This window comes from Homarus americanus, unplaced genomic scaffold (genome assembly GCF_018991925.1).
Source record: "Homarus americanus isolate GMGI-L3 unplaced genomic scaffold, GMGI_Hamer_2.0 scaffold9358, whole genome shotgun sequence".
Lineage (NCBI taxonomy): Eukaryota > Metazoa > Arthropoda > Malacostraca > Decapoda > Nephropidae > Homarus > Homarus americanus.
In genome coordinates this window covers 25,599-97,687 of record NW_024726344.1, presented here as the reverse complement: position 1 = coordinate 97,687, position 72,089 = coordinate 25,599, and the positions used below count along the sequence as shown (strand labels likewise).

Genomic DNA, 72,089 nt, shown 5'->3' with positions numbered 1-72,089 from the left:
CTCGCACTTCTTCCTCACCTCGCACTTCTTCCTTACCTCGCACTTCTTCCTCACCTCACACTTCTTCCTCACCTCACACTTCTTCCTAACCTCACACTTCTTCCTCACCTCGCACTTCTTCCTTACCTCATACTTCTTCCTTACCTCACACTTCTTCCTCACCTCACACTTCTTCCTCACCTCGCACTTCTTCCTTACCTCACACTTCTTCCTTACCTCACACTTCTTCCTTACCTCACCTCTGACCTAACATGTTCTAATTATATATCCTCCTAGGAGCTCACCTGACCTATTTTAGCCTAATGAGGTGGTTCCTAGGGGTCGTATCTATCAATCAGTTACAGTAATTAGTTGGTAATATGTTTTACAGTGTTTTCACTACCTGTCTGACTCTCTTAACTTTCTCTTTCCACTTCTTCATCCCTTATGACTTTCTCTCTCAGGAAGCTTTCACTGTATGTCATCTTTTAACAACATTGTGAAAATGAACACATTAATTGTTTATTATGATGTGTATTTTCATTGTGAAGGGGGGGGGGGTAGTCATAGAAACATTCGTATGGTTGTATCACCTGAAGATAAGCATCCCCAGATTATTTCACCTGAATATACGCACCCTCTGATTATTACACTTGAGGTTAAACATCCGATGGTTTGCTAATGACCGACAAACAGATACACAGATGTTAAGTGTCTTATTAGCAGTCTACCTACCACACTATAACTACCAACTTATAATTAAACTTTACTGTACAGTCGGGGTCAAAAGTAACCATCCACCTTTCCTACTACCATACCCGCGATCTCAAGGTCTTTCCACTCGACAGGTCACAAGAGGGTGGGGAGAGAGCTAGAGGTGGCGGGCCCGGGTAGGGTAGGAGGGCACACGTCAGGGGCCACATACGTCGTGAGGGTGCATGTGGTCTTAGAATTATCCTTAACACCTGAAGAAAGTGTTAAGGTTGGTGGATGTAGCTTGACGTTGACGACTTTAATGAGTCTGGTAGTTGATAGGCGATTGGTGAGTCGTAGGCAAATTATCGATCTGCACGTGGCTGGCGACAACGTGTCCGTAATTCCAAGGGAGGTGGAGTCACTGAGACGTTGGTTAACACGCTGGGAGGAATCTGAGAACTTGGGAAACCGGCCGCCGTGAATATTTTTGGTGGTTTGTTGACATTTGATATATTAAAACGACTAATTTTGGGTGTGTAATGAAAACAAAACATATTTGAAATCTTGGACGGGCTATTGAGTCTTTATGACCTGTGTTGGTAAATATTAAAAATAAATGTGATTTCCACTCTTGTATTCAATATTTCTCCTCATACTAATGTTATTATAAATATCGAATTACCGTTGTTTAAAACCTGAACAACTTATTAATAAATGATAAATAAGGAAATGGATGACGCATTATAATAATCATAAAATAAAAGTCCTCATCTATTAATTTTTCAAGCATGTAAACGTAAGACAATATAGTGAGAAAAAAATACATTACAGGCTTTCCTCAACCCTCTCCCTCTCCCTCTCTGATGAGCAACTTGCATCGCATACCACCCTCCCACATCCCCCCCTCCCCCCTCCCTCAACAAAAGACCCTCCCCTAAGTCGACCATCCCACCCCCTCCACTCCACGTGACTTACCATGAAGAAAGGACCGGGCAAGGCACAGGGTTAATGGGTGGAGTGAATGACTACTTTTGACTGTGACTGTACATTCATATTGAATCAATGTGAACTTGTATGACGGTTTAATTGAATAAATCTCTATCTACCCGGGGTCTAAAGTCCTTAAGCTTTCCTTCCCTGTAGCCAATACTGCCGATGACGCACAATAAATGGAACCTGAACCTGTAACTTCCCCCTCTTCTTCCTATTCTCTCTCCCACTTTCAGTCGGCACCGCCCATCCCTCCCTTACTCCCCAATGAATTACCTCTACACACTTATTGAATAAATGGCTTTGTTATATTTAAAACTTATTTACAGAAAAATAAAAAGAATAATTTAATGTCCCAGACGCTGCCAGAACTTAACACATGTGTCTTCACTAAGTATAACACACTGTATAAGAACAAGAAAAATAATGCAGTGTGGCCTCCCATTCCTTGGCCTCGTGCTCAGGGTGCACTTCCTCCTCCCAGCGACGGATCCAGTATTTGACTGTTTTTACAAATCCCAGTAGCGCGTTGGCCCTTCCTGTGTGGCCATTTCTGCCTAAAATACACAAAAGAAGGTTTTTGTTAATAAACATATTTCTCCGATCAACTATATTATGGCTTGTATTATAATATTCTCATTGTATACAACACTTTCATTATTTCCGCAGTTTGATGCAGCATAACTGTTCAATTACACGTGTGAATATGAGTTTTAATTAAAGAAGCTGTAGGTGTGACAAGGGGAGATGAGTACATGTGCAGGTGTGGAATTACGTTTCGACTGTATGATTAGGAGTTTGAAAATGACTAAGTTTGTTATTGAGTGTGTGTGGGGGGAGACCATAAATGAGAGTGTGAGGCGGTGAATGGGTGTGTGAGAGTGTGTGGGTGAGTGTGCATGCAACATAGTGAGGAAGACTGTGGGGGCAGTAAGGCAGGGTATGGGATGTAAACTACGTGACATTAATTGATTCATAAATTGGAAGAAAATGAATATCAGGAATGAACCGGAATGCAGAATGAGTCGCGTATTTCTTCTTGGGAGGCAACAAGTTCAGTTGTCATCTATTGTGCGCTCTCGTCAGTATTGGCTACAATGAAGACAGCTCAAATACCCCTGGTGTACCTCAAGAGACCTAAAGATGCTTATCACTCTATCGTAAAGTGATGGTATAGAGTCTATACCATCATTACACGTGACCAGCAGTCACCCAGGTACACCTCCTAACACTACCTGACCCAGACTCTTCTCCTTCCACGACTTCTTGATCTCACTGATGACTTAACCGTTTTTTCTTGACCTTAACCCCCTGAAGAGTCTTGACGAGATACTGACCTCACTTAACCCTCTAACTTGACCTTAGGCCCCAGGGGAGGCTAATTGGGCCCCCCAAATTAAAATCAACCTCGATAAGGTTACCCGCAGTCTCTTTTATTCTCTCTTTCCCCTTTAAACTTGATGAATTTCAAAACAGCGATAGACCTGGGCACAAGAAAAGCCACCTTTACTTGCTCAAGTTGAACTGGATTTTTTATTTATGTTCACGTATAAAAACTTTTTCAGTATTTTTTTCGTAAGCGTTATTGTTGGTATTATTATTATTATTATTATTATTATTATTATTATTATTATTATTATTATTATTATTATTATTATTATTATTATTATTATTATTATTATTATTGTTGTTGTTGTAGACTATAGAGTTCTTCCTCCTTCTTTGTCTTCCTTATTTCCCTACCCCTCCCTCCTCCCTTCACTTCTTCTACATCACATCCTTCCTCCTTCCTCTTCATCTTTCTTTCTCCCTGACCACTTACAGTTCTTCCCCTCTAAGCGTTAATGCCCAAATTCAGTACAGTACATGAGCGAGTGTGCAGGTGTTGATGGGGCCGCTGCAAGCTGTGTATTATTGCATGCAAATGATATACCACAGTTGAACAAAGGATGATCAGCAAGGAGAAACTCGCTAGAATATTCACTTTGGAGGGAGAATGTTGAAGATGAGGGGTGAATGTAGCGATGAATGTTGTGTAAAATAGCAAAGTTGTAGAAGTGGTTGTGGTGAATAATAATAGTAATATTAAGATTGATGTCACAGTTTATTAAAACCTATGGTTACTAGTATGGCGACTTTGTGTAACACTTCCAATGATCACTTGATAAATTAGGTAAGACGTCAACCAGAAGTTTCAGAACCGTAGACAAGATATAGTGTAATCAAGTTAATGGCAGTTAATAAGATAGTTATCAATTAATGATGGTAGTTGAAACGAACAGTGACGATTTTCTTATTATACTTAAATATGCTCGTACATATTTACATAAAAAAAATAATAATCCAAAAGACCTCCATATATACAGGTCAGAATTTAACATAAGTGTCCTTACTAAATTATCACACAAGTACAAACAAGGTTAACATTAATTACTCACTTATAAGATTTATACAAGTATATGAATGTAATATACTGTAGGTAAGTTTGTCTCGTCACTGGTATTCAATACAATCACTAAGATCAGCGTTTCACAGTAGTTCGGGGAGTTTTTAGTATACCTATTTTTTCACACTGGCTGGCTGAACAAGACCCTAAGACGAAATGAATTAAGACTTAGCGTGATAGATGAGCTGATAAGTTGGTTGTGCAGCGATAGGTTGGACGTGCAGCGCTTGGAAAAAGTAGATGAGATGTCCACCAAGGAGAATTTCTATATTAAGTTAGGAGGATCAGGAAGTGAATGAGTAATGGGTTTATAATTATACACTCATCTTGGGGCGTGGCTGTGGTGACGTCATTCTTCGATTCTAATTGGTGAGTGGCTGAATTTTTTCCGCCATACACATCTATTGATAGGAGAGGGGAGTGATAACGGAGATCAATCACCACGGTGTCGGCTCCTATGCTTTGCTCGCTTGTTTGAGGAATATCCCATGACGTTATTGTCTCGATATGCGATAATCGATGATAAGTACAAGTATAGTAATGGTAATAATAACAACAATACTACTACTACTACTAATAAAAATAATAATAATTTTACTACCACCTTTTTACGGCCTCCAGCCTCCCCTTGTAACTACTTGGTAAGGGCTACGGCTTGATCCATAGTCAAAATCAGATTAGTTTAGAGTCAGATTAGGTCATGGGGAAAGTCAAGAGGGAAAATTTCTACATACAAAGTCAACGTCATTATCTAGGCATCAGTGGAGGTGGAACAGGGGGGCCCAAGAACAGTTTATAAGAACAAATGGAATCTCTGAATTGGAAGGTACTGGGGAGACTCGCTTCACGGTCCACCAGCAGCTGTAGGATGCACCAGAGTGAGGAAGTTGGCCTCCACCTCCCGTCTCCTCTATTAATACGGGTTCATATGGAATTATTGCCTCGATGTTTCATTTGTCTCAGACTAAGAAACATAATAAGTCTTTCGGAGCTTAGAAACAATATCGTCACGGGATAAAAACTTTAAGAGACGTCTTATTTCTTATGAGACAAAAGTTGATACCGTCTGGAATCTTTCTTTATGAAATAGAAATTTAGTGAAAGTTCGTAACGTAACGTAAATTCATCAAATTACCATCCCCCGTGCCCGTCTCCTGCAGGGCTACAACATCCACGTTATACAACAGTTGCATAAGCATTCACATCTGAGGTCCTGGGACGTAAGCTATTTACATTCCATGAAAGTATACTTAAACTATTGTCCTCCATTTTCCCTATTAACAACAGAAACTAACCTTATTCTCTCTTTCACAAACTGTTCCTTTACTTCTTTCACTCGAGCTAATACCTTATCATGTAATACTTCTGTGATGTCACCCCACTTGTGGGATATCTCTTCCCAAATGGTTTGTCAGAATTTATCACTATATTATTTTCAACCTACTTTACTTTCCGTTCAACATCCACATTTTTATTTAAAAAAAAATAGTAATTACCTTCTGGTTGCCCTCTACCTTTTTTCTAAGCATTTGAATTTCTTGATTGAGTTGAACTACTACTGTACACCGTACACATCACCAAACTTGCCAATTACCTTATCTTCTGGAACAACTTTTGGTGCAGCTCCTGTACCATTTCTTGCTACCTTCAACGTGTCACTCTGTTCCATCCTCTTCTTCCACACGTTCTCAGTTGAAGGTAGAGTTGTCTCACCTGCAACTCCTCGTCCTTCCTTTTTTTCTCGCTGCTGCACTTCCCCATAATTTGCCATCGGGCACCACGCATCTGTGGCTTCTTATTGCAAACTGAGGAACATGCGTTATGCTCGCCGCCACAATTGCAACAGCACGGCACAACATGTTGCCCAGACTTAATTTATTTCAACATTCCATTGAATTATAATTTTTTCCACAGTAACGACACCGACATTCACGCTGACATTTCCAGGCCATATGGCCCCACCTGCTGCACTTGTAACACAAAACAGGTTGTTTAATAAACTTTGCAATTCTCCTATATCCTATTATACTAAGTGAATATATTCTCCGGAACGTCTCCCTTCATCAAGGTTACTACTTGGTTCTTCTTCTCACCTCGGATTTCGTGTCGCTTTGCCCAGACAAATCGTGTATCGCCTAGAAGAAAATCAGGATCCAGTATAACCGGGTACATGAAGACGATTACCTTGGTGTGTTGTTCTGTGCCCTGAGGCATCGTCATTATCACCTCCTTAAATTCTGTCGTTGTCAAAAACTTTACCGCTTCATCCCCAGCTAAAGTCAGAGAGGAATTATTACGACCTTCCTTAAGCAGGGGTTCAAACTTTTTATGCTCTCTTACCAGTGTGGCATCCCCACAGCAACCGCTCATAGAATGACATGTGCAAATCACTTGGAAAGTTCAACCTCCTCCTACCTGAGCTGTTTACACCACCCGGGTTGCTCGGCACATTGGGACTGTCACGATGAGTCATTCGACCAACCTGCTGCGTTTTATTCCCAGTTGAATTCCTTCTGCTTTCTTCTGTGCGTGCAGTCCTCTTCTTCCTATCATTCATGATCTCATCACTATGACTTCCTTCACTTTTCTTCACCATCTACTAGCAGGTACTAGCAGGCAGCAAGTAATAGTAGGCGGCAGGTGGGTAATGGTGTATTGTACTCATGAAGGTTTTGCATCATGTACCACCAAATACAGCTCAGACGAGATACGAACACACAACCAAAATATCACCAGGGTACTCAACACCACTGAAAAACGACAAATAAAGTAAACAAAGCACGAAGACGTTTCAGTGGTTTCCATACAATAGTACCCCTCCATAACAATGGCGTTCTTAGATCAGTGAAGGATTGATACTTGTGAACAGACGGAAGAGAATTACACGCCGGAGATATAGAGTGTTCAGTCAACCTTGAGACAGGATATTTTCAGTGGGATTGAAAACGTGTATTACTGATTGGATCTGAGGGGAAATATCTTGTGCACGGTTTACGAAAGAAGAAGAAAGGAAAAGGAAAAAAAAGAAGATGGAGAGACATTGGCTCCAAGGTTTTGGAAGGGGGAGGGATAACTGAGACCTCTCCTCCCTCCCTCTGTCGAAAGAGAGGAGATAGTCTGTTGTGTTGTGAGGGAGAGATCCAGTTGAGAGTGACAGGTCTTGTGTCTCTATTCACCTCCTTGTCTCTTTCTCCTCACCTTGAAGGATCCTTCCCTCACTTCCTCGTCACTGTGACGTTTTTCCTCCTTCCTTCCCTCCGTCACTACTCTGATGATCTCTCCCCCTCCTCCCACTCCACTACTCTGGTGATTCCCCCCCCCTTCCCTGACTTCCTCACTACTCTGATAGTCTCTCTCTCTCTCTCTCTCTCTCTCTCTCTCAACACTGATGGTTCTCCTCTCTTCTGTACAGCGCCTCCACCTGTATATAGTCTGTACATTTCCCTCTTCCTTTGTTTCTGTGTATCGTACCTTCAGGCGTTTCCCATGTTCCTCTCACTCGCTTGTTTTTCTCTTCTTCCCCTTTATTGATCTGTGCTGTTACTATTCGCCATTCCATGTTCCTCTGGGTATTCGTTCTAGTTCTTAATGGTTGTTTCAGTTGTTTGTTGCCAGTTGTGTTATTGTTTCGTCGCAGATGCAAATAAAGAAATGAGTTTTTTTTTTTAGAATTATATATATTTTTTGAGTTGAGTAAATCTTTAAGCCCCCTGTTAAGCTGTGTCTGGTCACACACAACTCCATAACCACCCTAATGTTCCCTCACTATGAACTCAGCTTTGAAACTTTTAACCTATAACAATAAATGACGATAGATACAAATTATTCAACAATATCTAATAATTAAAACTGTCTATAATATCATCATGAAATAGTTCAATAAATCGACACCAGTAAGCAATATAACTCTTTCTGACCACAAACTTGTCCCACAGTTTTCACCGCACCAAACAATACACGAGTTCTTTTTTTTTTCTGTTTTACGTGCAGTCATTGGTAGTGGAGGCAGGCATAGGCTCACGTCCTCCGTATTGGCTTCCTGAATGGTTGTTGGTCCATCGGGCGACTCTCCCCTCCACCTCCCAATTCAGTCATTCCATTTACCTTTATAAAGTGCCCATCGACCCTCCCACGTCACTGTCCACGCTGACCTGTTGTGTTTCTCTAAGTCACCCTGGATCTACTGTAGTCCTTACCTTGATCGTGGACCCTGGTCTGGCCCTGGACCTGACCCCTAACCATGAACTTAGTCTAGTTCCTGACTCAGATGCATCAAGAATTAGGTGTCTCACATCTCCCGCTAAAGGATACATAAAACTGTCGAGAAAAAGGCCAGTGTTTTTTGTTCTCTTACTTCCTCATTTTGATTTTTTTATGACAGATTCATGGAAAATTGCATCGTTGATTTAAGAGACAAATTGCTAGTATAAAGTTTTAGGAGAGAACCGTTGAACACAAAAGAAGAAAGAAAAAAAAACCCTCTCAGGGTGGGGCGTCACCTATCCTACATCCCTCCGCCGGGTCACGGGAGCAAAAGGGGAGAAAAATGAAAAATGTTTTACCGAGTATTTTCTCTTCCCACAAGCTTCATCCTCTGCTTTCTCGCGTAGCCGCCGAAAAAAAAAAGTTGGCAAGATATAATTAACTGGGCTTAATTAGCGGTTCAGAGTATGTTTAATCCACCATCAAACACGCCAGGTGAGAACTTTTTACCTGCATGCATTTTATATTTTATCTCTTGTAATGTTTTGGTAAAATATTGTAATTATCCTGATTACTATATTTTCTTTTCACACATTTTGAATTTTTTTAACTCTCGGTAAGATTTAGTGCTCGTTGGGGAGTGAGGAACACTTACTTAAGAACTTCTGGAAACACACACACACACACACACACACACCGTGGAAGCTGCTGTGATGAGCGTCTTCAGCTGTTGGACGCTCTACAATTCTACATTCATTGTTTACATTCGATTCTCTGGCCGGTTAGCAGTTTAGCAGAAGTCGCTACCATTTTACAAGTCAGTTACTGCCATTGTTGGTGTTGCTGTTATTGATGGTGGTTGTTACTGTTTTTTTTTTTGTTTCTTGTACTGTTGCTGGGCACGAAAACACTCCCGTTGCCGCTGTTAATGTCACACACTCTCAGTACTCCTGTCTATACTCTGCCGCCTGTAACACCGCTGCTGTTATGGGTTGCACCGGTGATATTATGGTGGTTTGTGCTGTTACGCTGCTGTTGCTCCGGCTGTCGTCTCTGTCATCACGACACATTGTGCTGCCGATGATTCTGACCGTGTCTGTCACATCATATGCTCGTGACTAACATAATGAAAATGCTGCTAATTTATGATCTTGCACGACGCAGATTTTACTCTCATTTTATCTTTGTTTCTCTGTGTCATATTGTTTTTATTGTGTGTTTTTATCTCTCTCTCTCTCTCTCTCTCTCTCTCTCTCTCTCTTTCTAATTTAGTTTCTTTCAGTTTCTGTCTGTCTGTCTCGTGTCTTATGTGATTTTTCCACCGTTTTTTATCGCTCTTTACTGCCTGTCTCTCTTTCTCTCATTCTTTGGTTTAATTCCTCCTTTCCTGAAACAGACAGACAGACAGACAGACGTGTATAAATAGACAAGTACGTCTCACAACTCACAATAAAAATCTCTCCTCCTCCTCCCCCCTCACCTTCCTCACCTCATGAATAAGAAAATGACTCCCACGGTTCATTTTCTCATGTTCTGCCGAGTCACCACCGCGAAAAATAAGCTAATTTTTTTTACTATGGAAAACAATTTCTCAGTTCAGTTCTCTCTTTTGCAGGAATTTTCGCCTGGTTACTGTGTGTCTGGGGGTTGATGGTAGGGAAAAATACTGAATAGGACGTGGAGGTGGAGGACGATGAACGTGAGATGGATGGATGGATGGGTTGATGGATGGATTGATGTATAGGTAGATACGAGGGATGATGGTGGATGAGGTTAGTTTAGTTCAAGTTAGGTTAATTAAGGCTTAGGTTAGGTTAAGTTAATTAAGGTTATGTCAGAATAGTTTAAATCAGGTCAAGAGGTTAACGTAGGTCAAATTATGTCACGTTACGACATGATAAATTATATTTGATCAAGTTAGGTTAGGTTAGGTTAGGTTAGGTTAGGTTAGGGAACATTAGGACAAACCTATATCCTACCACCACACACAACACATCTGGTTCATCCACTTTAGAACACACCTGTGAGCCGTCTACCTGTTCTCATAATCATTAACCTTTGCTGTTACCTAAAAGGTCATCCCTTTAATAATTCTCATACCTGACTCACATGACACCTGCCGGACCATCTACCTGTCTGTTTGTAAATGATGATATAATCCTTTTATCTCTATGCTTTCTTTTTTAATTTTGATGGTTAAGTCTTGATTTTTTTCGAACCATTTTAATTTGTCACTCTAACAAACGACATTGTTATTTTTTGTCATTATAACTCATAATATTAACAACTTTTGGAACTGTAATAGTTTTAACTCTATTAACTTGCGTCAATGTCACTCCCCAGATTATTAACATCCGCTATTCTCTCTTACACACCAATCCAATTACGCAATAGATGTTTTTATCAACACTTTAATTATATTTTTAAATCTCTCAGCGCTTCTTCCTCTTATCTCTACTGAAGCTCTTCCATCGACCCATCCTATCACACTGCATCATCCTCTCTCCCTTCCCTTCCCTTCCCTCCCACACATGATATAGTACGACACATCACCTTCCAGGACGACCCTCTTCCCCCTCTCTTCCTCATCCATCTTGTCGTGGGATCCTGACCATACATTATTTCTCTCTGAGCCTTTCTGATCACTTTCAATTCCAGTCTCATTTTCTTCCCCACCTCACAGGATTCGTTCCCCTCCCCAGCAGGTAGGACTCGATCCCAGCCCCACTACCCATCCCCTAGGACTCCTCCCTTCCCCTGCTCCCTCCCCACATCACAGGACTCGTTCTTCTCTCCGAATTCATAGGAATCGTTCCCTCCCCAGCTACAAGAAATCCTCCCCTTCCTCTCCCCTCCCCAGCATCCAGGACTCCCCAGGCCACGATAAACACCCCCGCCTCGCCCCATCCTCCGCTCCCGTCACTTTCGATGACTTTTTCAAAATGCGCCAATGTCGTCCTCCTGGTGTCATTCACCTTATGTATCACCTGTTCAGCTTTTTCTTATCTGCTGTTATCGTTTCTTATCAATCTTTATATAGTCCCTCCTGATTATTTTTCTTTTACACAAGTATCTTTCTTTTTTATCTGTTATAATCTATATGCATTATATTTAATTTACTGTTATCTTTCATATCATTCCATAAATAACTCTTCATGTAAATATATTTAATGTAATATAATTTCTTCAATAACTCTATATAATTATAATATCATATCATTCCATAATTAATTTACGGGTACTTACAGTATGTATTTAATTTCCTACTAACATTCCTTATTTATCTTTCCATTTTCCGTAACTTATTTTCCTTTACATCTTTTTAATTCAATTATCATTTCTACACAGGAAATATTTTTTAATAATGTGACTCAAATAATTATCATATTTCCTCGTCTTAATATTCCTTACATTCTCTTAATTCGCATTATCTTTATCGTATAATTTTCTATTTCCTATATTTGTTGATGTTTCTGTTGTTACTTAATACCAACAGGTCACTATATTTATAATCTTATTTTCACTAACTCTAATGGTGTTATGTGTTGTGTGTTCCAAAGGCTTAATTCATGCCGAGGTTGAATTTATTTATTTATTTTTGTTTTTGAGGATTATTTACGTGAGCTCTCTATGACACACACACACACACACACACACACACACACACACACACAGTAATATACAGGGGTGAAGGAGGACAAGGAAGAGTGGGATGAAGGAAGCGTGGGAAGGAAAGAGGGAGGGAGGAGGAGGATCTTACCAGCCATCATCGCCGGGAGTTTTTCATCTTCTCGGCTATTAGCTAGATGGAAGAAATTCATCCTGTGGGCAATAACAGGAAGATGTCATTATGTCTATGAAAAATCTCTTGGGGATAGCAAGGGTAGGGTAGGGTAGGGTAGAGCAGGGTAGGGTAGGGTAGGGTAGGGTAGGGTAGGGTAGGGTAGGGTAGGGTAGGGTAGGGTATATGAGCCAGTTACCTTTGGTCTCTAGTATTTTCCCCGTCTCCCTACCGTTTCTTCCTCCCCTCCACCTCTATTTCTTCCTCCTCTTCTTCCCCTCCCCCACTTCTTCCCTTCCTCCTCTTATTCCCTTCCTCCTCTTCCTCCGCTCCTCCACTTCTTCCCCTCCTCCACTTCTTCCCTTCCTCCTCTTATTCCCTTCCTCCTCTTCCTCTCCTCCTCCACTTCTTCCCTTCCTCCACTTCCTCTCTTCCTCCACTTCTTCCCCTTCTCCCCTTCTTCCCTTCCTCCCCTTCTCCCCTTCCTCCTCTTCTTCCCTTCCTCCTCTTCTTCCCCTCCTCTTCCTCCTCCTCCTCCTCCTTTCCCACTAAGACCCCAGAGAGGAGACAGTTTTCCTTCCTTCATCGTTCATTCATCAGAAAGTTTATTCATCTATGTTTTCAGACTGTGAGAGAGTTTGTGGGAGTGTAGGGAGAGTGGTGAAAGGTTATTAGGTAATGGACAGTAGTTTTTATCTGTCTGTCTGTCTGTCTGTCACTGTTTTTCTTTTGCTTCATCTGTTTTTGCTTTCACTTGTTTTTTTTTTGTCTCTCTCTGATTCGTTCCACCTGTACTTCCTTCTTTCTTCTTTCGTTCCTCTTCTCCCTCTCTTAACTGATACTCACAAATCTCTCTCTCTCTCTCTCTCTCTCAGGTTTCCCCTATACAGATAAGACCACACTACCACCTTCACCCCAGCATTATCACCAGTTCACCAGGTAAATCATTAAATAAAAGCATCATTACGACACACACACACCTGTCCCTTCGTGTAATGATCCACCATGAATCTACAAAGTTGAATCGCGTTCCTTTAAATTTTCCACCAGCAACAAAGTTCAAATTAACCTCATAATTTTCCCAGCAGATAGACGCAATATTACATAGATCTGTGACACAAAGAATGAAATTTAGTGTATAAATGTATGCTAATGTACGCAAATACATGAGGATATATTAGATTTATAAAAGTAACGGTAAATAAGTCATATGGATAATAAATTCTGTTCAGTTGACACCTTAACATATGACATATACACCTTGACTCATAACATACACCTTGACATATGACATATACACCTTGACACATAACACACCTTGACACATAAGAGATACATAAACAAGAAGGGTTCAATTCTCACTTATTTTTAGTTTTCATCCTCTTACTTACGGCTAGGGGTGGGGGTAGGGGGTGTAAGCTGGTTAGGTTATAGAAAGCTCTGCTCCAGTCTTAATTATAGATGCGACTTAATGCTATTACCTACAGTATTTTCAACCTAGTAGAAATATAGGTACAAATATTTTTCTTGTTAGTCTTTATGAAATATTACTAATATATGGGCCCAGGGAACAACATCCATGGTAATTTGAACACGTGTCTTACCGAGAAGATAACTAATGGGCGATCTTTGTGAAGAATTAGATTTTTTTTTATATATAAATTTTGCGTGTTTTGTTGATATGCTATGAAAGGACTGGTTCTTATAGAATGTTCAGTATCTTATTTTACGTTTAATTGTTTTTGTGAAATTATAAAATGAAAATTAATGAGTATAATAACGCAAGAGAAATTGTTGCGTATAGCAGAATACGATATAATGTGATAATGATGAGAATGGCAGCAATAATAATAATAATAATAATAATAATAATAATAATAATAATAATAATAATAATAATAATAAAATTAGTAGTAATAATATTAATATTAGTAACAACAACAACAACAATAATGATGAAAACGATCATAACAGTAACAATGATAAAATGATAATGATAATAATATTACAGTAACAAAAAAAAAATAATGATGATGCTGATGATAATAATTCAATAAGCTCTCGATATACAGAGTCCTCGCAGTACTGTTATACGTTTAGTGAGAATTAATAAGGCATCATTATAAAGTATTCATTATAATCCTCCTCCAGGTATGGCTGACATAACAAATTATTTTGGGGTGATATTATAGTGTGAAAAAAAGCTCGTACTTTAGTTTTGCATCCTCGTTTACCTACAGGGTGTCCTAAAAAATATATTAAGAATAGGTGGAGCATCGAGAGGAATGATTGAAATTAACAGAATGATAAGAGAGATAATTTGGCCATTTAATTTGGGCTGAGGGGATACCGGTAAAGTTAAGAGATATTAATGAGTTAAATTGAAGGTAGAAGGGCCAGGGGGGAAGATAGAGACTGGATGGATGACTGGCATTACGAGCGAATTCCTCAGAGATACAAAATCTGGGAAGATTAGTAAAGATTACCCGAAAACGATTGGAGTGGAGGGCCGTGGTCAACGGCCCTAATATACGAGGGTGGCTCCTTCACTGATTGGTACGTGTTGTAAAATAACTTCCGCGCGGCTCCAACCTATTAATATATATTCCACTCTTAACACAACAGAAACACCTACGAACTATCAAATTATTTCCAACCCACAACAATTTCGTCAATGCTCCTGAAGGACTAAACACCTGCACGGAGGAAACTTAAAACTAACACAGGTAAAAAAGAAATAATATTGAAATATTCTTCATTTTTCTTCAATATTACTATGAATATCTCAGTTACTCTCCCTCTACTCCTATGCCTCAAAACATACATCAATACTAACTACAAGAAAAGTTATTACCAATGAGAATAATAAGTTTATATCAGGTATATGAAAAATTTTCTCACTTGACTTTTCAATTGTCATAATATAGTTGAATGATTTAGTAAAATTGACAAATATACGGGATTATTATATTTTGTAACTATTGATCTCTTAACCTTACCATGGTAAAACACACACACACACACACACACACACACACACACACACACACACACACACAACACACACTATGCATGACCCTGAGCTCTGACCCGTTGATCCAGCTTGACCCAAAAACTTGAAGCTTTGACTAGAAAAACCACAAAAATCGGTTGTGTGAGTTTGAAGTCGATAGTTCTGAGCGTTTGTCGGGGGAAACATTTTGTTGAAAGAGGAATTAAAGACACACACACACACACACACATACACACACACACACACACACACACGGACACGCAGAGAGTCTGTTGGTGATAGATGCTAGTAATGGTTTCTTTATGAGAGAGAGAGAGAGAGAGAGAGAGAGTGTCTGGCCTGTAAAGTCAAGTCACGCTCTGCCCACTATGATGATATTAATAAAAGTCATTTTGCCTCACAACCCTACGATAACGCACTTACTGAAATATGCCAATCCTGTGTCGCCCAAGTGGTGAGAGGAAGTGCTGCCTGCCTCTCTCTCTCTCTCTCTCTCTCTCTCCACTCTTCGCCTCCTCCTGTCTCTTGCTTCTTTTTGTCCCCTCCCCCCCTCTCTCTCTCTCTCTCTCTCTCTCTCTCTCTCTCTCTCTCTCTCTCATAAAGAAACCACATCAGCATCTATCACCAACAGACTTCGCGTGGCCATGTGTGTGTGTGCGTGTGTGTGTGTGTGTGTGTGTGTGTGTGTGTGTGTGTGTCTGTGTGTAACTACCTCACACCACACAACCATCTAAATTACATCGGAAATTGGTTTCTTTAATACATGACCGCCAGGAGTTGCACTTCTCTTTACATTCGATGATTCATACCGTCATTTTCTCTCATTCATCTCCACCTTTATCATATTTTCTAACTGGTCATCTTTTTCCTCTCTTTTGATGTATTTTGTCTTTTTTGGTTTTAATTTTTTGGTTTTGTCTTGCCTATTTTTTATTTCCTTTGTTTCTTGATGTTTATTATTTCCTTTCTTTTAGTTCTTATATTCCTAATAATGTTTCTCAAGTATTTCTTCGTTTCCAACATTTGTCTTCTTTCTTTCCTTACATCCTCACCATTTTATTTCTCTTTCCCTCTCACACACTCCCATCACCTCCCTTCTTCACCCTTGAGTTAAAAAGTACGCTCTGGTACTCGGGTGAAATTTAGTACCTTTTAGATCAGGTTAGAATACAGTACAAAGTGAATTTCAAGCCTGTAACTGCATTTTGCTGTTTTTAAGACAACAACATACAGGCCCGGGCAACACTGTGAGCTAGCATGGTCTGGTCGCTGGTAATTGTATTAGTCAGGATTTGTTCAGTAATGGATGGTTGAAAATGAAACTATGGAATTTTTTTTGGAAGGGGGGGGGGGTGAGGGGGTTCTTACTCATCGAAAATTAGCGAAGAATATGTACTGTAGATACCGAAAAATTGCGAAGAATATGTAGTGTATATACCGAAAAATTGCGAAGAATATGTAGTGTATATACCGAAAAATAGCTAAGAATATGTACAGCATATTTTTTATTTATTTATTTTTTTTTTTTACGGGAATTAGCCCACCCAGGCACAGGTCACTGACCCACACCGGGGCCTGGTGGGCGAAATAATAATAATAATAATAATAATAATAATAATAATAATAATAATAATAATAATAATAATAATAAACCACAAAGAAATACATAATGAAAAAAAATCAAATGTTTGGAACAATATATGTATGTTGTGTTGTCAATAGTAAGAGAAACAATTGAGACCCTGCAATTGTGTGTGAATGATGCAGAAAGTCAGATCAGCAACCTGGGACTTGGTCACAATTTTCGTGGTGCCATATGGCAGCAGGGTCTACCATTAGACAACACATTATGCTTCCAATATCTTCCCAGGCGGTAGTACCTCCCTGTTTGGTAGCTGCCTACTACCTACTACCTATCAAACCTATACCGTAAAATAGCAAAGCATTACTGGAAGGGAATAAAAAAAAGAATTATTTTGTTTTGTTTTTGTCAGTTAATGGAAAGTGGGTTATTATATTACGGTATATATTATTTATATTATATAGAAAAATACAGAAAAAATATAAACCAAACACTGAAAAATAATTATTATTCTCCATTTTCTTTACTTATCGAAATTTACTGTGAGAAATGATATAACGATGCTAAAAAAAGATGATTTGAATAATGTTGTTTATTAGCAAGACTTATTGGTAATGGAGAGATGAAAATAAAGCTTTGGTATATACTGTATATATGTAACCTTCATTATTGAAAATTATTGGAAATATTTTTATAAAATTGCATAACACATTTCTTATCACAGGTGACCGAGGGTTAGTGACACACACACACACACACACACACACACACACACACACACACACACACACACACAGGTTGAAGGCTGTGTGGGGGAAAGGCTTCTTTAATATCTCAGGTTGTCAGGTAAGAGAACAAGAAAGAATGTCCTTACCATTTTGATATATCGGGTAGATTCACCTGTAATCAATGATGCAATATCGAAATGAAGGTTAGATGAGGTGTAGTGAGATGATGATGTGTTTGATGCAACACGTATCACGAGTCTCACCTATTTAGGATAACTGGTGAATTTTAAAATGATGATTACAGTAGCATCAATCTTCTCTTGGTACTCAATTATGGTGAATCATAATCTTCATCAATGACTTATTTAAAAGGAAATGTATTTATTTTCCCATTTCTTACATCCGGTTAAATGAAAAGTTGACTTAAAAATGTACAGATAGGAAAACACTGTGTCTTATGTACAGTCCCCCCAAAAAGTACAGTATCCTTAGCTTTTGCGTCGCTACAATTTCAAACGTTAGACAAAATGCTTTTATTTAATCCCCAGTGCATCATCATACTGTAAGTTGGTACAGCCTGCTCGCCATACCATCAACATCTAGAGTTAGGGGTAGGATTAGGGGAGGGAGTCTTCCTTGTATGGCTTACTAGCTACTTCAGTATAACAAGAAATCCACTACAATAACACTGAAATAAATATTAAATGGAAATGTTTCGGATCATAACTGAGAATGAGACAGGCCTCAAAACGGACATTTCACCATTACGTCGTTGTACCAACGGAGTTTCATTCATAATGAGTTCCACAATATACCTACTCATGTTGTCCACGATATGTTTGATTTTTGAAGTGACTAAACAAATAGTACTTGATATTAGAGTGAACAGCTACATTATATCTGCATGTTACTGAGATGTAAATTGCTTTGGCTTAACACTGAAATAAGATTTCAAATCAAGGGACTTGTAGGGAACAGGAACCCCCACATCCACTTACAGTAAGGCATTTGTGGTTGTAAGTTTCAGTGCGGCAGCAGTTATTTCGTGCCGCCTAACCTATCGTATACTGTGGGTTCGCTCACCCCAGTTCACCGTACTATCTCAGCGTTACGTATACCCTCGTTGTGAAAGGCAATGATAGCATCTCTCGCATCTTTCAAGGTCTCCCCGATAATTCCTCACTCCAATCGATGTATCCATTTACAACATCCACTCTGAGTCACCTAATATAAGATCTGAAGCCTCGGAGGATTCACATCATTCGAAAACGAATATACTCGTTCATGCTCAAAGGTCGCCGATGTAAAACTATCAGCCGTTCAGAAACAGGTTGAGTAACATTGCTCGGAAAGCCTCGAATCACATCGACCCCATGGCTAACCATATTTTTTTGGTGGTGGTGGGGGCTGTACACGCAGAGGAAAATTTAAATTTCTTCGTGGTGTGGGTGGCGGGTAAAGAAACAGGAGCTGATAAAACGTCGATCCTAAGCCGATGCATTGCTGTTGAACAGTTAATTTGACTATTTCACCGAGTTGATTTATTAGGGGGTGAAGTGAGTAGCGTCGTGCACCTCGAGGCTACACTGGCTACTATAAGTCTCTCAATATACCAGGGTCAAGGATTTCATTGAAGTGCTTTATCGTTTGGTTTATATTAGTTCAGTCACGAAAAAAGCTCAGCAAGCCATCACTCACGTAAGCACAGACTTCTGGCGTTAGATTCAAGCAAGGTATATGTTAACAGTAATGGTTTATCTTACTACCCTGCGGCACACCAGCCTCTGTGTCCTGCTTACACGAGGGGTTACCATTGAAAACAGTTTAAAATAATAAATTTTATTAGATAATTCTCAAGTAAAAACATATTTTTATCCTACTAAAAGTGCATTTGCCTTACAGATACAGCTCTTAGTACCGGACCGTAAATAGCTATAACAACCTCCAAGGTATCGTGTCTCCTCTACAGACAAGAATTATTCTATTTGGTGGTCATCTGCGATCATAAATCTGGCCAACAACTTTTGTCTCTAAAGCGAAATTGCTGATTGTTTAATAAATGTTTCCAAACAGGGCATATTTTTCGATCAGTAAATTAGTCCATACATATGAAACACCCAGGAACCTGTACAGTAGTTATGTTCATCTGTCCACTGACACAGGAAGTAGACTTCCCTTGCTCACCGACACAGTGTAAACTCTAATTTCGTTGATCCATTGTCATCATAACATAATGAAGCTGAACTCTTGATTATGTAATTATACTAATGATCTTACACACACACACACACACACACACACAGAGTATACTCGTATCTTGGTGATTACGAGTATGTACACCCACAGTAAACGTCTCTCGTAAGGTAGGTGTAAATCCCTGACCAGTGATACATAACAAACACCCTTCAACATGATCTCCCTCACAGACCTTCCTCGACTCTTTCCCTGTTTATGTTTTGTTTCCTATTTCCTTCTGTTTCTCAGCGCCTTCATTACCACCGGCAACAGCTGCTGCAACTCTGGAATTTCACTTATAAGAAACTAACAGCGGAATGTGTCCCAATTCTTATAAATCCGGTTTAAGAGAGAATATCGGAAATCCTGAGTATCTTATTGGATATTGAGGCGACGCAGCGGGAGCAGGGGAAGGGTGAGAGGGAGGGGAGGGAAATGGGAGGAGTAGGGGGAAGGGGAGGGAGGGAATGGTGGGGTAAAGGAGGGGGTGGAGAGTGGAGAAAGGGAAGAAGGGGGAGGGGAGGAGGAGGGGAAGGAGATGGGAAGAAGGGGGGAGGAGGGGGAAGAGAAGGGAATGGGGGAGATGGAGGGAAGAAAGGGAGGAGGGGGAGGAATGGAAGGTTGGCCCAAATGGAGTTCTTTTGGACAAAAAGGTAACAAATATTGAAAATATTTTTAGTTTGTTATCGTCGTCTGGAACTTATACTCGTATGATTCTTGATACCTGGCGGTGGTGTTCTCGCCTCGTCTGGCGATCCTCCGTCTCCTGTCGCCTTCACAACACCGTCAACACACCTTAGGAATGTTACTCTTCCTTCATCATACTCTATTTCTATATCCTTGTATAAATAAATGCAGTATATTAATAAATTAATACACTAGTAAATGTAAACAAGTTTTGAAATTTAGATAAATGAACTCTTTAAGAAAACCTTTGTCGCATGTTCACCAAATCCCCTTTAAAATAATAATTGTTAGCAATATCATCCTCACAGTAATAATAATAATAATAATAATAATAATAATAATAATAATCATATTAATAATAGTAATAATAATAAAATTATTGTAATTATAATTATAATTTTGATACAGGTAATTATAATAATAATATTAATAATTATAATTATAATTATTATTATTATTATTTTTATTATTATTATCATTATTGTTTTTAATATTATTATTATTATTATTATTGTTATTGTTATTGTTATTATTATTATTATTATTATTATTATTATTATTATTATTATTATTATTATTATTATTATTATTATTATTATTAATATATTTATTATTATTATTATTATTATTATTATTATTATTATTATTATTATTATTATTATTATTATTATTATTATATATTATTTTTATATTATTATTATTTATTATTATATTATATTATTATTATTATTATATTATTATATTTATTATTATTATTATTATTATATATTATATATTTTATTATTATTATTATTATTACACTCCACGGTGTAGACAATAATTAAAAACCTGTCACTTTTTTCTTCCCATTGACCCCCCAGGAACAGGTAGGTTATCATGTTCTCAGGCCATTAATTTCGTCATCACAGGTGTCCGTGTGTCGCCTCCCCCACCTTCCAATACCAGGCAGCCCTTATCAGGTAGACGGGCTTGGCCTTGTCGGGAAAATGTACATATTTGTGATTCTTACCTAACGAAGATGGGGGCTATTTTGATGGTGATGGTTGAAGGTGAGGGTGTTGGAGGGTGAGGGTGTTGGAGGGTGAGAGTGTTGGAGGGTGAGGGTGTTGGAGGGTGAGGGTGTTGGAGGGTGAGAGTGTTGGAGGGTGAGGGTGTTGGAGGGTGAGGGTGTTGAGGGTGAGGGTGTTGGAGGGTGAGAGTGTTGGAGGGTGAGGTGTTGGAGGGTGAGGTGTTGAGGGTGAGAGTGTTGAGGGGTGAGGGTGTTGGAGAGTGAGGTGTTGGAGGTGAGGGTGTTGGAGGGTGAGGGTGTTGGAGGGTGAGGGTGTTGGAGGGTGAGGGTGTTGGAGGGTGAGGGTGTTGGAGGGTGAGGGTGTTGGAAGGTGAGAGTATTGGTGGATGAAGACAGAGAAACATGGCAACGACTGAAACCTAACCTAACCTAACCTAACCTAACCTAACCTAACCTAACCTAACCGTTAATCCTCTGAAAAAAATGAAGAAAGAAAATTAAAGAAAGACACAAAAAAATTCCCGAAAAGTAAACAAAACAAAACAATACCACTAAGTAAAGTAAAACATCTCATCTCTTCATAACATATAACACAACACAACACAACACAACACAACACAACACAACACAACGCAACACAACGGAGTCATCGGCAACACAACACAACGGAGTCATCGGCAACACTATATGACTTTCAATCAAATTACAATTGGTTTATTAGTTATTAATTATCAATATATTTTCTCTGTTGATCAAGGAATAATTTTAATTTCTCTATCAGTTAGATCATATAACAGGAAACGACGTTTAGTTCGTGATGATATATTAAATGTGTCATGTCTGAGTTTGTCTTTGATTATAAGATTTTCAGGATAAGTTCAGTTTATGTCGGGAGTTCGGTATATGTCGGGAGTTTGGTTTATGTCGGGAGTTCGGTTTATGCCGGGAGTTCGGTTTATGTCGGGAGTTCAGTATATGTCGGGAGTTCAGTATATGTCGGGAGTTCAGTATATGTCGGGAGTTTGGTTTATGTCGGGAGTTCGGTTTATGTCGGGAGTTCATTATTTTTACTGTTCTGTTGATTTTTTCTGTTTTAACTAATTTCTGAGGCAGTACATGTTCTTTTTCTGTTATTCTTTCTGTTAAATTAATAGATCTACAGTAGAATGTGGATAGATAGATGGATGGATGTGTGGATAGATGGATAGATAGATGGATAGATAGATGGATAGATTACAACACATAGATTCGTCTTTGTATTAACCAGAAAGACATTAAGTAGAAGTTTTCAGGTATTTTACACAATCGTAATGTCATTAAACAGGTGACAAAGGTATATTAATTTACGTAGTATTGTAATCCTATCAAGGTTTTTGTGTCGTGATAATTATGAACAAACTAAGGCGATTAATAATTCAGTTGTGATGGAGTGTTTTTTTTTCTTTATTTTTTATCTTTATCGTCTCCACCAGCAGTAAAGGCCACACAGTCTCCACCAGCAGTAAAGGCCACACAGTCTCCACCAGCAGTAAAGGCCACACAGTCTCCACCAGCAGTAAAGGCCACACAGTCTCCACCAGCAGTAAAGGCCACATAGTTCTCCACTGAAACAGTAAAAGCGCTTAAGCAGTTTCCACCAGCAGAAGGCCAAGCATAGTCTCCTTACCAGCAGTAAAGGCCACAGTCTCCACCTGCAGTAAAGGCCACACAGTTCCACCAGCAGAAGGCTACACAGTTCTACCAGCAGCAAAGGGCCACAGGTCCCACCGTTATGGAAGGCCACATAGTCTCCACCAGCAGGGCTGCTATTTCCACCAGCAGCAGGGAAGGCCACATAGTCCTGGCCTGCAGCAGTTAAGGCCCACATGTCTCCACCAGCAGCAAAGGCCACATAGCCCCACCAGCAGTAAAGGCCACACAGTCTCCACCAGCAGTAAAGGCCACACAGTCTCCACCAGCAGTAAAGGCCACACAGTCTCCACCAGCAGTAAAGGCCACACAGTCTCCACCAGCAGTAAAGGCCACATAGTCTCCACCAGCAGTAAAGGCCACATAGTCTCCACCAGCAGTAAAGGCCACACAGTCTCCACCAGCAGTAAAGGCCACACAGTCTCCACCAGCAGTTAAGGCCACACAGTCTCCACCAGCAGTTAAGGCCACACAGTCTCCACCAGCAATTAAGGCCACATTCTTCACCAGCAGGCCACCACCAGGTAAGGCCACACAGGTAGTCAACAATACAACACTGATATTTAATACTTAAACAGTTGGTGAGGTTGACTCGTACTTAACCTAGAAAGTCGATAACCCAAATATTTCTCTCCAATATTTGTATCTGCATGACGACACACTCAGGGTGTACAAGTGGCATTGGAAGTCAATATTGAAATTAAATCTCTTCCAGTATTTAGTTTAGGAACTTGTGGGGTGAGGTAGTAAATAAAGGAGTGAGGCAGAACGACCTCTCAGGTGAAGTGAGCATCTCCTGTCATATACACACTGATCAGGGAAATGACTCTTTCTCTATATGTTTAGCTAAAATCGTCAACATTTTACCAAGTAATTCTCATTATAATATTAACCACAGCGTCACTAAAATATAAACCATTAATTATGTATTTTGACAGACAGATTCTGTTTCTAGATTACTGTAGCCAGGAAAAGCCATCATAATTATGTGCTCGAGTGTTACCGTAAATTACAAAATGATTTTCTTTCAATCGTATTCGCTAGAACAGATATTCTTAAAAAAAAAAAATAATTCTTAGCCCATGATAAGTGGTGGTGAGGTAAGGAACGTGAGAAGGTGTATGTTGGTATTGACGGATAAAGGGAGTGGTAGTAGTAGTGTGTGTGTGTGTGTGTGTGTGGTGTGGTGGGCAGATGGTAGTGTGTGAAAAATTATCCTGTCCTTCTCCATGTCCTTCTTAAATATCCTGTCAAGAGCCGCCGATGACTTCTATGTATTTCAAGAACATACAACCATCCTACACACACACACACACACACACACACACACACACACACACACACACACACACGCACACAGACTTTTAATTTTGTTACTGTTGAAGTCACCATACTAATATTATTTTTTGTCAATTGGGTTGGCACATGTCTTGACCTGCCACCAGCAACAATAGCTCACGCCAACCACCACCCCGAAGCTTTGGTAATCCGATTACCATCACTTTCGCTCCTCCTTTATACACCTTCAACCCACCCCCCTTCCCCACCCCCCCATCTCAATTTCAAACACAACATTAATAATTAAAAATTATCCCCCAGAATATAAAAGTCCATCAAACAATTGTATCCCAGAGTTAATCAGCAAGAATTAAAAAAAAATCACATAGCGAGGCGAGGCGAGTCAGAGCTTGTGTCGTAACAACTGAACACAGAAACTACCAAGCTGATCAAACACAAAGTTCTTAATGAATATCAGATGAACTAATTGCCATTATAAACACAATTTTTCAAAAGTCATGCCACGCTGAAGTAAAACAGACAAACAAACAAACACACACACACCCGTAATTGGATTTTTCCTATTAGAGCGGGAAATTGAAGCTTATAATATTCACAAGCAAATTATTCTCGCTGTGTCCCATGATTCCTCTCTCTTCTCTACTTTTTCCCCAATTCGGCTCTACTGATTTGATCAAATTTTCCATCACTATCATATAGGGAATGGAACATATTTTTAAAATTCATTTTATTCTTTTTCAACCCAATTTTAAAGGAGTTTTTTATGATTTTTTTTTGGGGGGCGATGGAAAGGGAAGAGGGGGGTGAGAATATGGATAAAGGTGAACGTGTTGTAGTATAAATCTGGACTTATTTCTCTAACTCAATTTGACAGATTTTGCGATTTAAATCTGTGTAGGTATTTCTGTTATGTGTGGAGTGTACATAGCGTGGGTGATTTACATGGATGTACTGTACACAAAGATGATGTACTGTACATGTATGGGTGGTGTATAAGAGTATTATTCATATGTGATGTATCGTATGGTGTACGTATATAACTGTGGTGTAATGGTGAGCATACTCGTCTCGTAAGCGAATGGTCGCGGGTTTGTTGGGATATTTTTTTGGGGGGGACCTGTAATGGTTAGCCAGTGCAGTTAGCGAATTGTCCGATCTTTTTGGATTATTCCTTGAAAGTTGGTCATGCAGCTCGTAAACTTAGGTCCTAGGGTGTGGGTGTCGTGACGGCGACAGCTCCTACACTTAAAACAAATGCCCGCCTTGGTGGCCTAAGGGTCGGCCAGTATTGAACAACTGTTATACGTGGTGTAGATAATAATGAACGTGATACGAATGATGTACAAAAATAGTGTACAAGACATAAGTGACACACACACACACACAAATGGCATTATAATTCCACATGTACACGTCCATCTTTTTTTAATATTTTTTTTTCCAATATGAAAAAAAAAATATATAAAAAATAAAAATAAAGACTACAGAATTTCAGTCCCACCAATGTAAATGATTTCGCTTACCCAATTAGAGAGGATAACCCAACAGCCAATTATAAAACCATACAATTTACATGAAGTCATTGAAGGTATTAAGAGTTGGAACTACTGCTACCAATCAAATCATTTCACTATACAGCTAAAACTAAGACTATTATATTTTAGATTAATATCACCCATTGTCAAAAAAATAAATAAATATGATGGACCTTTGTTTTCGTATATGTTGCTTGCGTCGGCAGTTCTATGGTTGCTTTCTCTGACTGATTGACTGACCATGTTTATAATATACGTTGCCGGACGTACAATGCAATCAGAGTGAGTGAGTGAGTGAGTGAGTGATTCTTCCAAAAAACAATTTAGACTTTAAATCAAATCCTTTATAATCATAAAGTAAATAAATCAAAGTAAATCAAAGAAAACAAACGAGATAAAACGAGTCAGTCAGTTTGTGTGTCATCCATAATTACAATAAGTTAATACCCTTGGCTAATCATGGCTGGTGGGCGTATATGACACAATAGTTCTGACTGATTAACTCCCCTTCGTGACCTCTTGACGCACCTGCTATCTCGTGTGTGTGTGTATCATTCTGCTTCCACCACCCACATCACCACCAGTGTCATCAACACCAGTACCAACAACACCATCTACATCACTACAATAATCACCACTGTACCACCACCACCACCATTGCCCCCGTCCACGTCTTCGCCGCCGCTCCCGCCAATTTTCATGCAACTAAACAAAACCAAATTCTAGCCTAAACCAATTAAACTTTTTACCTGCTTATTATTACGAAAACGATAAAAAAGTAAATATTTTTTTTCTATGTGTGATACCTGACTAGCTATCGTTTTTATTTTTTTTTTAGCCAGTGTCTAATTAGAACATTCCTTTTATTTTCTGTTTATTCCAATTTCAACTGTAATTTTTACGCCCCTGAACATAGTCGCCTCATAAAGTAACTTCATTAAAAATCATATTTAATTTTTAAACCTTCATTAAGAGAGAAACGAATCGTGAAAAGGAATAAACATTTGTTACTTAATGCTGTTTCATATTATTTCATTTAACATTTAATTTTGCTTCGTCCATGTAGTTTTATTTCCAAGGAATGATTAACTGTTACTTGTTATTTCATTTTGTTTCATATTATTTCATTCTTCATGTTTGAAATAATAAAAACAATAACATGAGCTATAGTACCCCCTTGTAGCTCGACCACATATGACGTAGACTAACTTACATGAGACAGATCAATAGCTATGACAGGACAAGAAGTGGGCAGCGGACGGAACAGTGAGGCAGCATTTGGATGGGACGGACATCCTAATTACTGGACACACACGGAGGCGAGATGTGTATATTCCTGTACATTGATCACACACTCCTACACACTATCACACACTCCTACATAGTATCCCCCACTCCCACACACTATCTCACACTCCCACACACTATCTCACACTCCCACACACTATCTCCCATCCCACACACTCTCCACTCCCACACACTATCTCACACTCCCACACACTATCTCCCACCCCCACACACCATCCCCACACCCCACACTTCCATCTCACCCCACACACCATCCCCACACCCCACACACCATCTCCCACCCCACACACTATCCCCACACCCCACACCATCACACACCCCACATAGCATCTCCCACTCCTAAAGCACACTATCCCACACCCCCACACACCATCCCCACATTCCCACACACCCATCACACACACCCTACACAGCATCTCCCACCCTCACACTCATATCCCCACACCCCACACACACACCATCTCACACCCCACACACCACCTTCACACCCCACACCATCACACACCCACAGGGCCCTGTTCCCCACACACTATCCCCACACCCCCACACACCATTCCACACCCCACACCATCACACACCCTGCTAGCATCTCATACCCCACACCATCCTCACACCCCACACACCATATCCTCACACTATCTCACACTCCCACACACTATCTCAGCTCCACTACTGCAGCTTCACTGAACAAACTCAAAAGGTCTTTCATCCACACCACTTCCTCAATGTTTACTTTATCTCACACGTAATTTTCTTCATATTTTTATTCGTTTCTCTATCTACACTATTCATGCCTACACTGTCATTATTTTAAGCTTACCTATTTAATTTTTTAACATATTAAATTTGTTATTTACTCACCCGAGTCATAGTTACGTTATTTAGAACAGGTAGAGTAAGTGGTCCATTATGCCAACATCTTGAGGACTATATTTTCTTCGTCTCTTTTCAGTTCTCAATACCTTCTCCAACCATTTATTCTTCCTTGTTTTATTCTTGTGTTAGCTTCTTCCTACCCTATGTCATTTTTTTTCCTATAATGTTGCAATAAGTGATGTAAAATAGGACCCTAAGTTGACAGTAGTTGTTGCAGTACATACCGTCAACACGCGCTGGATTATAGTCACTCACTCCCGTTTATGGCTTCGTAATCATTATTTTTTTCTCGACGGGAAATTGATTCGCCTACACTTATTTATTTAACCTCCCTGAAAAATATGTCGATGGAGGACTATAGTGGAGAATATACTTAATTTTCACATTATTCCAGAGCTGTACCAAAAAGTGTAAATGTAATGTTATAATTGTCTTGCACGTTCGGGTCAACAGAAGAAGATTATGATATAAACATCTGTGATCACCTGAAGACTAGCCACCATTAATGTTACCTGGGAAATAGGTTAGGGTGGTCAATCATCAGGTGAAATAATCTTTGGTATCTAATGTTCAAGTGAAATAAGCTGGGGTATCTAATCTTCAGGTGCAATAAGCTGGGGTTTCTCATCTTTTGGTGAAATAAGCTTAAGTATCTAATCTTCAAGTAAAATAAGCTGGGGTATCTAATCTTCAAGTGCAATAAGCTGGGGTATCTAATCTTCAGGTGCAATAAGCTGGGGTATCTAATCTTCAGGTGCAATAAGCTGGGGTTTCTCATCTTTTGGTGAAATAAGCTTAAGTATCTAATCTTCAAGTAAAATAAGCTGGGGTATCTAATCTTCAAGTGCAATAAGCTGGGGTATCTAATCTTCAGGTGCAATAAGCTGGGGTATCTAATCTTCAGGTGCAATAAGCGGTGCTGGAGCTGTGAACATTTCCTTGACAGTCTACACCAAGTTTCGTCCACACCTACACATTATACACTTACACCCCCACATACCCACACACCTACATACCTATGAAATCACACACCTACACCCCTACATACCTACACACCTACACCCCCACATACCTACACACCTACACCCCCACACACATACACTACACCACTAGACACCTACAGGTACATCCCCCACATACCCACACACCTACATCCCCACATACCCTGCACATCCACACCCTACATACCCACACCCTTACATACCCACACACCTACACCCCTAGGGCCCTACATACCAACACACACCCCTACATACCCACACCCTAGCCTAGTGTGTTACTGTGTGTATGTGTGGCGCAGCTGGGTCTGGGATGATCACTGTAGTGGGTTAGTGTAGAGGATAATACGCGAGGGTTGGCGAGCGTCGTAACCCGGACTCCTAAAAGCCTTCTCATGTTGTGCTTAATATCCCGAAGAATGAGAGGCAGTAACTTTGGCTTCGGGAACCACGGGGATACAAAAAAAGGTCCCGACTCTTTCAACCGTAAAATATTAATGAAGTTTTATAAGGTTTGGTAAATGGTCTTGTTTCTTTCGGTGGGATATTTTTTTTATTCCGTTTTTAGTCGTCATTATGAACTCTAAAACTTCCCGAAACTTTGTTGATTAAGCACTCACGGGCCGTATACGACCTCCAGCCACGACAGGTGTGTTGACCAGGAGTCTCGTGTGATCAGAGGGCAGGCGAGGTATAGGTCCATGTGACTCTTTGTGAATTACTCGAGTTTATACGACAATCCAATGGGTACATGATACTACTGATGGTGACTCAAACGTGGGACAACACAACACAACACGGCGTTAGAGCGACGTACCACACCACACCACACTCTTAAAGATTATTTCCAGCAGTAAACATTAGACCACCAGCTTCGTGAGGCAGGTAAGGCGACCTTCACCTGCAGGTCTACCAATCAAATTTCGACAACGAAGACGTTCCTTACCTCCATCACTCCTTCCTAACTTCTCTCCAACAAACTTAACAAGTTCTCCTCAGGTGCTATTCCCAGCTTCCTTCCTCAAGTTCCCTAAGATATTTGACGCTAGATGAGAAAAAAATAAAAGTTATGTAATTTCTTTTTCGTTCACACCAATACTGACGTGAAAGTGAGATGCCGGATAACAATACCTATCAGAGTTGTGTTTATCTTGCTCACAGGGAGGAGTATTGATTAAGGAAACACCTCACTTACATAACCTACTTTTGTCGAGATTTAAATGTTCATTCCTCTGGTCTCCGTAATTTATTGAATCATTTTAATTTCTAATGAGCAGCAGGAGATGGGCGAGGGGTAGGTGGTGGTGGAAGAGGTTGAGGGAAGGGATGTGAGGGAGAGGTTATGGGGTTGTGAGGTTTGACGCGGGAGGAGCGGGAGGAGAAGGAGGAGGTGAGCGTCTGGAGGAACTGTTTAATATCTCAGAAGGACTAATGGTTACAAACGGGTTATGTCACTGGTCGATATTCACCTTAGTGGTCAGCCTGATGATGCTTATGAATTACACACACACACACACACACACACACACACACACACACACACACACACACACACAAACACACACGTACGTAATATAGCCAGGACACAATCGTAACCAAGTCTTCAGTAATCAAGAAAGTTTTATTACAGTGCTCTAATCAGTGATCGTGGTGCTGCTCACAACATGAGGAGTGTAATAATGAAGCCGTACTAACATAACATCGCTCAGTGGGGAATTGTTCAGGTGTGGTATGGCTTCAGGAAGACAGAAACAAAAGTATTATATTATGAGCTGGGGGAAAGTTGGCTACAAGTTTCGGTTATTAGATACTTCTCATTATTTCCCGGTGAAGAGGAAGGGGGGAGGAGGGAGAGGGAGGGAGGGAGGAAAGAGAGAGAGAGAGAGAGGGAGGAGAGAGAGACAGAGAGAGGGAGGGAGTGATATTTTTATTTTACTTTTTATTTATTTTCTCACTGCTTGAGGGTAGGAATGTATTTAGTCACTTTGTAGTGTTTGTATTGGTTGGGTGAATAAGTGTTGGTTCAGTCCCTGGATGTTTTTCTTGTTTAACTGTGTTGGTCGTCTCTCTCTTTTTGTGTTTCTCTCCTCTGTCTCTCTTTAACTTTTCTCTTTCTCTTTAATTTTCATTCTAATCTCTCATTCTCTCTAATCTTCGTTCTCTAATCTTCTCTCTCTCTCTCTTTAATTTTCTCTTTAATCTTCTCTCATTCTTTCTCTAATTTTTTCTCTCTCTCTCCTTATGTCTCTAATGGATATTACTTCTGGACTCTGTAGACATCAACATAATACATAAATTTAATCACAGTAGTTAAGATGAATATATTTTACAGGTCATATTATATACTTTTACGTTCACTCTGTCAAACTTTACTTAATTTTTTTTTCACAGAGCTCACAGAATGTTAAAGCCTCGATGGATTTGATATTGCTAGACACGAGGGAAATTAATCTACTCTATACAATACCATAATAATAGAAATGTACTGATAATACTGTATATTTCATCCCAAACTCTGATATATCTTGTATGTAATATATCCTCAGTGACTCGGCTCCAACAGCCCACGACTTTTATCTCTGCACGGAGGTTCATGAAACTAAAGTCACAGATTAAATTCAGTCACCGAATCATTCTTGAGAAGTTTACCGAAGAAACTACTACTAAACTTTTCCTAAATTGTGTCCAGTCTTTTCTGTTGACAAGTGAATTCTATTCTGGTGTGATATTATCATTTCCAGATAAGGCAAGACAACTGAGGGAGCAAGCGATCACCATGTTGCTGTAATGCTCGAATAAACCAACTTCATTTCCACGAGCATTTTTCTACTGCATATAACTGACTTTATCATTCTGTGATTGAAATTTCTCTTAGTAATACTTAAGACGACTTGGTTCTGACGAATAACTAATGTAAAGAAAATGAGGAATGATTTGCGAATTTAGAACTCGGTGCGTGTGAAGCGGGTGGCGGGATACAGGCGTCATCTGGTGAGTGAGGATTAAGGTGACGGGGGTTTCATTCTCTCTGCATATCTCTGCATCTCTGTATCTCTTCATTTCCAAAGCCACAGAGACAGACGCTGCTGCAGGATTCCACCCAGCATGCAGATCGTGGACCTCACCCAACACGAGAGGTCTGTCTAGTGTGTTCGGGACCATAGAGTAAGGCGGCGCAGCACCAGGAGGTAAACGTAAACAAATAAGATGATCAAAGGAGGACCTAGACTATTGGATTATGAGGATTGAAGGGAGGAGAGGCGGGTAAGAAGGAGGAAGAGGAGAGGCAAGCAAGAAGGAGGAAGAGGAGAGGCAAGCAAGAAGGAGGAAGAGGAGTGGTAGGCGTGAAGGAAGAGGACGTAAGAGAGGTAGGCATGAGGGAGGAGGAGGAGGAGAGGTAGACAGGAAGGAGGAAGAGGAGAGGTAGACGGGAGGAGGAGGAGAGCTAGACAGGAAGGAGGAGGAGAAGAGGTAGACATGAAAGAGGAGGAGGAGAGATAGACAGGAAGGAGGAGGAGAAGAGGTAGACAGGAAGGAGGAGGAGGAGAGGTAGACAGGGAGGAGGATGAGGATAGGTAAGCATGAGGGAGGAGGATCTTAACCTAATGCTATCCTTACTTAAGTTAACTGAACCCACTGATTATGGATAGGGATTCTGGTTCGGTTCCGAGGTCCGGGTTCGGATATGGAAAGTTGCTGGTCTTATGCCAAATATTAGAGCATATTCCGCCCCTGTCTGTGTGTCTGTACCAATGTAAACACTACATATATCACGCCCCAACTCCAACCGTGATAGTCAGGTTTCCGCTGTTTGTACCAATGTAAATACTATACGAGTATATATCACGCCCCAAGTGCTAGACTGTTAGGCAGGATACCACTATCTTCCCCCACAAATATCTTTCCCTTCACAATATTTCTGCCCCTCAAACTCAATTCCAAGAATGCGCCATCAGCGCCTCCCCCTCCCTCGGACGTTATGCTCCTGGGTCCACGTTATTATCTCTTTCTCTCTACCATGACTCCTCTCTCTCTCTCCCTCTCTCTCTCTCTCTCTCTCTCTCTCTGTACTTTGTGTGTGTGTGTGTTTTTTCTCATTCTACTATACATTTACTCTTCTTTACATTTCTTACCTTTTATTCTGTCTTCTTCAACTTACTTCCCACCTTCTCCCATCTCTCTTCTCTTTTCATTTCTTTTTCCTCCACGCTCTCTCTTTTTTCCTCCAGTTGTCACCTTCCTGTTTTACTATTTCCCCTGTCCATTTTCCCTTTCCCTATCTTCTTCCTCCTCCTGTCCCCTTCTCTCCTCCTCTCATTGCCTCACTTCTCCCCTATCTCATCCTCCACATCTCTCCACTTACTTCTTTATATCTTCTTCTCCTTCCTCCTCCTCTTCTCATCTTCTTACCTTCCTGCCTTCTTTTTCTCTTTATCTTCCTCTCTCCTCCCTTGCATCTTCTCCCTCCTATCTCCTCCTTTCGCTATCTTCCTATTCCTCTCATCTTCTATCCTCCCCCCCCATCTCACCACCACTGCACTTCTTTGCCCCGTCTCCCTGCCCCCCATCTCCTGCCTTCCTTCTCTTCCTCCCCAATCTCCTACCCCCCCATCTCCACCACCTTCCTTCTCTTCCTCCCCCGTCTCCTCCTTCCCAAACCCCTCCCTCTCCCATCTCCACCTCCCCATCTACTCCCCATCACGATGTACCAGGTCCCCGGCAGCCCATCACTTGCCCAAACACTGTGAACGCTTGGCAAATACAATAACAGGAGGCGGTCCGAAAGGAAGGACAAACAGAGAACCATTTTCCCCAAGACTTCTAGGGATTATTTTCATAGTATTGAAGAGATGACGACTGATGGGGCGCCAACCTCTTCCTCCCCCTCCCCCTCCCCCTTCCTCTTCCTCCTCTCCCACCCCCCTCCTCTTTCTTCTTCTCGTCTTCCTCGTCTTCTTCCCCTCCTCCTCTTAGTGGGGTGTTGGAGGAATGGTTATGTTTAATGGGGTGATAGAGAAGCGTTGTATAAGCATACTGGGTCATTAGAGAACTGGGGGTACTAGGGAACTGGGGTATTAAAGAACTGGGGTATTAGATAACTGGGGTATGAGAGAACTGGGGATTAGAGAACAGGAATACTAGGGAACTGGTGTATTAAGGAACTTGTGTATTAGAACTTTAGGTGGCCGAGACCGGGGTATGAAAATAAAAACCTGGGACGCTGAAAGGTGGGGGGGGGGGGAGTTGTAGCTACTGTCAGGGAGGAACCAGACGTTGTATTGTCCCTTATGACCATAACTTAATAAGATTTAGGGGAAAATGAAGGCTTTAGGGAGGTAGAAATTCTTGTTCAATTGGATCTGGAGGAAAAATGTGAGGGTTAGGAAGTTTAGGGAAAAGGAAAGTGTTGGAGAAATAAATTGTTGGAGTGTTGAAGGAGTCAATTGTTAGAGTGTTGAATGAGTCAATTGTTGGAGTGTTGAAGGAGTCTATTGTTGGAGTGTTGAAGGATTCTATTGTTGGAGTGGTGAAGGAGTTCTATTGTTGGCCTGTTGGAGACATCATGTGTTGGGTGAGTCTAGTGTTGAAGGAATCTGTTATTGTGTTACTGGAGTGTTAGTGAGTTGGGGTAGTCTAGTGTTGTAGTGTTGGAGAAGTCTTCGTTGGAGTATTGTAGTGTTGGAGAAGTCTTCGTTGGAGTATTGTAGTGTTGGAGGCGTGTGTTACCGTATTCCTGGAGTATTGTAGTGTTGAAGGCGTGTGTTACCGTATTCCTGGAGTATTGTAGTGGAGTAGTATCAGAGCTCAGGGAGTCACGTGTAGGTCAGTGTAGGTCGTGAGCTAATGTTTGTGTGTTTGTACAAGGTGATTGGTGGTGTGTCTCATCCGACCTGGGCTGTGTGTCGCGATGATTGGTCGGCTGTTTATTGTGGCTTACCGTAATTGGCCAAGTGCTCACTGTGTATACTTATGGTTTGGGATGGTGAATGTGGAACGTGTTTTCTGTTGATAGCAAACCCGTGGAGGAAAAGTTTCGTGGTCTGTTCAGTAATATACAGTATATATTTTTTTATTCTTGTTTTTCATCTTCATTATCATCATCATTCTCCTCACCTTATTTTTTTAATTTCTGTATTCCAATATGCAATAATATGATTTCAGTGTGATCTTTTTATCCTACTTAACCTAAGGTACAACATTTACAATTCCATAAATATGATAAACACTATGACGTCACAAAAATCTCAGGTCATATTTTCAGGACTGTGAACTGTGATGCCCCCAGGAGTTGAACCTTGTGTCTCATTGTCTCAGCAACAAGGTCCATCTCCTCGGGTTCTTAGAAGACATTCCCAGTTGTAACAATACCAAGTTTTTCAGCTCCTAGTCATAATTACAATGACAAGGTAAGGGAAACCTGGTTGTGAGGGCCCTTGCTTCACCTAACTTGAGTAATAATAATAATAATAATAATACCGTAAAGAAATAAAAAGCAATAACAGTAGTATTAATTACGCTCATAACGTATTGAGGGAAACAACAAAGGAATTATCTAGTGAGTAATGTTAATGACCAATACTGTATCATTAAAAACACACAACAGGTCTGGATTATATTAATAATTCTGAAATAATTGTTTTGTACGTTTGTATGATAGAATATGTGTGTGTGTGTGTGTGTGTGTGTGTGTGTGTGTGTGTGTGTGTGTGTGTGTGTGTGTGTGTGTGTGTGTGTGTTTTAAGTCATAATGACCTCCCCAGGTGCACCAATCACAAAATATATTCTGAAAACATTACCAACATCATCACCAATCACCATCAACATCACTAACCGTAAACATCACCGTAAACATCACCAGGTACATCACTCACCATAAACATCACCAGGTACATCACTCACCATCAACATCACCAAATAACATCACCAGGTACATCACTCACCATAAACATCACCAGGTACATCACTCACCATCAACATCACCAAACAACATCACCAGGTACATCACTCACCATTAACATCACCAGCATCGTAAGACATAACATCACCAAAAGCACCAACAATTCCTCAATAGCTATGGTCCTTTAGTGATACGACTCTCTCTCTCTCTCTCTCTCTCCTCATATAAAACTGAATATCTTGTTGTTATCTCCTGACCATAAAGACGGTCTCTGGGGTCTGGCTATGGATGAGAGTGGGGTGGGGGGGGGTGTGGGAGGGATATAATGGGTGGGATAAGGGGGGGGGGATGAAATAGGAGGAGGAGCAGTGGGAGGGAAGAGATAAAATGGAAGGAGGAAGGAAAGAAGGAAGGAAGAGAAGTCCTGTTATCCTTCTTTCTCCTTCCTAAGTTCAATTTTACCTTATCATTCTCTCTTCTTTTTCTTTCTTCAACTTTTATAATTTTTGTTTTTAAATCTTTTTTTCCCTTCTCTTTTATTTTCCTCTTCTTCTTGCCAATATTATTCCCTTTCTCTTCCATCCCTTTCATCTCTCTTCCCTACTCACTTCTCCCTTTTCTCCCCCTTCCTTTCTCTTTGGTTACTCTCCCTATCTCCCCACTGTTACTCTCGGTGTTATTACTCTCCCCCTCTCTCCCCGTCCTTACTCTCTCTCTCTCTCCCCCTCCGTCGTTACTCTACCCCTCTCCCCCTCTCTCCTTTTCTCTATCATTACTCTCCCTGTCTTCCCGTCTTTACCTTCTATTACTCTCCCTCTCTCTCTCCCCTCCTTCCTTCTCTCCCTCCGCCGTTACTCTCCCTCTCTCGATGTCTTATAATCCCCAACAGTTTATTGCCACTCCCTCCCCTCCTTTACTTGCTGTTACTCTCACTGGCCACGTCTTATTATCTTCCTCATTTCCTTCCTCTTTCTCATTATCTCCCTCTTCTTCCTCATTTTCTCTCCCACTTCTTCCTTCTTCTCTCTCTCTTTTTCCTCTTCTTCCTGCTTCTCTTCCTCCTCCCGTTCTCCCACTTCTTCCTTATTTTCTCCGTACTTAGTCTGGTCACTGTACTACAGAATGGATATAGAATCCCTAGAAAGAATTCAGAGGAGAATGAATAGACTATTACCGGGCATTAGGAACCTTGAGTACAGGGACAGGTTAAAGCATCTTAATTTGCACTCCCTCGAGAGATGTAGAGTGAGGGGCGATATGATCGAGGTGTATAAATGGAAGTCAGGGCTAAACAAAGGTGATATAACAAAGGTACTCAAACTATCCAACCAGGAGCGAACTCGTAGCAATGATTTTAAATTAGACAAATTTAGGTTTAGGCGCGAGATAGGTAAACATTGGTTTGGAAATAGTGTAGTGGATGAGTGGAACAAGTTATTAACCATCATCATTAACTCGAATACGCTGGATAGCTTCAAACATAGGTTGGATGGATATATGAGCGATAGGGGTTGGGTGTAAACGGGACTGCCCAGTATGGCCCAATAGGCCCGCTGCAGTTTCCTCCATTCTTATGTTCTTCATTTTCTCCCTCTTCCTCATTATCTTTTCCTCATTTTCTCCCTCGTCTTCCTCATTATCTCCCCCTTCTTCCTTATTATCTCCCTCTTCTTCCTCATTATCTCCCTCTTCTTCCTCTTTATCTTACTCTTCTTCCACGTTATCTTCCTCATTATCTCACTATTCTTCCTCATTATCTCCCTCTTCTTCCTCATTTTCTCCCTATTCTTTCTCATTATCTCCCTATTCTACCTCATTATCTCCCTCTTCTTCCTCATTATCGCCCTCTTCCTCATTTTCCTCCTCTTCCTCATAATATCCCTATTCTTCTTCATTATCTTCCCCTTCCTTATTATCTCCCTTTTCTTCCTCATTTTCTCCCCTTCCTCCTCATTATCTTCCTCTTCTTCATTCTTCTCTCTCTTCTTTCTCCTTCTTTTTCTCTTCTCCCTCCTTTTCTCCTTCCCTCTCCTCCTCCTCATCACTCTCCAGCGCCACCCCAGATGCGGCGTCCCAGACCTGAGCTGACAACACCGTGTCTGCCGCCGCCCTTTCAAGACTAATCAGCATTGCAAATTATAATCGGAGAAAAGTTTCATTATTAGCTTCCACGGCGAGGGAAAAAAAATCAAGATATTAATAAAAAAGGAAAAGAAAATTGTTCCATCAATATATTTTTTAATTTTTATTTATTTATTTATAGAGGATATTGTTGGTGCTTTTGGTGATGTTATATATGATGCTGGTGATGTTGAGGGTGAGTGATGTACCTGGTGATGCTGTTTGGTGATGTTGAGGGTGAGTGATGTACCTGGTGATGTTATTTGGTGATGTTGAGGGAGAGTGATGTACCTGGTGATGTTATTTGGTGATGTTGAGGGAGAGTGATGTACCTGTTGATGTTATTTGGTGATATTGATGGTGAGTGATGTTATTTGGTGATGTTGAGGGTGAGTGATGTACCTGTTGATGTTATTTGGTGATGTTGAGGGTGAGTGATGTACCTGTTGATGTTATTTGGTGATGTTGAGGGTGAGTGATGTACCTGTTGATGTTATTTGGTGATGTTGAGGGTGAGTGATGTACCTGTTGATGTTATTTGGTGATATTGATGATGAGTGATGTTATTTGGTGATGTTGAGGGTGAGTGATGTACCTGGTGATGTTTTTGGTGATGTTGAGGGTGAGTGATGTACCTGATGATGTTATTTGGTGATGTTGAGGGTGAGTGATGTACCTGGTGATGTTATTTGGTGATATTGATGGCGAGTGATGTACCTGGTGATGCTATTTGGTGATGTTTATGGTGAGTGATATTGATGGTGATTGGTGACGATGTTGGTAATGTTAATCAGAATATATTTTGTGATTGGTGCACCTGGGGAGGTCATTGTGACTTAAAACACACACACACACACACACACACACACACATATTCTATCATACAAACGTACAAAACAATTATTTCAGAATTATTAATATAATCCAGACCTGTTGTGTGTTTTTAATGGTACAGTATTGGTCATTAACATTACTCACTAGATAATTCCTTTGTTGTTTCCCTCAATACGTTATGAGCGTAATTAATACTACTGTTATTGCTTTTTATTTCTTTACGGTATTATTATTATTATTATTATTATTACTCAAGTTAGGTGAAGCAAGGGCCCTCACAACCAGGTTTCCCTTACCTTGTCATTGTAATTATGACTAGGAGCTGAAAAATCGGGTATTGTTACAACTGGGAAAGTCTTCTAGGAACCCGAGGAGATGGACCTTGTTAGGGGAAGAATCGGCTTACGTTCGGTTAAGCGCGGCGGGGGGTGAAACGGCAATGGGGAAGAATCGGCTCACGTTCGGTTAAGGGCGTTGGGGGGGGGGTCGAAAACGGCAAAGGGGAATAATCGTCTTACGTTCTGTTAAGGGCGGCGGGGGGGGAAGAATCGGCTTACGTTTGGTTAAAGGCTCCAGAATACGGTAGGATTATGCCATAGAAGACGGTAGTATTTCGCCCCAGAAGACAGTAGGGGCCCCCGAGCCTCAGGGTTCCTTGGAGGTCACTTTGGCCACTGGGAGGAAGTCTAGGCCCTTGGGAGTGCTCCTTGGCCTATGGTAGGGCCTCTCAGAGTACCCCTAGGCCCTTGGGAGGGCTCCTGTGCCCTGGTAGGGCCTCTCAGAGTACCCCTAGGACCCTGGGAGGGTCCTAGGTTCCTTGGAGGTCACCTGGGCGAAAGTTTGTCGGCCGATATCAAACTGGAAATTGTCGAGGTTAGGCAGGAACGCTTTTTGGGGGGATAATGATTCAAAACAAGAGTCAAGAATTTAAACAGTATTTGGATGAGAATAAAAAACAAAGGAAAAAAATAATAGCAAAAGCTTCTCTGAGCTAGTTTATTAAAAATCCAAGTAACGCCTTTGTTTGTTAAATGTGGCAGCTCTTGAATACGAGTTTTTGTTATTTATTTTCATTCGCTTTTATCATCTCCCATTACAGTACAACATGTGAGTTATGGTGCGTTATTCCCACCTGGTGTTGCAATGATGTAGTGCCGGAGGAGGTGGTGGTGGCCCTTACTGACCCGACTATCTTCAACACCATAATCCTCAGAATCTTTTTGCTCGCTCCTCATTATCCAACCTCTGGACAGTGTTCGCCCTCTCCCTCCTTTATTACCTCTCCCCATCCCCTACCCTACCCCTGCCTGTCCCTCCCTCCCTCCCTCCTTCCCTACCTACCTCCCTCCCCTCCTCCTGCCTTCCTCATCTCCTACCCTACCTTCATCCGCCGGTGTCGTTGTTGGGTTCCTGTGTTGGTCACGTCTTCCGTCTATTCCGCCGTTGGGGTCTTACTGGAGCTCTGTAAGCATGTGTTGCCCAGAGCAGTCCATGGCTGCAGGGGGTTTTCAGATGTCGTGTACAGCCTGTCGATTACCGTATCTGACTCACGGACCCCACGCCGGTTTTCTGTGTACAGTTTCCCTCATAGCCTTTCACTAAAGGGTGTGACCACAAGGCAGTAGTATGCACCCCCTCCCCTACACTCGCACATTGCTCCATAACACACACACACACACACACAAAACACCATCACACATCTGGGGCAGTCTTTCTTTCTTTCTTTCTTACATACACACAAAAACACATACACACACACAAGGCCAACACATAAACATACACACCACACGCACGCACGCAACATATGTTTCCGAATCCTTGGGCCGGGTGCCCCTGGCCGGCTGTGCCTCCAGAGGTGTTGTCTCCCTCCGGCAGGCACACTGTCCAGGCAGTGCTGCTCTCTCACTTGTTACATCAGAAACTCTCTCCCTCTGAAGATTAGACATCCCAGGCTATTTCACCTGAAGATTGAACATCCTGACTCTACCTGCGGATCAGGTTTAGGAAGGTTAGATTTGGCTAAGTTAGGTTAACGTTAGGGTGCTTAAATTTAATTTTAAATTAATTGGTGATCCATACACGAATCCTTCACTAGCTATAACAATTGAATGAAAACAAAAAAATATATATTCAAAAGGTGTGGAGGGAAGACTGAAGAAACTACTATATGTATTTTATAATACAGTAGGTAAAATAGAGGTTATTCACAAGGGGATAAACTTGTCAAAATAGTTTAGATGGAAAGAAATAAAAACTGATCAAAAGGTTCAATACACAAAAATATATTCAGGAAAATAACCCTAACACAAGAGAATGCCAGACATAGTGGGAGAGTGAAGAGAGGAGGGAGAGACAGGAGAGGAGGATGAGGAGGGGAGAGGGAGGCTGAGGAGGGGAGAGGAGGCTGAGGAGGGGAGAGGAGGCTGAGGAGGGGAGATAAGGCTGAGGAGGGGAGAGGTGGGAGAGGAAGACCAGGAGCAACAAAGAGGTGTAGAGATAAGGCAGGACAGCACCAAGAATTACCTGTCTGTTCAGTCTTTTAAAGTAGCGACGACAAATGTGTTAGGTGAAGGAGCGAGTTACAGTGTTGTTGCCCAGAAATGTGGAGGTAACAGAAAACACAAGAGAGATAGTAGGAGAATTATTTAAGGAAATTTAGAAAGGTTTAAGGGTGTGAGGAAGTTATGTTTTGGTGTGAGGGAGAGGAGAGGGGAGGGGAGGAGAGGAGAGGAGAGGAGAGGAGAAGGGAGGGGAGGAGAAGGGTGGAGAGGAGAGGAGGCAAAAGGTAGGTGTGGGTGTGGGTGTGTGTGGAAGAGAAAAACAAACATGAAAAAGGGTTCAGGTTCCTGTATGTAGGCTGAAACCTGAGTGAAGAAGTAACTAGGAAGAGGCGAGAGGGAGCGAGAGGAGGACTGTGTGTGTAGGGGGTGGGGGGGGAGGCAACAGGGAGAACATCATTATAGTGTGAGGAATATGGCGAATGAAGGAGGAGATGTAATGGAGGTCAGTCGTCTTGTACGCATGGCCGGCACTGTGGGAGATGGTGTAAGAATATTGGAGATGGCGGTAGAGGGAAGAGGAGTCGGTGGAAGACAAAGGAGAAGAGGGAGAGGGAGAGAAAGATATAACGAGAGAAGAATTATTGAAGAAAACGTCGAGGAGGGGAATATATAGCAATGTATAATTATATGTGCATAATAAATTCTTTTCCTCTAAGCTCAGCACCAGTAGACGCGCCACTTGGTCTTACTCAGCACAATGACACTATCACACAGAACCATTCCAAAGAGGATAAAATTCACCTGCCATAGTTTTAGAACGTATAGGAAATCCTCGGTGTAATCCCGTTTATTGCTGACGTTAAATCAGCCAATCCGCTCATGGGATGAGCCCGTTTAAGGGGGGATCCAACCCTCAATCAGTCTGGGGAATTAGCGAGCTCCGGGCCTGTCCTTTCCCCGCCTCTGGTCGTTCTCACAGTGAGCCGACTTTCGTTTGTTTTATACTTAGACAATGTCAAAAACTAAAGTAAGAATTAAAACGACAGTTCATGGTGGTAACTTGTAAGTGACTTTAGTGGCATAATGATGGAAACTAGTCATCTCTTTAGGTGAATATGTATATAACTGTTAACAGAAGAAATCTACTTTACCAAGAGTTCGTTGTAACACAATTCGTACTGTCAAATATTTTCTCAACTTAATTTTCAGTTTTTTATTATTATTTTTATTTATTAATTTTTTCTGCCTTGAACGTTTGAGCGGAGGGCGGCTTACTTTTGGTTCATGTTGGTATGTTTAAAGTCCGAGTGCTATATGGGCTAATGAGATATGTAGCCTCGCGTTTCCTCGCTGAATTCGGTAAAATGCTACTCAGACCACATAGTTGGCACGGGCAATCCCCAGTGGAGGTTCACGGCGCTGATGGTAACAGCCTTTGTGTGAAATATTACAAAATCTAGGATTGCTTTTGTTGTTCTTGTGGCACAGTGGTAGCGATCTCTGTTCACGGGAAAAGGGAAAACAACGGAGCACCTTAGCTTTCGTCTTTATTCAAGACATCTTCAGAGGCAACTGGATTACATGGACAGAGAGAGGCTTAAATATACAGGGTGACCTTAAAAACATGAGGTCAGGTCATAATGATGTCATCCACTAATCCCCACACCAACACACACGTAGAGGAGCTTAAGAGAAGGGGGTGACGTGACTAATAACACAGAACAAGAAAGTGAATAGATAAGAATAGTGTTTGATGCAGTTTATTAACAAAATACATGAAAACAAAAGTAACAAATGAGGTGGTACAACGCGGGGGGTTAAAGAGGCCGCCACAATATTATTGATGACTGACGTGTTAAATATAAGTAAGACATGTGTTAGTATTTCTTGAAAACTTGTACATAACACACACAGCGACCCACTTTGAGACGCTGTACTGAAACTGCTCCCTAAAATGTAATGGTAACCTTAAACGTAATTGCTCCTTTATATTTAGACCAACTGATTCATGATTTAAACCTTTAAGGATCATAACTTAATGACTCATGACTTTTTGAAGTTTATGATAATGACTCATTACACTTTAGGAATAATGACACACTGAGTCCTTGAAGTTTATGATACACTGACTCATGACTCCTTGAAGATTATGATACACTGATTCGTAACTCTTTGAAGTTTATAACACTGACTCATGACTCTTTCAAAATAATAACTGACTAACTTAGAACTCTTTGAGGACAATGACTCACCGACTCACCAAAATATCAATACTGAGAGGCTATTCTTCGTACACACTAACAGGAGTATAGCGCTTAAGGGTCTCAGCTCATTATTTCCTCGCCTCTAGCCCAACTAAAGGAACCGGTTCAACCATTGTCATCAACAACTGTTACCACATTACTCGTTTCTCTTACACTGTGTCCATAACTTCCTGAACATCGTATAAAAAATAAATGTATACTGATATTGATATATGTATGTTGTGTGTGCGTATACTGTATATGTGTGTGTGTACTAACCTAACCCAACCCAACCTAACCCAACCCAACCCATTATTAAACCTGTATATGCATCTCATTTCTTCAGCTTCCTGGTTACATTAATGAGGGACAAAACTTCCGTTGATTCCTTATGAACATTCTGGTGAGACTAATACTTTATGGTTTATGTAAGATCTGAGTTGGTGCATATAACTTTTTTTACGGATTCTATAAACACGATTGAAGATAAATTAACTTCAGAGACCTATAACTTAATTTATTGGATGTATATTATATATTTCTCCGACACACACAAACACACATACGAAGACACGTAAAAGATAGATTCCTGAAATGTTGAAAATCTAAAATATGCGGTTAAAGATTTCATATACGGGTTAAAGACTTCAAATATGAGGTTAAAGACTTCAAATATGGGGTTAAAGACTTCAAATACGCGGCTAAAGACCTAAAATACGCGGCTAAAGACCTAAAATAAGCGTTTAAAGACCTCAAATATGGGGTTAAAGACCTAAAATAGCATCAACATTTGTCACACGTCACTAGGTACAAATAATGTCTTTTTTTCCTGGAAGGTTTCCATTATCGTGAGTGTGAGTAAATGACGCCAAGTTTAAAACAGTTTATGGATGAAGCGACGGGGGTGTTGTGTAGACTTTTAAAGTTGTTCTCGAAGGTTAATACGTCTTCAGGGAGTCGAGGATTTTAACAGGAGAATAATTTTTGATTTTTTTTCTATTCTAACGTTGTAAGTTTAGGCAGGATGAGTTATTGTTGTCTCTTGCATAATCTAAACTATATGGTTGATCTTAGGATGAGGTTAGGTTAGGTTAGGTTAGGTGAGGATGAGGTTAGGTTAGGTGAGGTTGTATCCGCTGTTATGTTTCTTTATTATTTTGTATTAACTCTTTACCTGTGATTCTTACTACCTAAAATGAGAATACAATTTTCTTATGAAAGAAATTCATGGGTTAAATTTATTTCTTTATTAAATGAAATATGTAAATCAAACTGGCCTTGATGTAGAGCATTGCAAAATGACCTGTGCCCTGGTGGGCTGGTGCACGTAAAAAAAAAAGAAGGATATATGAGACGGGTATTAAGGAAAGTAAATTGGATTGAAGAAGAAAGGAAAAAAGATAACTAAAAGGGAGATAGAGATAATTATCAGCTTCATTTATTCATTACTTCTGTCAACATCGTTCAGGGATTATAGAATTTTTAAGAAGATAAAGTTTCGTCGACTTAAAAAGTTGTTCTGGAAATGAAGTCGAAGAGGGCTTATGCCTTTCTTACTCCGGGTTATATCTTATTTTTACAGAGATTTTCATCGAGTTTCAGAAATTCTGACTAAAACTGAATGTTGGTAGATCCTTTACTGACTGTGTAAAGTTGTATAAATACTCTGTTGGAGGCACACATACCACTGCTTTCAAGACCTACCTGAAGGTGTTATAATAGCAACCTAACCTAACCTAACGCTAGTCAAACCTTACCTTACCTTACCTATTAAACTAACCAAATATAACCCAAGTTAAAGTAATATAACCAACATATTAAACTAATCTAGGTTCGGTTAGGTTAGGTTGTACTTATGGATTTCCTCAAGCTCACCTCAATTTTTGTCGTATGGAATAACGATTCTTACTCACATGAACAAGTAAAACAAGCAAGATGGTCCCGACAGACGCAACACAATTTCCAACCGACTAACAACTCAAGATTTTCTGACGGGATCCAGTTACTCGTTATCAACAATTGCTCCCCCGCTTCCACGTCGCAAGTCAGCTTCCATTCCTCGCACGGTTTAAGTTTCAATAATTCCTCCAGTGATCATTTGTGGGAAAATCTCGCATAAAAGAAGAGATAAAGAGTTCTGCTACGTGCCTACATCCCCCTTACCCCCCTCCTAAGCCTCGTCTGTGCCTCCTCCCGGAATAACGCCAAAAGATAATGGTAGTTGTGTTACAGATAGTGGTGGTGGTGGTAGTTGGTGGTGTTACAGGTAGTGGTAGTACAGGTAGTGGTAGTGCTACAGATAGTGGTGGTTGATGATGATAACAGGTAGTGGTGGTTGATGGTGGTACAGGTAGTGGTGGCTGATGGTGGTACAGGTAGTGGTGGCTGATGGTGGTACAGGTAGTGGTGGCTGATGGTGGTACAGGTAGTGGTGGCTGATGGTGGTACAGGTAGTATTGGTTGATGGTGCTTCAGGTAATGGTGGTTAGTGGTGCTACAGTTTCACTTTAATGGAGTTTCCTTAAGAGAGTGAGGGAAGGAAGGAAGGAGAGGCGAGGGTAGTTTCCTCTCGAGTATTGTATTAAACTGGGGTAAACTATTGTTCCATTCGAGAGAGAGAGAGAGAGAGAGAGAGAGAGAGAGAGAGAGAGAGAGAGAGATTACTTCATAAAACACATCTCATTAATGCTACTAATTTCTGTCTTAGAAAAAACAGATTTCTCTTAAGTGAGTTTTTATCTTCACACAAAGGTTATCATATCGCTGACATTCAAACATTTTTCACCACTTTCTTTAGGAACTGTATTTTGACAACTAAAATCAATAAATCCGAGTTAGGAGACGCAGGTTTTTCTTCCTGTAAAATTAGCAAGACTATACCTGTCTTTCAAGATATACCCAGAGAATCCGAATAAGATCCCTTGATTTATTTTTCTTGCCTCCTGGTGAAATAATCCTGAACACAATTTATTTTTCTTTAAGGGCACAGATTGTATTGCTGTTAAGTGTGAGTCAAACATTCACACGACATTTGGCTCCTCGTCCTGACAAATATTTCAGTGTTTATTACATTGATTATTTAACGTATTACGACGTCTGAGTATTTACTTTCGGAACTGTACGTTTGCCACCAGGACACAGTTCCCCCCTCCCCCCCAAAGTTTTAAATAGCAGACGAGTGACATTTTAGTATTTACTGCACAGATCAGAGGTGTGTTCACAATTATTTGGAGACGTAGTGAACTATTTACCAAATTTTATACTTTATTTCCAAACTTTACAACAATACACGGCTTCCTATGTTCCTTGTCATAACCCTAATTTTCTTTACAATGATATTCATAGCATACTCAGTAACGGTCAGGCTTTACTTGGAGTTTATGAGTACTACTGAACCATTTACTACGTCTATTAATCTCCTGTGTACCATAAATTTGGTCAGTGTCTGTGATAATTATTCCCCGTTAACTTCTACAGTTTGTTCTGCTTTGATTCTTATAAAAAAAGTGGTTGATTTATGGCGACATCAGGAAAGAAGAGGAATTGTTGTGAAATATAATTAAAAATAACATGGGCCACGAGACGGACGAGGTTAGGTGAAGACTTTGTTTATGTTAATACACACACACACACACACACACACACGCACACACACACATTACTAATACTAGGATTTTGCTGTCACTTGGAATCGTTACGGTGTGGAGTAATCGTCTCCCAGGTGATCGGGTCGATTTGGCACTTTTTCAGGTTTGTCTTAAGATTATCCTTATACCTTTTCTGTTGCCCGCCAGCGTTACGTTTACCATTCATTAGGTGACTGTAAAGTATCTGCTTTGACAATCTACTGTCGTCCATGCGGGTAACATGACCAGTCCAACGTAGTAGTTCATGGATGATGGTAGCCTCGATGCTCCTACAGTTGGTGCCAGCGAGAATATTGGCATATATTCTCCCGTTTTCCCAGCGAACTCGGAGGATGGAACGTAGACTACGTTGGTGAAAATTTCCAAGTGCCCTGAGGTGCCTCCTATATGTGACCCATGTCACATGTAGGTTGCGTTCAGCGACGAGGGTGAGGTCGTCTGTATACTGAAGTTCAGTAATAGAAGCTGCCGACACCTTTGTTCGTGTCTGGAGTCGTCTTGTGTTGAAAAGTCGCTTCATCCGGTACTGGATGTCCACCCTGCCGGCTAAATTGGTGCTGGCAAGAGTATGGAAGGCAGCCAAGAAGATGGAAAAGAGAGTTGGTGCCAGTATATATCCTTGTTTTGCCCCTGTTTGGATGGGGAAGAACTCTGACTGGGTGCCATTGTGCAGGACACTGCCGTTCATGCCATCGTAGAGTTGCCTCACAATGGCAATGACTTTTGGTGGGCAACCAAAACGAAGGCCTTAGTAAGGTCGATGAAGGTCATGTACAAGTTACGACACGGACTTGCTGCATTTTCCCTGTATCTATTGGGTAGCAAGATTATGTCAGTGGTGCCACGTTTGTTTCGGAGGACTCGGGCGATAATCTTGCCAACTATGGACAGCAGCGAGATCCCACGGTAGTTGCCACAGTCTGACCGGTCTCCCTTGTTTTTATATATATTGACTATGGAGGCGTCTTTAAGACCTTGGGGGATTTTATCCTTCTCTCATTATATTCTCCAGGAGATAGTGGAGACGGCTGGTAAGCAGAGCTTCTCGTGCTTTACACACCTCGGCTGGGATTCCTTCACGCCCTCTGGCTTTCACGCACGCACGAATATCACAGGCAGCAAAATAAAAAACAACTCAATTCTTCAGTTCAGTATTTAGAGGTGATCTCGAGTAACTGGAATGCGAGTATAGGTTTAAGAAAGTGAGTGACGTATGAGAGCGTGAGTGACGTATGAGAGAGTGACTGACACGTGGGGCAGGTAGTGACAATTAAATTAGCAAGTAACCCACAGGTGATATACAGTACAATAGCTTCCACTCACCGATGCATCACCTGACGTCAGCCGTAGTGCACACCTGACGTCTGCCGTAGTACACACCTGACTGCTGTATATAAATTTTTACCGTTTTACCAGCGATACACTTCATCTAGTCAATTTCACGGATTAATCTGACTATGTTCTAAAGTATAACTCAACATGGAAAACTCCAATAATAGAATCACCAGTTTATTTTAGAGATGAATACAAATGTCCATTCCTGTGACGTCTCCCTATATCAGATGCTACAATATTAGTTAAAATAATGAGAAAGTATCTGGCCACAAAATTCGGTTATAATGTATTCCTACTTCTATTTACTTATTCATCTTCGACATTTACATTATTGAAGAGACTAATTTGTAAGTCTACTCCTGTTATTTATTTCTACATCCACAAGGTAATTTCTTTTGCGCTTTCATTCTGGTGATTTAGAGAGCAAAAATAACAAATAAAATAAATAAAGAAATGAATTTATGTGATATTATTAAACAAGATTTTTCTGCAGTGATTACGTCACGGGTTGTAAAGATTTCTGCCTTTAGTTTATATATTATTTAACAATATTACATTATACACTTGATTATGTGTTCTGTTGTTCATATATCAATTGCACAAATACAACGTAGCGTAACTTATCATTCACAATTCAACATATCTTGCAACATTCAACATAATATTGCAACATATCTCATAATCATTTCCACTTTGTCCCTACCTCTCATATCTTCCTCAATCTCCTTCACTTCTCACCTCCTCATTTATCCTTCTACTCTCACCTCTCCCTCCTTCTCCTACCTTCTCTCATTCCTCACTCCTTTCTCACCTCTCATAACTTTCTCCCAGGTAACTTTGTGTCCCAGGAACAATTAAAAGCGTCTGAGATAAATATATTTACTGCGGCTTCCGTTTTACTTTGGGAATAAATAACTCGAGACTTGTATGAAAATCGCGTTACCTGATGCAAAAATTTATCTTAAGAATTATCCGTATCACCTGAAGATAAGGCACCCTAACGCTGCCTGGGAGAGTTAGGCTAGGTTAGGTTAGGTTGTTGTGTATACCAATACCATTTGTATAACTATCTCACCACCAGATTGTCGTAAAAACCCAACTGGTTCACAATTATCCAGACCATACCTATTCTATGTCACCCTGCGTGTGGTTGGTGACGCTCCCTGGGTTGAGTTACAAGGTCACACCCTCGCGTATATTATAGTGGAAATTTTAATCAGGTAAGTCGTCATAACTGTAGCCCCAGAAATAACGAGACTTTGTGTAACTCTCTTTGGGCAACACAAACAACCTCGTGGTCAAAGTCGAGGAGACAGAATATATAAAATAGACGAAGAAAAAAAAAAGAGAAGTTTTATAAAAGACAGAGAATGTTATCGTAATTCAGGAGAGAGAGAGAGAGAGAGAGAGAGAGAGAGAGAGAGAGAGAGAGAGAGAGAGAGAGAGAGAGAGATAAATCGCTTTACCCACATACTTTCCCTACTATTGTTCTCGGTAAAACGACCTCTACGCCACCCTGTAATAAAGGGCCATCAAAATAGAATGCTCAGGTTATAAGTGATTATATACTAACATGGTAACATTCCTTTACAGTATCCCTGTGTATATAAAATAGAGACCACTATAACATGCGCCTCCTCACTGGTGTTCTTGTATTTTCTCCTTCCACCTCAACAGTTTATTTAGAGGCTATTTGCATCTCAGGCTGGTACAGTATGACAACACTTCAGAGTAGGTTCCAAATGAAGTTTAATTCTTATAACAAAGGTTCTTTTTTTTTTTAAGAATTATTGCTTAACCACATAAGGGTGTAATCTTTGTGACTATTATTATTATTATTATTATTATTATTATTATTATTATTATTATTATTATTATTATTATTATTATTATTATTATTATTATTATTATATTCTGAATAAAGAGACCGTTTTTTCAGTGAGATAACATTTAAATTTGTGACAATATGTATCCGTAGGTTCACTATATTATATAATTTTATATTACTGTACATTTATTCTCTATACAAATGCACTCTCTCTCTCTCTCTCTTTCTCTCTCTCTCTCTCTCTCCTATCTGCTCACAACACAACCCCGTTATTCACAACACCCAGTTTAGTACTTTCAGGTTGTCATCTTACGTGTGCTCACTCTTACCATCTTACAGGTAACGTTAATAATGACTTGTCCTTCACGTAACAACAGGAGAAGCGAAAATACACACGTTAGATATATTTAATTAGTCTCTGTGCCGTTTTCTGTGTATCTTTGACTTTTAAAACTCAAACCCGTAAATACTTGGAGGAGTTTTGGCGGCTGGTTGTCTTAATTGATGTTTACGTTTTCTTTTTCTCTTAAGGGGAAACTACTTCACTTGTTGCCGGTTCTAATTTGTGTAGTGTGTGGCTTTGACTTCTTGATGTTATTCTTGTTTTCTGTTTGTAGCGGTAGTTGACGTCATCTAAACCATATAGAAGTACCGGTAAATATCTACCACCAGATATAACTACCGGTAATTACATCATCTTGACCGGATATAAATACCGGCAAACATTATTTATACCGGTTATCTGTACCAATAAACATAAATATAAAATAAAATAAAAATGAATAGAAAAGAATAAAAATAAAGAAACAGACAGTAATTATAAAAAGAAAAAATCAATTATACAACGCAAAAAAATATACAATTTCTTAGTTACAAAAAAAAGAATGAAATCGTTGAATCATGAATAAAAGATGACATGCATAATACAGAAGATGACGCAGGTGTTACAGAGGTAGGAGATGATTTCAGCAAATAGAGGCGTTTTTTATCTAATCATAGAGGAAAGGGGGAGGGTGGGAGGGTGGCTAATTTGACCTCTCCTATCCCTTCCCTACCGCCTCTTTCTTCCCCCTTCCCTCCCTTTTCACCTTCCCTTCTGTCCTTCCCTTCCCTTTCTTCCCTTCCTCGCCTCCTCTCCACTACCCTTTCTCCCTCCCATCCCCTCCCCCTTCCTCCCTTTCCCCCTTTTAATAATTCTATAATTAAATGATTTGTAGTAGCTTCTGTCTCTTCTCTCAGTCTCTTTCTCTCGCTTCATCTCTTTCTCTCACCTCTCTCACTTCTTCACTTTATCTCTCACACTTTATATCTTTTATTTCTCCCTCACACCTCATCTCTCATACCTCATCCTCCCTCACACCTCATCCCTGACACCTCATCCTCCCTCACACCTCATCCCTCCCTCACACCCCATCCCTCCCTCGCACCCCATCCCTCCCTCACACCTCATCCCTGACACCTCATCCTCCCTCACACCTCATCCCTCCCTCATCCCTCCCTCACACCCCATCCCTCCCTCACACCTCATCCCTCCCTCACACCTCATCCCTCCCTCACACCCCATCCTTCCCTCACGTCTCATCCTTCACTAATACCTCCTTAATTACAGTAGTATAGTAGGGATGTTATGACTGTAATACACTTTGGGGTAATAACTCCTAAGAGGCTGGTCGGGTCCATTACTGTTTAAGGGAATGTCTTGCATCTGGCTTACACCTTTCTTGCCCCGACTTATAGTGACCCTTAATATGGTCGAGAATACAGAAATCCTTGCTTTATCCTTAACTCCTTCACGACTCTTGAATCCTTTATCTAATCCTATGGTTTAAAAAAATCCATTAAAATAAGTATTAAACTCCTTATCGTACCACAAAACTCCTCTTAAAGTACACTTAAACCTCTTAAACTAGTACAGAAACTTTAATCCTTTGATCCTAAAATAAACCTTCCCTTAAAATAGTATACTTGTGGATGTTGTATTATTGTATATATCAGTGTTGTATGTTTTGGTTTATATATACAATAAGAACCTTTTCCTTGTAGTTTATTATTATTTATTATTATTATTATTATTATTATTATTATTATTATTATTATTATTATTATTATTATTATTATTATTATTATTATTATTATTATTATTATTATTATTATTATTATTATTATTATTATTTAGGATATATATATTCGTGCTCATTGAGATCAGCGGTACAGCCAACACAAATACTTTATTAAACAATAAAAATTAAGCCTAATGACATAAATATACATAATATACATGCTGACAGAACACGAGTTATATAGCAAAAATATTTATGCATACGAAGAAAGACCTCAGCGACGTCATGTATGTGTGCTGGTCATAACTTCATGTCGGGAGGAACACGAGTTCATAAGACGACCAAGATGAGATTTTCTTGTACCATCTGCTGCCCTCATATCTTGTGTGAGGGGAGCGGGCAGGAAAGGACAGGAGGGGTGAGGGAGGTGGTAGGAAAGGACAGGATTGATGAGGAAGGGGGTAGGAAAGGACAGGAGGGGTGAGGGAGGGGATAGGAAAGGTTAGGAGGGTGAGGGAAGGGGATTGGAAAGGACAGGAGGGTTAGAGGAGAGGGCAGGAGGGGTTAGGAAACGACAGATAGTGATGGGAGAGAGAGAGAAGCAAATGACAGCGAGGAACAGACAGATGTAAGAGAGATACGAAACAGATATTCACTTAAAAAGCCCCTAAATAATCTATTCTGGTACAATTTATTGGTATAAGCTGTTGTTTGTTTATCTTTTAGCCCACTCAGGTTATTCACAGCACCTGGCGCTGCTCAACCCGTCTACAGTGTGTGTGTGTGTTTATGATTGTGTGTGTGCGCGCGCGCTTCCCTGAATAAACAATTTCTAGTGTTTGATGTTTAACTGACGCTTTATACACATACTGTTTGGTTTCGTTGTGTATTTGTAACCATGTCTTGCTTCAGCTATCGGTTTTCTGTGTGGTTGTGAGGTTGTGTATATGCATTGTTTGTGCTGGATATATATCGAGATATGAATATTTATATTATTGTAAAAACTAAAATAAAAGTTTTTTTTATTCTTTTAGACTGTCAAATCTTTTCTTTCAGATTTTGGCAAAGTTTTGCTTTTATTTGTTGTTTTTTGGGGGCCAATTTGCTGATAACTGAAACTAAAGGAAGGTTTAGATTAACAAGGTGAGGATACTGTGCTTGGGCAAGACATTTTATCGTAGCTTAACGAAGGTTTAGGCGGAGAATATTGTGCTTCACGTAATTATTTAGTTGCAACCTCTGCCTAAATTTGGGAGGAAGGGAATTCTATGCTTCGGACTAGTGTAAAATCTGCGTCGTGTTGGGTTGAGTAAGTTGGGTCTGCATATAGATATGGATTTTGTCCTTGTTTACATGTGTGTAGTTTGTGTTGGCATAACTGTACAACTGTACATATCCTGTCATGGGAGGAATCTACATGTTCGTTATTTGTGTACATGTGTGTGTGTGTGTGTGTGTGTGTGTGTTAGATACCTACACCTAATTCTTTCTCCTTTAACTTTTTCATACACAAGTATTAAATTAAAACTCACAGTAAGGGAGCAATTTACGACACCAGGAAATATTATTAAACACGTCACTATCACTAAATTATGCTCTCACCTGGCCCGGCACCGCCACCAGTAACTGACAGTGATCGACACCCGCCTAATGAACATAAACAAAACACCTTCTTGGAGGTATTTATATCTTATTTTTATTTTTAAAAATTTTAATTAGATAATAAACACGTGAGTACCTCCTTATTCTTCTCCCTATGGCCGACGAGGAAATAGGAGTTTCTTTCCCTAGCTTTTGTTTCCCTTAAATTAAAAACATCTTACTACCCACTCTGTCTCTCACCCCAGCCCTCTCCCCCATACCACCAGTCTCTCCCAGCTACATTACTTCTCTCCCCTCTCCCATATGGCCAGTCTCTCCCAGTCCCTTACCTTTCCTCTCCCAGCACCTTACCTCTCCTCTCCCAGCACCTTACCTCTCCCACACCACTAACTCTCCCAGCACCTCTCCCCTCCTGACCTACATACAGAACACTTCTCACCACGACTGCCCTCTCACTCAGCTCATCAGTGAATGTCCTCTTCCTTGTTATTCTTCACTTCTCTTTCATTATTATCTTCTTCCTCTCTTCCTTGACCCCCTTTCATTTCTCCTCCTTTATTTCTCACTTAATTCATTATGAAATTTTCTTTTTATTTTCTTTTCTTTACTGACACACACACACACACATTTTCCCTTTGCTTTCTTCGTCTTCATCTTCCTTTTATCATTCTTTCTCACGTCTATTTCCTATACCCTTTCCTTTCTCTCCCTTTCTACACCCTTTCCTTTATAGGTTTCTTCGGTCTCCTCTTTCTCTGTTCCTTCTGAGCCTTTTCGCCCTTCTGTCTCTTTATTCCTACCTTTCATCTCCTTCTTTCTCCTCCCCGTTCTCTTCCCCTTCCTACTCCTTCTCCTGCCCTATTTTTTCATTGCTTTCTCTCTCCTCAACCTTTTCTTTTCTTCTTCTTCTTCCTCCTACTCCCCACCCTCGCCTACTCAGCTAGGGTGGCCTCAGGCGGCATACAAGGAGGGAACAAAGGCTGGGACAAGGTGGAACAATAAGCCTCTAGCACCGCCATTAGTACCAGTGGCCCTCCCTCCCTCCTTCCCTCCCTCCCTCCCCTCTCCTCAACCCCTGCCCCATCCTCGTTAAGTACCAGTGACGTTGGAAAACAAGGCCAGCTAGTTGCGTATTAACGATCGTTGGCGACTCATTATGTAATGGTAATTAATCATCCTCAGTTACCTTCGTCGTTATGAGGATGAACTCATTATGCTGGGTGTTGTGGGTGGGTGTGTTGTGGGTGGGTGTGGGCGGCGGATATTAGTGAATGGGTGTAGCGGATATTAGTGGATGAGTGTTGTGGGTTGGTGTGGGAGACAGGTGTGTGTGTGTGTGTGTGTGTGTGTGTGTGTGTGTGTGTGTGTGTGTGTGTGTGTGTGTGTGTGTGAACAATAAAATACATTCTTTTCATTTTCTCTTAATGTTATTGAATTATTTTTCAACTCCTTTCAGAGTTGATAAGAATTTCAGCCACGAGACAGTGTCAAGTGTGTGTCTCAGCATAAATTGGCCCCCAAAATGATAACAGTAAAATAAACTGAGGTACAATGTGTACTGAAAAATGAATGAAATGAACTAATGTAACGAACATATACAGTATATTGGAAAAAATAAGAAGAATAAGTACATTAAAAGGAACGTTGTATCGTTTATTTTTTTTGGAATACTATAAAAAAAAACAAATAGAACCCATTACTACCAGGGCCCCATTAGAACTAGGGGCCAATAAAACTAGGACCCATTATAGAACATAAGAACATAAGAAAATAAGGAGTCTGCAATAGGCCGGTTGGCCTGTGCATGGCAGCTCTGTCGAGACTTACTACCACTCTCTATCATCCATGAATCTATCCAGTCTCCTTTTGAAACTTTCCAGCGTTCCAGCACTTACTACAAAGTTGCTAAGCTTGTTCCACTCGTCCACCACCCTATTTGTGAACCAGTTCCTTCCTATCTCCCTCCTAAACCTAAACTTATCCAACTTAAATCCGTTGCTACGCGTCCTATCCTGCTCGGATATTATAAGAACTTTATCTATATCCCCTTTATTGATTCCTTTCACCCACTTAAATACTTCTATCATATCTCCCCGCACTCTTCGTCTTTCTAGGGAATGCAAGTTTAGTTTCTGGGAGTGGGACTCATGTTACCGGTCACAGGTGTACTCAGGTAATAGTGTAGTCGACTCTTCCTAACTGATAGCAAGGTGTGTTGAAGTCTTTTGATTCTAAGGCGACGATTTCACGATATGTACAAGTTGATAAATAGTTATATTAGGGTAAAACTCCGTTACACACACACACACACACACACACACACACACACACACACACACACACACACACACACACACACACACCACATCTTCAAGACCGGGACCGCGTGAAAAAGACAGATCTATATGTATAACCTGAGCCTTCAGATATGTGTAGGCTACATCATTGTCAACACCACAATGTGATTCCCGACACAACCTGCGGGTCAGATACTCTCCTATATATTCTGATCGATGCCGCGTGAGGCTTCTGGCTACACCGCCCCTCTTTCTTACATTGATGTTGTCTGTATAATGTTTTCTTTATAATGTAATCGGTTTTTTTATCATGGTCTTGGGAATATACAACAATTTGACGTTTTAGTATACTTCATAATTATACTTGTCTGCTGTACTGAATGTTGGACTACTCGTATTTCCTCTAACACACACACAGCTCTTTGAATATCATTATTGTAGTTTGTCATTATTTGTTGTAATATCCACATAGTGCAAGGGATGTACACCTGTATACATGTCAGCTGTGATATATTCTCTGCAGTAAATGTATTTTTCACCAACGTAGTCAGTTAAATTAAAAGGGTATTAGATTTACATAAACCCACAAGTGTTTGATGTGACTTAAATCCTCGACAAATAAACGAAAATTTCTCTTGACTGAACCAAAACGAGCTTGGATTTATTCATTAATCTGGGCTATTCAATTTAATGGTTGACTCATCTATCCTACGTTCGTGTGAGATATATATCACAGACAGCCTCGACTAACGTTCACTGTGTGTTAGTAAGGGCATGGAGGGTATGGCAGGTACAGTTCAGTAACCTCAAAGAATCCGCCTATCCTTCCAAACTGAATCTATAACGAACCTACATGAGATAATGCAACGCCGGCTGTGTTGACTTCCTGAACTACACATTATGCAGTACCAGTAAAAGAGGCAAAATAAATTCAATATTACAAGAAACTGCTTTTATAAAATTGTTTTCGAAAATATATATTTTTATTCGAAAAAAAAAATGTGTTGCATTTTTTCGTTTAGGTTCGGTTCTGATTCAGTTGGGAAGGACATTTTGAGGTGACCGTTCATGAGGGTAATAAAGATGCACTATGTTAAGATTGAGGAAATACCGAAATACATAAAGAGATAGAGAGTAAAATAGAATGAGTGAAGACCAAGTATAGGACACACACGCACACACACATACAGGTAGACACACACACATACACACACACACACACACACACATATACACACACACATATACACACACACATGGGGTATCTCAAATTTCCTTCGGCACAATTTCTTCCCTGAGTTGCCACACACCGTCCTGACAGCTTCTGCCGCCCCGCAGTGTATTGCCTTTATTAAAAATTGAGCAAAAAGTCACAAGAGACAGCTACAGGAAATGGAAGTCTTCATAAGAGGATCTGTGATGTGTCGACCAGATCTTGAGTTGGGGAGTTGACTAATCATTTTAACAGTGATTTGGGAGATTTATTTATTTTTGTTGTTGTTGGTTGTGATATATTGTCTATGTACACGCTGGATCAATGTTAATTTGTATGATGATTTTACTGACTATCTATCTTTCGGTCTATCTATCTATTTATCTATTAAGTTGTAGCAATAAAACGAAAAACAAAAATGGTATTCCTATTTGGCAAAAACGTCAGTCACTTTTTAACGATTATTCGGCGACTATGTATAAATAAATTTTTCCATTCAGTTATAACGATGGAAATAACCTTATCAGTTGCAGCATCATCAATAGCATACAATAGTCAAAGGTGATAATACACTGTAGTCGATCATCAGTACAATGACTCAACTCACAATACAGATATCTTGCATTGTTAAGGTCACCATTATTCCGTCTCATTGTTAATTAAATAAGAAAGTGACGTCGCTCACTCCCCGGGATATGAAGGATGGCTGGCATCCATTAAGGTGTTCTGGCTCTTGTGATGATGCGACCTGACAGCTGTAAGTGATTCTTGGTGTGTAAAGGTGGGGGTTTATCACCTCCTGTACACACACACACACACACACACACACACACACACACACACACACACACATACATATATATATATATATATATATATATTTTACAGTCACTGTCAAATATCTCTGAAAATTTTCAAATTTTTCCTGTGTATGCTGTGTATATGTTGTGTTTAGGTTGGGTTAGGTTCAACGTTAATTTTAATAATTTTTTGCAGTTCTCTCCTGGAGAGAGAGAGAGAGAGAGAGAGAGAGAGAGAGAGAGAGAGAGAGAGAGAGAGAGAGACCTGGCCACATATACATACACATATATGTACTCGTTCGTTTGTATAGGCGATAGCAGAGTATTGTACACCCATGCTCACATATCAGCTTGTCTATATGCATCAATACACTTAAAAACATACAGACAAAAGGACAGTCATATACAGATATGTACAGAAATAAAAAACACTCATATACTCACACGTGAAAATGGATGTATTGACAACTGTACACCAACACAAACACAAACACGCAAGCTTTCATACTTGAACAAAGAAACACAGTTATGTAAACACTCCAGTAAAATATAAATGTTCTGACAAGTTATTATCTCGCTTCTTAAAGGTTGAAGAAATAAAAGAAAAGACAAGTTGTTATAGGCTACACGTGATGTTGACCAATATATAACACCAGATTTATGAGAGGTCATTTGGTAGTCAATATCGTCTGCCAATAGTACCATTTTACAGGCCTTGTATAACTACTTAGTAAGCAACATGGATCTCAGCACACCCAATAGCCTCTACAAAGGTGTTTACTCTGTGTGTAAGTACGTGAGGACTCTTTGGCAGCACTCAGCTAATTTGATCCACTAGGTTTGGTTAGGTTACGTTACCTTAAGTTTGGTTAGGTTACGTTACCTTAAGTTTGGTTAGGTTACGTTACCTTAAGTTTGGTTAGGTTACGTTACCTTAAGTTTGGTTAGGTTACGTTACCTTAGGTTTGGTTAGGTTACGTTACGTTAGGTTAGATTTGGTACATAATATTCTGTACATGTTCGTTCGTTTTGGCTTATATTGAGCTGTTTGTTCTTAGTAATGGTCATTGAACATATTGAAGAGAAATGTCAACATGTTAATAAGGTAGTCATTAATATGCAACAGGTGTAGTGGGAAATAATTGTTAGTGCTATACAAGGCATTAGTGATTCTAGACTGTGCTAGTACTGATGTTACTAGAGTGGACGAACAAAGGTGACGACTGGTAAGACTGTAGACTGTTGACTGACGGAAACTCAATCTGAGAGAGTGACCTGGTCTGCCGCTATTGTTGAGTTACCGACACGTCACTCACGTTCTCGCGAGTATAGTCTTGTTCAACATGGCTTCTACTGGTTCACACGCACTGCCTTCTCAATGGGTGGGGAGGGGGGTGGTCGAACTCCTGTAAGTTTTGATTAAAAAAGAGAGGTTCTTAAACTGTTGAAACACGAGGAGAAAGAGAAAAAAAACGGAAAACACAATAAAGGAAAAGAGAGAAAACGTAATGCAAGAAAAAGAAATATATAAAATGAAATTGAAAATGGAAGAAAATATCGACCAGAAAAAAAAAACATTGTGAAAGAAAAATAAACACGAAAGAAAAACAAGAGACGAAAAAAAGTCCATAAAAATAATATGGTAGGAAAGAAAAATAAACACGAAAAAAAGAAACATAGGCAAGCATATCACGTCACAACCCTCACCTGCAGTCTGGGTGGGGGGGGGGCTCACAGCGCTCCTTCCTCAGGTGTGACGCCCAGGTGAATGTAAAAGTGGGTCTCATAAGCCTGACGGACCGTTTGGGACAGCTAGAATACGGTGCACTGTACACTAAGCCTTGGGTACATGAGGAGGCTGCGTGGCCAACACTGCACTTGACCACTTCACCTCCGCCTCTGTAAAGTTAGATATCCATTTACAGCTGGTTGTACCGAGGGTGCCCTGGGATCAAACCAACGACCCTTAGGATAGGAGTCGAGTGCTGTATCCACTCGTCCACACGCCAGGTGAATAAATAGATAGAAAATAAGTAAACACAACACTTGAACAAATTCTGCTCATACTGTATTTACAAAATAACAAAATGAAAGTATACTTGAACTCACACCAAAAAAGACATTAAAATCATAATTGAAATATATTATTCTACCCTAAAATAATAAACAACTGGGTTAATATCCTTCACACGGGAGTATTGAGTGAAGGACGGTTTAAATTTCCTTAAAACATAATGACAAGCAGTTAAGAGTGGAGTTGGGGGTGTGTGTGTGTGTGTGTGTGCAGGCAGGTGACCACACGGTGTTATGTTAGGTGTGGCCGTGCTTCAAGCCCTCACATGAACCTGCTAAGGGAATGAGAGAAGAGGTTCAGAGGGAATGATATATATACACGTGGTAACAAGATCATTGTCTAACTTAACCAACCCTTAACGTGACCTAACCCTACCTAATGTAACCACAACCTGAACATAAGTAAATCCGTGGTTTTTGAACAAAAATTCGGATGTGCAAGGGGAATGGGTTTTGAGAATTCGTCTGGCTTCGAGGACGCGGCTTTCAGCAAGTACGTTTCCAGGAGGCTTCCCCCCTGCAGTTTAATCTTAGAGAGACTGCAAAAATACACATCCCTCCTTCACTTTTCATGATCGCAGTATATGAGAGAGAGAGAGAGAGAGAGATTAAAGATCATGTCAGAGCTTATTGACTGCTGGGTTGAAAGCCTTGGAAATGAGAGCAGAGCCCCACGACGTAGTGCTGTATGGCGGTTCAATGTAGGAGGGAGTGATGAGGGTGGAGGAACACGGAGGCTTTTGGGCATAATTTATATCGCTGGTATTTTGAAGCATTCGAAAAACGTCAGTGTTGGATGTACCAAGGAAAGACTTTTCCTGTCAGCGTTACACATTAAAAACAAAAATTCAAACGTAATCCTTTTGTATTTTTACCATAAGAAACAGTAAGCTTTTACATACAGAATATTAACACATAGAACCTGATAACAAGCTCTTCTATATCTAAAGTAACAGGCTATTATAACAACTGAATAGCACGAGGTAATTGATTATATGACACTTGGGTAGATACTGTAGGTACGGAGCCATAGCAGTGGAAATAACTTCATAATTTTAATGCAATTTAGAGCTCGGATTTTTAAGGGCTCTTTGGTTATTTTTACCTTGTGATTTGAGATATAAGAGCGTACCTAACTAGCTGTCAAAGTATAAACATATAAACATTCCACAAATCATTATTATTGAGATATTTGTTTTAATATTGTTTTAATTTGATTCCATTGTATGTTTACTATTGCAAGTTTCCTTCTGTCGAATGTAAACAAACACGGGGCTGCCACACTGCACAAAACCTGACGAGCCACTGGAAACGCGCACTCGTGAAGGGGACTGTACCATTTAGATAAAAAAAATTATTCCTACGTACAAAATCTATGTGAATTCAGTTTATTTCGAGTTGAGATAAGTTATAAGCTGTGATGAGTCAAGTCTTTGTTAAAGGGGGTCTTTGCCGGCCAGAGTCTTCCAGTCCTGTTTGTGTGTTCAGTCTTACTCAGGTCTTACATAATTTCACTACGAACAGACACGGTGGAAGTCAACACTGCACTTCCACATCATTATCAGGGACTCTTGTAAGACTATGTTAGTGACACTGAGTTGTGAAGCTTATATCACAGGATTGTGTTGTGTTGTGTTGTGTTGTGGGCTGTTGTTGCCTTTGTTTATCCTTATTGACTATCCTCTCGCTGTCACGTCATATACTGTCACTTTTTATTGATACCTTCCTCAAAGAGCTCATATGATATACAGGAATCACAAAAGTTGTTGGTCCCGTTTGTGTCCGTAGCAACCCTTCATATGAACATAATAACTTTTGAGGGAGTCGATAGATGTTCTTGAAACTTTGTATGGATACTGAAGTCTTTCCAAGATTCTGGATTAGTTTGCTAACAATAGTTATAATCCGCTTATCTTAAAAAGGGGATTGAGATCATTCGTATATGTATCACGTGTTCTAAATAACGTGAAATATCATACACTCATTACGAGGCCCGAGGTTTGTCTGAGGAGGAGAACAAAGCGGGTGATGAGAGAAAGAATAAAAATAATAATTTGATTTCACACACACACACACACACACACACACACACACACACACACACACACACACACACACACCGCACACACACACACACGCACACACACACACACACACACACACACACACACACACACACACACACACACACACACACACACACACACACACACACACACACACACACACACACACACACACACACACACACACACACACACACACACACACACACACACACACACACACATACATACATACACACACACACACACACACACACATACGAGAGAGAGAGAGAGAGGGTAGAGAGAGAGAGAGAGAGAGGAGAGAGAGAGAGATGAGCGCCACCCCTTTCACGAGGGATGAAAGAACTTGATATTGCATAGACGTTCCTCGTTTTTCTTGATGAGTGTCTTGTTGTTTTCCAGGAGTCACCAGCCCTAACACAGTCACCCAGGAGTCACCAGCCCTAAGACTGTCTTCCAGGAGTCACCAGCCCTAAGACTGTTATCCAGGAATCATCCGGAGTTAGTTTGGTAAGGATATATTCAAGTTAGTTTGACGAGGTTATATTCTAGTTTGGCTTATGTATACAAAGCCAGTTAAGTAAAGGCAGAATAGGTAACAACAGTTCAAGATAAACCCAGATTATCCTAACAGAGACGTGAGAGATAACAACGCTTTACTGTCGCCTCGGATTATACCATTAAATCGTTCACCCGCAAAAGACAGCACGTGTAATATAAATGAATATATCCAACCCTCACTATTTTTAGTTTATTTTCAACACAATGATTGAGGCAACAACCAATTCTCAATTTACCTGAACCTTATCATTGCAACACTAACGCCTGTTCTCACACTCGTTCATTTAGTTTTCTCTTCCACTATAATCCAACATTTCTTTTAACACTTCTGTGTTCATATTGCTATCTACACTGATCGTGACCTTTAACCTGCATGTGTGATAATTATATAACTAAGTTCTCCCTAAAAATTCAATTCCAACATTTAATAAAAGTCTCTACGTTTTTTTCTTTTGTGTATTGCAAGACGTAAGTGTTTTTGACCTTAACTTTTAACCTTTTCTAATAAAAGTTTTAATGTTCTATTTCTTGGTCAAGGTTCAACCCCTCTAACTTGTACGATGAGTGTTCATGATGACTCCTCCGAGTTTTAACCATTATTTTTATTTAATTATAATTTTTCTCATATCTGAGTTTTCAATCAAATTTGTTATTCTCATATATTTGGCTACACACACACACACACACACACACACACACACACACACACACAAACACACACACACACACACACACACACACACACACACACCACCTCAGACCACCTCAGAGTTAGGTACCCATGTGCTGTTAGTATTATGTGGGATTTAAATGAAATTGACACCACTGATATCCAGGACCAGCGGGTTAATTAAAAAAATATTAAGAAGGTTTGCGTAATACAATTAATGAGTCAGATGTGTAAGGCAACTCACCACCACCGTCACCATTATCACCATTGCCACCATCACGACCACCACTACCATCACCACCATCGTCACCAATATCACCATTACCACCATCACAGCCACCGTCACCACAACCGTTGCCATTACCACTATCACTATCACCGTCACCATTACCACCATTACTTAATAACCTTGAACGTCAAAACCTTCAATACCATCAATTTAACCACTAAAACAATCACTATCATCACCAACATCATCACCAACATCATCACCACCATCATCACCACCACCATTTACACTTCTATTAACTTTCAAAACTTTCTCTCACCCTCTCATGGACTCTCCTCTCGTGTTGACATTAGCCAAGTACAAAGCATAAGTCCCTCAGAGCAAGACTAACTCTCTCCCTTCCCCTGCTTCACCCACTCAACCATCCACATACAGCTGAAAATCTCCTTTTGCGAGAATTCTAACTTTTGTTTTAGTTTTCTTTCCATGGAGTTCATTTTCGTTTCTGTATTTCTCTCTCTTTCATAGAGTCAACACACTCAACCTCGTCGACGCCCCTCTTTTCCTTTATAAGACTATTCTAGCCTTATAATTACGGACTGTATAGCCTCTCTATTTGAATATATATTTTCATCTACAATCTACTATTCGCGTTTCATTCCATTTCTCAACTTCGTCTTTCTAAAGAAGTATTTTTTGGGGTATCTGTTTTTGTATGCAGTCATTGCCGTGAACTTCTCTAACATTCTGACATTTGGGTTGTGAGTTGAAGTTGTACATAATTTACCCCCAAGTTATAGCTTGAACTTGCCAACAACTGAACTTACCTATTTTATAATTCTTCCTGGCTGATTCTTGTTTGTCCCATCGAAAGCTGACGATACGACAAAAAATATATTTTATTTTTATTTTTCAAGACACCTCATTTTCTGTATTAAGGCTAAAGACAGGAATATTTTATTTAGTTTGGCGCGCGCGCACACGCACACATACATTATAGGGTCTATATATATATACGTAGTAGAAGAAGGACAGTGAGACAGTAACGAGGTACTTGTTGTTCCACAGTTAAGCAGCTCAACAAGGCTCATCATTGTCTAAAACGCTCGATACTTCTCCTTGTAAGCTATAATAGATAGATCTTAGAGTATTTACTGTATACTTTCTGTTAAGCGGCTTTTCTTCTATTCAAAGATACAGGACTTGGTTACACACATACACGAGACACAGTTTGATGGTATTATAATTATCTGTAAATCACGACATTATTCGCCTAAAGGTAGAAGACATATACTGTAGGAGTGGTGACGCGTGGCGAGCTTCTCTCTTAACCTTACACCTATTTTGAGATGTTCAAACGGCATACTCGTGTCGGTAAAGTGACCAGATCTGTTGTTGTAGCTCTTAAACGTTGCTATTCTGACCCCGCACCCCCTTCACACACAGGATCACTGGATGCCTTTCTTATGCTGGCCAACTGTTGCGTATTAAAAAAAGGTCACGGGGTTTTACCTGACTTAGTGGAGGTAGGATTTTTACAAGAAAGTAAATTCCCTTCAGGAGCAACACAGTCACCACTTAACATTCTTCTTCGCTCCCTATCTCACCGTGCCTCTATACTTTAACCTTCTCTACACCTCTGCAAATTTCTTACGATGAAAGTAAGCTACACATTCACGCAAGACATCTGAACGCGACACCTCAGCACGTTTATACTTTTTCCCTCTACATATTTACACCTCAACACCTCAATACCTGTACACTTTTACACCTCCACCTGCACCAGTCCTCATACGTAGAGTTTCGATAATTTAGTGATGGGCGATGGGTAGGTAGACGATACTCTTAACACGCTGCTCCGCAACACGAGTTTTATTTATACCAGACAAACAGGTCGGTGTTGATGCCATAAAACCAACTTCTCATAAGAGTTTGACAATGCTCTGATATGTAAGTTTCTTGTCATCAGAATTTGACAGTGTTCTAGCAAGTGAGTTTTGTTTTGTTCTTCAGAATTTTGTGGTGTTATATTTAGTCAATTCTTTGGGCATCTGAGTTAATGTTTTTTTGGGGAGAGATGAGTTTATTTATAATGAATTAGTAATTAGTATAAAAGTTATTTATCACTTATATATGGAATTCTAAATTTTTGTCCTACTTCATGAAAAGGAGTTCTGAAATTTTGAAAGAAACGTCAACTCGAAGGAAGAGACGACATCGCTAAGCAGAAGTCAACGCCAATTGAATGACGTCAAAGCCAAAGAAGGTAAGTTTATGCCCAAGGAAATGACGTCAACGCCAGGTAACAGACGTCACCGCTACACAGCATCATGGAGTGAAATAGAACCAAAGTGGAGTGGTCGTGGGCGTTTATACACAGGTGAGAAGCGCATGAATTACCCTAGACCTGCTGTCGTCTTTGTCACCCCGTCGACCAGTATTGAGTAACATTCTCTGGCTAGACCCCCCCTCCCAACACACACTCTCAAAATACACAACAGTTCTCAAAACCGTAAAAAAATGTGAAGAAAAGAAATAAAAAAAAAAACAAGGAAAAATAAATAAATCCGGGGTGAACGTAAACCGTACTGCCTGTGTAATCCGCTAAAAAAAGTCTTATTTAGATAGCTTTACGCTTGTTCAGGTGTATTCGTCGACGATTCTCAAGCTCACACGGGGCGTCAAACTTTCCCAAATCCTATTTCCTCGGTAAAAAATATTACCCGAGGGAGGAAATACTGGTGTTGGGAAGGTGTGTGAGGACAGTGTGAGAGGTTGGAGGAAGAGGAAGAGGTGGAGATGTTGGATTTAAAGGCAGGAAGTTGTGAGAGAGAAGCACAGGTTAGAGGTGACGTGACCTACAGTATGTACAGTTGGGGACTAATGGGCCTGGTACACCCACATTGGCTGGCTGGTGGTTGCTTGACCTCGTTGTAAGGTGTGAAACTTTATGAAATGACTCGTCCATTTGTAACAGTGTAACAGTGTTTGCCTGTGTACATGTCGGTAAATACAATTTATGATGGATTAAGCATTAGGCAAATATCCTTCAAATAATTACATTTACTAGAGACCTTCACGCTTTTATTCTGCATAGCCTTGCTATGTCAGGATTACCACAAGTTACTTTAGGCCTATAGAAAGCCACAAGTTTGAAAAACCTAAGCGTGAATTAAATAATTTAGTCAGTCTAAGTCAAAGGTGCTAGACGAACGAGCTTTGATTCTCTTAATTTTTATGAAATATTTCAAACTTTGAAAACAAGGGAACATTAAATGTGGTGTAGGCCACCTCCCTACCACCTGCACTGTCAACACGTAAAACGTCTTGTTCATACAGTTCACACTTGTTTGACTCTAAGACCAAAACCGTTATTAATATTTTATATGTCACTATGAAGCCTGGTCGTAGATTAACTCTTGCCTGAACCGCTTTCAAACACATTGGAAGGCATGTGCCCATGATAATAACACGATACAGTATTACTTTAATAACCTGTTACAGTTGGAACAAGGAAAAGTCAATGAGAAATACTAAGAATTACGTGTATATTATAATTATGATTAATTAAATGTTATGAAAGAAAGACGGATTTTTTTTCTTAATGATTAGATATATATGACGTTACACAAATCGTATTTATTGTGCATTATATATCATTACCAATAGGCCTCTAGAGTGTGTGGCCGCGATTTTCATAGTAACAGTATTATATCTTTTTATATATCGACATGGATAATATCCCGGTTTGGTAGGACTTCTCGCCAATAGCTGACACATGCACACAATTGGTTCTCATTGAGCAGTACCACCTCAGCATGAGAAAGACAGTTGCATCATCTCTTATACACAGGTGTAAAGAATGGTAACATGGACGTTTTTATGATATTTTATTTGGTGGAGGGGGAGGCAGGGTCGACCAACTCTATGAGACAGAAAACTCACTTGGCAGTCATATTTATCCTTTGTGTTATGAAGTTACATTGGGTGCTTACTATATTCTTCCCCCAACCTCTGTTCCTCCCCAGGCTTTACTACTCCCTAGATACAATTAATCCTCCCCAGTTTACTCCACTCCTCCCGGTCTACCATCATCCCGATTCCGTTTCTCTTCCCGTCAGTCTCCAGTTCTCGCCAGATTTCCACAGTATACCAAACTCATTCCTCCCTAAACTAACCTCCTCCCCAGTCCCCATTCATTCCCATTCATCCCCATCTTCACTCCACTCCTCCCCGTTCCCCTCCACACACAAGGCAATCATGGAGGCAATTTTCTCCAGAGACTTGTCATCCCTGTCAACAATTACAAGCAACGAAGCAATATGGTGGGTTTCTTCCCCTCCCCCATTCCCCTCTATCCCCCTTCCCCTCTATCCCCTTCCCTCTCCTGGGTACCCCATGATGGCACCCTCCCCTTTATTATGTTGGCGTATTAGCTCCTCTAATATGTTGGGCTTCGTCTCTCGTCTGATAAATTGTCGTTGAAGGTCAAATATATTGGCGTCGTAACCCCTGTAAATGTCATGTCGTCGTAGTGCTAATATGTTGGTGTGGTGGATCTTATAAGTTGGCGTTCTAGCTCATTTAATATGTGTGGGCGTCGTAGGTCTAATGTGTTGGTTTCGTGACTCCAAAATATTATGGCGTCGCATCTAAAGAGAATATTAACGAGGGATTTAGAACTTGTGGTGTTAGAATTTTTAAGCAAACAATATACAATACAGAAAGACATTCTTACTTAATCTTGAAAAGTTGTGTCTTGTCTAGTGTAGAAATTATTACGACCCGCTTAACGCTGCTTCAAGATCCTGGCTAAGAGTGGCCATAAACACAACGGCAACAACAGATACTAATTTTTTTGTGTCTGTGTAGGGAAGTATTTGTTTATATGTAGGCTCGTGATGGTAGGGTGCGTGATGACCCTAAGGGAAGTGTGGAAACAACACACTGTAAACTTAGCCTTTATTTTTTGTACACAAGGAAGCAACATGGCAGACATTACACTCGATCACTATCATTTTCCCAAACTGTAAAGTCAAGTACCCATTTATAACTCGGCAAATTGAGGGGTGGGGTGGGGGTCTGGGTGCGTGAATGCGTGTTAGCCACCCAAAGGACAGGAAACGAGTGCTGTATCCTCTCGACCGCCGCACACCATTACGCTTATGAGAGTCACATAAATAAGTTTGCTTGTCAGAGGTGACTTAAGATATTCCTCGCCATCCCCCTTCTGATTTCCCCAAAGACAAATTCTGAACGGTGAAATGAAATATGCATAATCACACGCTTACCTCCGTCTGATCTCCCATGACCCGGGGAAACTGTGGCCGTCCCCTCCCTGCACACAGCCACTTTGAGGATCCTCCCTGTCTGTACTGACCAGCCACCCCGATTGTTTATTCATTGTGTGTGTAAGAGTAAGAGAGAGGAGTAGAAGAAAGATATAGAGAAAGTGAGAGAGAGAAAAAAGACACAAAGAGGAAAAGAGAGAAAGCAAACAAAAAGAGAAAGGATGAGGACTCACCTAACTGTAGCAAATAAAAGCCATTTTTCTCTTTCCTTCTCTCTTTTCATTCTCTTATTCTCTCTCATTCTTTCTCTCTTTCCTTTTCATTCTCTATCTTTCCCTATCAGTCTCTCACTCCCTTTCACTTTCTCAGTTACTTATCTCATTCCTTACCTCTTTATCGTACTCTCTCTTTCTAGTTTTTTACAATAACTTTCTCTACACCTTTCTTTCATTCTCCCACTCCTCTCTTTTATCTTTTTTTTACAATATCTCTCTGTATAACTTTTCTTCTCTCTCTCTCTCTCTCTCTCTCTCTCTCTCTCTCTCTCTCTCTCACGTACTGTAACTAGGACCATGTTAACCTAGACAGCAAGGCCTGAAGCACGTACTACACACAAAGAGGCGCCTCAGGTGTAGCCCAGTGCACAGCTTTGAGTTGATAATATCCTGTTGCAGATGTTCCGTTTACAGACCTTAAAAGTCGGTGAGAGATAAATGAGATAGAGGAGAGATAGTTGAGAGAGAGAGAGAGAGAGAGATAGATGAGTGAGAGAGAGATAGATAAGAGAGGGAGAGATAGATGAGAGAGAGGGAGAGATAGATGAGAGAGAGAGAGAGAGAGATAGATGAGAGAGAGATAGATGAGAGAGAGGGAGAGATAGATGAGAGATAGATGAGAGATAGATGAGTGAGGAAAGATAGGGAGAGAGAGAGAGAGATAGATGAGAGAGAGAGAGATAGATGAGAGAGAGATAGATGAGAGAGATAGATGAGAGAGAGAGAGAGAGAGACCTAGACCTGTTGGTGGGTGACTCCTAAGGGCTAACCTGTACGATGGGGTTGATTATTTAGTCTAGTATGAGATAACATACATGAGAAGTTAATTGTGTTTGAGTTTACTTTTGTGGGTGTGTCTTCAACAGCCAACACACACACACACACACACACACACACACACACACACACACACACACACACACACACACACACACACACACACACACACACACACACACACACACACACACACACACACACACACACACACACACACACACACAGAATATTGGTAATCAAATGTTGACTGTAAATATTTGTTCATTAATATCTTTGTACCTGGATGATAAGGTAATTAATTAGTGTATTTTGAGAGGTAATACTGTTAGATGACCTACAGGTAAGGTTAGTGGTGTTTGTATTTACTCTTTTATATCTCGCGATAGTTAATTAGTGAACAGGTGTTGGCTGTAACTCTTTGGGTAAGATATATTCATACAACAAAGATGAAATATTATACTAAAAATCTGCTCTGTCTTTTGTGTATATAAGTAGTACTAAAATACGTGAACAAGACTAATTAAATAGTTTCTTAAGTTTAATATAGAGGGAATATTAAGCCTACAGAATGCTACAAGAAGGTACAGGTGTGGCATCTATTGGAGCAGGTGTTAATGAGGCCCAAAGTTCTATCGAGGTAATTTTCCGAATCAGGTATCGGTAAACCTCTCGCCGATAAGGTTCTTGTATAGCGATTCTTTCGGGTGATTTAATCCACTAAACACGTTTGAAAAGGAAATAAAATTTGTTATAGGTAGGTCGTACTCGTGAGGGACTCGTAACTTTTGTATTCAAGATGAAAAGAATGCGAGCCTTTGACACGATACTCACACCAGTTTTCTGTCTCTCTTGTTACATTTAACTAAAAACTATTTCGGGGATATTTTAAACATTTTATTATTATTATTTTTTTTTTTTTGTAATTTTAGAATTTGTAGCAATTTTTTCGACATTTTTGGCATTGTAGAGACATTTTAGTCATTTTGGAGACATATTAGAGATATTTCCTTTTGATGTCAATGAGCAGGAGTGAATTTTTATCTCTGAAATCAAATGTTGTTTAAGAATATTATATCAACGCGATTGATGTATAAGAAAACCAATCTTGTCTATAAAACTTAAGTACAAAAAAATCCTCAAACTATATTCTTAAGTTCACTGATAAAAAGTTCTGAATAGTGTGGTAAATTTTCATCTTTTCTTTTCTTTTGTGTTTTTAAATATTTGTCTTTTGTTGCTCTGACAGGAAGAGTCTTTATAACTAAAGTATACATGAACTGATCAGAGGAACCGCTAACCAGGTGTCGTCTGTCTACAGGTGAGAGAGAGAGAGAGAGAGAGAGAGAGAGAGAGAGAGAGAGAGAGTATACGTTTCTCTCCTCTAATTTAATTTTTTAATATTTTACTTATCAACTTTTAAACCAGAAGCCCGATTGGCATTTCTAAGTTATCGTAAATTCAAATCATAATCTAACATTCCTAAATTCTTTTACCTGTAGTTTATACATGTAGGTGCCTCAGCTGTGATTATTTTTGGTAGTGATTAGAATTTTGAAATAGAAGTGTCCATAAATTATATCTGATATATTTTAAGACTTAATAACCTCTAAGATTTTATAGGTACAACACGGTGGTTTTATTATAACTTGAAGAACAACTCATATTTTGTTTTGTCTCGGTCGACTCTCACAGTTTTTTTTTATCTATT

At 40.2% G+C, this 72,089-nt stretch overlaps 1 long non-coding RNA gene across 1 annotated transcript; it reads left to right on the top strand.

Moving 5' to 3' along the window:
• The first annotated feature begins 23,256 nt into the window (after positions 1–23,256).
• Positions 23,257–66,409, top strand: LOC121865610. The gene is made up of 3 exons (XR_006088781.1): positions 23,257–23,562; positions 62,978–63,085; positions 66,205–66,409. It is a non-coding gene; the product is annotated as an uncharacterized LOC121865610 (long non-coding RNA).
• Positions 66,410–72,089: the final 5,680 nt, after the last annotated feature.